Source organism: Acomys minous (genome assembly GCF_964271855.1).
Source record: "Acomys minous genome assembly, chromosome: 12".
In the NCBI taxonomy this organism is placed as follows: domain Eukaryota; kingdom Metazoa; phylum Chordata; class Mammalia; order Rodentia; family Muridae; genus Acomys; species Acomys minous.
Window position 1 is genome coordinate 54,564,129 of NC_140493.1, and position 72,089 is coordinate 54,636,217.

The 72,089-nt window shown below is 39.5% G+C and overlaps 1 protein-coding gene and 1 long non-coding RNA gene across 2 annotated transcripts in view; both read left to right on the plus strand.

Moving 5' to 3' along the window:
* Window positions 1–1,811: 1,811 nt before the first annotated feature.
* On the plus strand, window positions 1,812–32,395 carry EIF3E (eukaryotic translation initiation factor 3 subunit E). The gene is made up of 13 exons (XM_084749526.1): window positions 1,812–1,969; window positions 6,255–6,369; window positions 8,353–8,470; window positions 10,749–10,791; window positions 11,571–11,675; window positions 16,438–16,563; window positions 17,121–17,245; window positions 20,470–20,596; window positions 21,216–21,317; window positions 22,646–22,755; window positions 30,480–30,582; window positions 31,179–31,313; window positions 32,211–32,395. The coding sequence occupies exons 1-13, from the start codon at window positions 1,880–1,882 to the stop codon at window positions 32,247–32,249; spliced, it is 1,338 nt and encodes a 445-aa protein (XP_084605652.1). The 5' UTR covers window positions 1,812–1,879; the 3' UTR covers window positions 32,250–32,395.
* Window positions 32,396–45,754: 13,359 nt separating this feature from the next.
* LOC311579829 overlaps window positions 45,755–72,089 on the plus strand; it is a 27,868-nt gene continuing 1,533 nt past the window's right edge. The window contains exons 1-2 of the long non-coding RNA XR_014773260.1: window positions 45,755–48,393; window positions 49,697–49,839. This is a non-coding gene — a long non-coding RNA (uncharacterized lncRNA). The remainder of the gene's footprint in view (window positions 48,394–49,696; window positions 49,840–72,089) is intronic.

Genomic DNA, 72,089 nt, shown 5'->3' on the forward strand with positions numbered 1-72,089 from the left:
GTCGTATTTCATTGATAATTTCTACTGGGCATCAGCCTATTGGTACTCTCTGTTCCTCTCATATTCCAATTAGCTTCTTATAATATTCTCCCATTAGTTATTTAGCTTAGTATTGTACCTAGTACTATCAAAATTCCAAAATTCATTGTTTACACACTCCTTGTATCCCCTATCTACCACTCGTTTATTTTCTAGTACAGTTCTTCAAAATATATAAATACATTTTGTTGGAGTTGTTCTCCTTTCATCCTTTGCACACTATGTGTGGATTCCTTTTCATCCATAACTTATTAAAAGTGTCCATGTTAAGGTCATCAATAGGAGAGGATGTGCCAGGAAAAAAAGGAGTAGAATCAACTATTAATAAGAGAAAGTTGTTGTGAATAATTTAAATATATTTAAATAACCAAATAGTTGTGAGCAATTTAAATGTGAATGTAGGCTTTAGTTATCACCATGAACTGTCAATGCTATTTTACTAATTAACTGGTACTTGAGTCCCTCCTTTCCTTTGGCTCTTCTCTCCTGCATCTATATTGTGTTAGTTAAGGTTTTCTAGAGAGACAGAACTTATAGAGAGGAGAGAGAGAGAGACAGAGAGAGAGACAGAGAGAGAGACAGAGAGAGAGAGAGAGAGAGAGAGAGAGAGAGAGAGAGACATAGACACACACACACACACACACACACACACAGAGTATGTGTGTGTGTGTTTAAGCAGGATATATTAGGATGGCTTACAGATCTATTCAAAAAATGGCTCTCTTCCAATGAAAAGTCCAATAATAAAGTAGTTGCTCAATCCACAAGGCTGGATGTCCCAGCTGCTGTTCAGTGTGTGCTGGAATGCAGAAGAAGTAGGCTGTAAAGCCAGTGAAGGAATGAACTTCGCAGGGAGAGTTAGGGAAAGCTGGCAAAGAGCAAAAGCTTCTTCTTTGTCTTTAGATAGGCTACCTTGATAGGTGTGGCCTAGATTAAAGGTGGGTGTGCTGCCCTCAAATGATACGGATTTAAGGTGTGTCTTCCTACCTCAAATACTTTAATTAGGAAAAAAAATCCCTTGCCGGGCGTGGTGGCGCACGCCTTTAATCCCAGCACTTGGGAGGCAGAGGCAGGCGGATCACTATAAATTGAAGGCCAGCCTTGTCTACAAAAGGAGTCCAGGACAGTCAAGGCTACCCTGTCTCAAAAAACCAAAAAGAAAAAGGGAAAAAAAAAAAGTCCCCCACAGATGTACCCAGCTGCTTGGGGTTTATTTAATTGCAGAAATAGTCAAGTTGAGAACCATGAATAGCCATCACGTATATTACCGAGTGCTCCAATTTCTTTGCCTAATTTTAATTGCTCCCACTTCCGTGAGGTGAAGTACTTAGATTTAACCTCCCTCATCTCTCTTTCAAACACGCCTAACAGCTCAATTATATGCAGCTTCATGGTTTTTTTCTTTTTTCAATTCCATCAGTAAGGTAGCAAGAGTTAATTGATATCTGTAGATCTGATCTTTGACTTAGCTCTCATTTCAAATATGTACCATGACCTAATAATAAGTCTCTCCACTTAGATGTCAAGTGAGCAGGCCAAACTACATCAACTCTATATGTTAAACTAAACTCCTGGTGGTTTCCTTCCTCCCTGAAAGTTGCATTTATTTATTGGTACAACAAGAAGGGAACACCTAAGAATTTGGAAGCAGAAGCGACTGTGCGCAAGGCTTGAGCCCCACCCAGAAGGCGTGCAGAGGGAGGGCCCTCAACGCGCACGCGCGGTCGTCGTCAGCGCTCTTCAGCGGGACCAGGAGTGCACATGCGCAGTGCGGTTCCTGTCTCCTCCTGGGCGCTGTCAATAAAGTTTTAGCGTACAGACTCTCCTTTCCTCCGGCAAGATGGCGGAGTACGACCTGACTACTCGCATCGCGCACTTTCTGGATCGGCACCTGGTCTTTCCGCTTCTTGAGTTTCTCTCTGTGAAAGAGGTGAGGGAGCTTTGAGAGGGAGGAAGGTGTAGGGACGAGAGAGGAGCCCGGAGAGGCGGGGAGGCGGCGGCCGGGCCTACACACGTGCAAGCCGGAAGCCGGCTCGGGCCGCCCTGACATCCGCTGGGCCCTGGGACGGCAGCACCCCTCGTAGTGCAGCGCTCTTGGGGTGCTCGGGGCGGTGGGATTCGCTGGTGCGGAGGGGTGAGGTGACAGCGGGGCTCTGGCGACGCCGAGGCCTTTGCTTCCTGGCCTGGCGTGCTGGATCCTGCGAGCGACCAGGTCCGTACTTGGGGGGAGGCTGCGCTGGCTGTGCAGAGGGAGCCCTGGCGCTTTGGGCCGGCTCGCTCTTGGAAGTTTCTTTTTTTCTTTTTTAGAAACCGAGTCAGTCCATGGGCTTGGATTTGTGTTGTGTGCGGAATCCCATGACGCGATTCTCGTACACTTAAAAAGTAGTATATGGCATTTTAATTTCCATCAAGTTGTGGGTGCTTTACTGTGAATTTCCTGGTCTTTGATAAGTTTTTACGTCGTAGAAACGTAACATAGGTTGTCAGCTGTGGATAAAGACCAAGAGTAACGCACAGCCCTACGAGCTGCAATGTAAACTTTGTTTTCTAGTGTTGATGTTCAGACTTAATGTGTGATTTCGTCGTTAATGTTCTATGATATATCCTTACTAAGTATGTAGTTCTGGGACTTGATGTTAATACATGCTTCAGGGGTACTGAAAAGAAAGGTTGGATTAGAAATATTAGCCTTAGCTATATGTTGACTTTATGGAGAAATTGGTGCATTTTACTAATTACGGTAAATAAAATGTAAGGCTTGCATTTTCTCCCGAAAAGTTAATGAATTCAGTGTTCTGGACACATTATAATCTAGGTGGGAACTGTAGATTCAAGGGGCAGATTTTTTTTGTGTGTTCAACAGCAATTAAAAAAAATTTTTTTTTTAGGCCTGGTAAAACTTTTTTTGATGACATATGTAAGATTTCAGATAGCTATGGTTTATGTGACAGGTATGATCTTAGGTCTATTGGAAACTTTCAGAAGGCATGTAGACTACAGTAGTTACTAGGGAACCCTTAGTGCCGAAGAATGTCAGGATACGTGAGACTTGAGCTTCATACATAGTATTCTTTTTGTGTCCAATTTTTGTAGTCTGTAGACTAGAGATTAAATAAAAAACGTTTTGTGTGTCTTCTGTTTCATTTTCTGGATAAATGAGGGTCCTTTAGCAAAAGTACATGAGAAATAAATATATTGACGTCCCTCACTTGCTTTGTGTAGTAGAGATATTTTGAAACGGGCCTGAGCTTTTTATATTTTTGTTCTTTATACATTCATGTTTTTAAAGCAAAAAGGAAGAATGTGTAAGTGTAAAATTGTTTATTCATAAGGCAATAACAGACTCAGCGGGAAAGTCTTGGAGGGCAGCGTTTTTAAAGTTTCTTCAGGGCTGGAGAGATGGCTCAGTGGTTAAGAGCACTGCCTGCTCTTCCAAAGGACCCGGGTTCAATTCCCAGCAACTACATGGCAGCTCACAACTGTCTTTGACTCCAAGATATGACGCCCTGACACCAGCACACATAAATTAAAAAAAAATAAATAAATAAAGTTTCTTCAGTACCTTAAGAGGAAGGCAGTTCCTAGATTTTGAGAGGTAGAGTTCTAAAAAATCCAAGATAAAACTTAGACATCTCATCACTGTAACAGTGTGAATGTCTGTAAAGTAAAAGTAGTACATATCAGACTAGTATTGGCCAACTGCTGTTACTGTTGTCCATGGGCAAAAAGGACTTTGAGAAGGGCTTTGAGTCCTGACAGCTAGATAATTAGCATGGAATCTGGGATCCTGATGTTTGTCAACACTGATACATTTTTAGTATATTGGAGAATATAAGTTTTAGAAGAGAAACGTGTTCTCCACGTTCTCTCAGCACCTGAAATAGTTCTGCATAAAGGCTTATGATAATCGTGGAGTAGTTAGTTAAATGAATTGCGTTTCACTGTTTATTCTTATGTGAAGTGTCAGGGTAAACAGTGCAGAAGGAAGACCCCGGGGTTTTGAGCATGGACATGGGTCAGGTAGAATTCTTGCCCTGCCTTAATTCCTCTGCGCTTAAGGTTTTGTTTTTTGTTTTTTAAACCAGCTTCCCAGTGTAAGCGCTTTTCACATGATAGATTTGTTTGACCCTTTTTTGGTTTGGGGGGTTTTTTGCTTTTTTGTTTTTCCCTTTAAGATAAGATCTTGCCTCTGCCTGATCCAGGATGGCCTTGAACTCCTTACCTGCCTGTCAGTTTTCCAAGGGCTGGATTTACATATCACCATGCCCAACTTTAAAAAAATTTTTTTTTCATATAAATGAAATTCACCATCAGGAATGTATATTTGTTTAGTGCTAGGGATTGAAGCCAGTGTTTGGTCTGACAGGCAAGCTGTTAACCACAGTGATCTGTATTCCAAGCCTGTTTTAGAAGCAAGTTTCCCTGTGTATCTCTTACTGGCCTAGAACTCCCAACTCCCAGAGGTCCTACTGTTTCTTCCTCTGAGTGCTGGGATTACAAGTGTATGCCAGCATCCCTGGCTTCATGAACTAACTTAAATCCTAGATAAAACTTTTCTTTCTTTTTTTTTTTTAAAGTGATTGTTTGTGGTGGTGGTGGTGGTGGTATTTTCTGTGTACCCCTGGCTGCCCTGGACTTTGTAGGCCAGGCTCTAATTTACAGAGATCTGCCTGCTTCTGTCTCCTTGAGTTCTGGGATTACAGGCGTGTGCCTGTGATTCTGGTCAGTAGGGTGTGAATATTCCACTTAGTCTGCATTCACATCAACACTGCTACTATTGGTTTGTTTTGTTTTGTTTTGTTTTGCCTTTTTTAAAAAAAATCATATTTGTTTGTTTTTCAAGACAGGGTTTCTCCTGGACTCGACTTGTAGACTAGGCCGGCCTCAAACTCAAAGAGATCTACCTGCCTCTGCCTCCCCAGTTCTGGAATTAAAGGCATATGCCACCACTACCTGGCTTAATCGTAGTTTTTATTTGCACCTCCTTTTTTATTAAGGAAGTTGAGATCCTCTCGTACCTTTTGTCCATTTGATTATCTTGTTAAGTACTATTAGATGTTTTAGCCAATTCAGTTGGATTACTTGCTTTTTCTTACTATTTTGTTGGAGTATTGTGTACAGTTTGGAACATTCACTTTGGGTTCTGTGATATATATTTTGTTGTGGATTCTTTTTAGATTTTCTTTCCTTGGCAAGATTAAACTCAGAACATAAGTCTTATTTGGCTAAATACCACTGAAATTCCTTATATATTTTCAGTGGCCTTTCTGTTTATGTGACTATATGTATCTTTATTCCTTGTGAGCTAATGTGTTTCCAGAACACTCTGCAAAGCAAAAACCTGGCATGAGGTTGTTGACGTACAAAATTGGTGCTAATTTTAGTTGAGAGGTACAGATGGAGAAGCACATAAATGATGGCATTATTACAGGAGAAAAGTGTAAAGGCAAGGGCGTGGCCACATCAAGGGAGGTTGGTAGGCATCCTGTGGATGCGGAGGACAAGAAGGAGGTCAAATGCGTTCCTAGTTACCTGGGTGTGGGAAGAGCAGGGACACTTGCTTTGCAGTGGAGAAGGGGTGGGTACTTGTGTATATTGTAGAACTTTTCTAGAAAGAATAAAAGATTGCTTGAGAAAACAACGGTTAAGATCAGAAGTAAATGGGAATGACGCCCGTTTTCAAATCTTTGGGTAGACAGAATATTTGTGGATATTGAGTGCTTGCTCTGTTGGTTGCTTTCCTTCTTAGAAAAAGTTTAGAGTGTGTGTGTGTGTGTGAGACACACTCACATAGGTGATACTGGGAGGTGAACCTGTAGCTTACATACACTAAACCAGTGCTCTACTAGTGATGTGTGATGCTTTTTAAATAAAAATTGTGTGTGTGTGGCGGATTGGGGGGAGGTGGAAAACTTGAGAGTGCACTGGGTACCACAAACACATGTGGAGGTTAGTGAACAAAGGATAACTTTGTGAAGTCAATTCTCTTCATCTTTACTTTCTCAGCAAGTGCTAATACTCACCAACTCCCCCGCCCTTCTCCCAGACACGACCAACTCCTCACCAGCCGGTACACAGAAACAGAAACACATACACTGAACCAATTCACCAGTCCATACACACACAGACATTTTTAAAATAGTGTTTCATGAAGTATGTTTCTAAGTAAACTGAAGAATTTAAATATAGTTGTTAAAGTAATTTTTCTCTTGCAGATATATAATGAAAAAGAATTATTACAAGGAAAATTGGATCTTCTTAGTGATACCAATATGGTAGACTTTGCTATGGATGTCTACAAAAACCTTTATTCTGATGACATCCCTCATGGTAAGTTTTATTGTTAGAACTAAGGCTTGACTAGAGCTGAAAATGTATGCTTTGTGATATGTGAGAGATCTGTAGCCACAGGCTTAATGTTGTTGAAATGTTCTTAAAATCATTGGGTGGAAAGACATAGCAAGGTTAAGGATTCTAAGATGAGTTTTAGTTTTCTCCTGGTGGAAGATGAGAATCTACTTTAAACATAATCGCCACATACCTTCAGGCCGGAGGGTGTGGTGGCAAAGTTGTGTTACAGCCTGTAGGCTTGCAGATGTCCGAGGGTGCTGCAAGTTTTCTGTCTTCTATAAGTCATTTCTCTAGGTGTGGTCCCTTAAGAGCTGGATCACCAATTCACTCTGGAGAAGTCTATAGAAATGCATATTTTGGCCCACAACCCAGATATATTTGATTAGAAACTCCTGAGGTTAGAGAGCTACTAGAAGAGTGGTTCCCAAACTGGCTCAGTGTTGTAGATGTTTCTTGAAAAGAACAGAAAGATGGTCCCTGAAGTATTATAGGCTGGGTGTGGTGGTACACGGCTCTAATCCCAAAACCTTAAAGGCATAGGCAATGAGTCTGAGTTTAAAGACAGACTGGTATGCATGGCAAGTTCCAAGCCTACTAGAGCTACATAATGCCATGCTTCCAAGAAAAAGCATAACAATTATAATATCCCCTCCCCCACATATAACAAATTCTAGCTATAGCAAAGTGCTCTTGACTTTGCTTAAAATTGCTTTTTCTCAGAGTTTGGTAACAGGTTCCCTCTTTTCTTTTGGATCTGAACTTAGAAGTTTTTGGTTCTTTGATTATGAACATATGCCTTAAGCACAGAGATTTGTAGAGAAATGCTTAGGGAAAGGAAAGGGCAGCCTGTGTTGTACGAGAAGGCTCAAAGTAAAGCACTTGCTACAAGTGCCTTGTGACCTGAATTTGCTCCTTGGAACCCACAGTGGGAGAGAAAACCAACCCCTATATTCACACAGCTAATCCTCATCATTCACACAGAAAATAATTATAAAGAAAATGAAACTTATAGTAAAAACCATATCCACTTGTGGAAAAGGAAGCTCTCACTGTGATACAAATGTAGACATTGTTAAAGTCAATGTAGCCTTTTTAAATTTATAGGCAGTAACTATTTAAAATTAGTTTGTGATGCAAGTGAAAGGTTTTGATTTTTGTGTTTGTTTTTTAAGAGTTATTTTATGTGTTTGAATGTTCATCTGCCTGTATGTTTGTACACCATGTATGTGCATGGTACCCTAGAAGATCAGAAAATACATCACATCCTGGATAGTTGTGAGCACTCTGGGCTAGGAATTAAAGTGAGCTCCTCTGTAAGAGTAGCAAGTGCTTTTAACCACTGAGCTACCTCTCCAGTTTGACTCTTGCCTGTTTTTATCTCAGCGTCCTACTTGGCTGGAATATAAGTTCATACCACCACAAGTGCAATGCCTATAAGTCACGGACTAATCTGAGATAATTTGCAGCATAGAGTATGTGTGAGGTTCTTTTGGGGGTGGTGAGAATCTATGGAATTTAGTTTGTGGGTTTACAGCTATAGTAAAAAAAAAAAATCCTTGACTAGATTAAATTCCAGTCTACATAGTAATAATATACAAACCTAATAGTGTAGTGATAGTCAATCAGTGATTAAGTAGGAACAAGCAGAAGGATACTTGGTACAAAGTCATGGAAAGCCAGTTCACAAGTGACCATTTCCCTCCTACTTTCTTTTACCACCACCTACCCCTGCTGCTTTCCCTTCTACAGTAGGTGGGTGAATCCCTCTTCCTTTATATGCCTTTGTGGCTCTGGCAAAAGGAAACTGTGAATTTGGGGAAGTTGTTGAGTTGGTGCTTCCTGGCGTGTGAATGGAACTATGAGGAATAAGTATGTGTGGATAGTTTAAATTAAGGAAACTGCTCTAGACAGTCTCATAGAGCAGTGTGGCTTAACTTTCTAGTACTCAATGTTTTTCATTAGCTTTGAGAGAAAAAAGAACCACAGTTGTTGCCCAGCTGAAACAGCTCCAGGCAGAAACAGAACCAATTGTGAAGATGTTTGAAGATCCAGAAACTACAAGGCAGATGCAGTCGACCAGGTAACCTGCTAATTTGGAGTCTAGAAGTTCTCTTTCCTAGACTAATAGCAAGAGTTAAACCTGAACCCTGTGGTGAAAGTTCATGACTTATGTGATTGCTTCATTTGTTTATTTTCCCTTATCCTTATTTTTAAGGGATAGAATTCCATAACAACAAATGTTAACATGTATGAGTGTTTTGCCTGCGTATGTTTATGTACATACATGGCTACCATGTTTGGCGGTCAGAAGAGGGGTGTCAGATTCCTTGGACCTGGAGTTACAGATAGTTGTGAGCCACCAAATGGAGACTTGGGATTGAGCACAGGTCCTCTGCAAGAGCAGTGCCTGTTCTTAACAGCTGAGCCACCTCCCCAGTCCCCAATCTAATTTGTTTTAAAGGAAACTTTAAAGCCAGTTATTCATACCTTATCATGCCGTGGCAGTTCCATGTTGTCTTCCCTTCTAAGAAGACATTTGGCAATAGCTGGTGATGCTGAGTGTCAAAATTAGAGGGATGCTGCTTGCACCAAGGAAGTGTAGAGGTCAGAATACTGCTCAGCATCTCGTGCCTTTGCCTTTACTCCTCCCCAGGAGTCAGCCAGCTCAGAGTATTCCCGCTGAATGCCTAGATTGCTTGGGTTGCTTTCTGAAGGAGAAACCTGAACTCACTTACCACTTACGTTCTCCTATATCTTTTCAGTGTATGTAGTCATCCCAGCGAAGATTATTTTATTTCTAATTTCTTTTTGCTGGAAACACTTTCTTGTTTGGTTTCCCAATAAGACATGTTGCCTTAACCTTACTTAACACATTGGAGCCTTTAGAGTTACTAGAAATGTTTAAAAGTAAATGTGCTAAAACTGAATGTTACTGTTGTAATATGTCTTCTTAGGTACCAGTGCATTCACTTCAGAAATTCTTAGTGATTTCCTTCCATGCTGTTAATTATTAGACTACATGTTCAATTCTTAGTGATTTTCTTGCATGCTGTTAGTTTCTAGAATACATGTTCAACGTAAATTTTTAGGAGATTGGCTCTAAGTTTTTACTTGTGATTTAGGAAAGTGTTACCTGATAGTATTAGAAAAGCTGCAATCGTTACCTGGTTACTCTGCCATGCTACCATGTGCCATGCACCTGCTGTGCTGTGGTGGTTTAAATAGGAATGGCTGCCATAGTCTCATGTGCTTGAATGCTAGCCCCATAGGGAGTGGCACTTCTTGGGGCCGAGGCTGTGTTGTAGTAGGTGTGGCCTTGTTGGAGGGACTATGTCACTGGGCGTGGGCTGTGAAGTCTCATATGCTCAAGCCAGGCCTAGTATGACATCCCCTTCTGCTGCCTGTGGATCCAGATGTAGAACTCCCAGCTCCTCCTCCAGCACCACCTCTGCCTGCACACTGCATGCTTCCCGCCATGATGATAATGGACCAAACCTCTGAAACTCATACAGCCCCAGTTAAATGCTGTCCTTTATAAGAGTTGCCGTGGTCATCGTGTCTCTTCCCAGCAATAAAACCCTAACTCAGACATGTGTTCTATTACATATATGCATATGCAGGCACTCAGATACAAAGCTGTGTTCAAAGGTGAAAGCGCCGCCATCTTTCTGTGTGCTATGCATATATCTCCTAGACTGTTGGTTTACTTGTAGGAATACAAAGGGCCCCATATCAGTATCCAGAAAGTGAAGGTTGAGATAATCCAGATGTTTGACAAGAACTAGTCTGTCAGGATCTTCAGTTAATGTAAAACTAACTTAAGATTACGTTGGAGCTGGGTGTGGTGGCCAACACCTTTAATCCCAGCAGTCACTGAGGCAGAAGCAGTCAGATCTCAGTGAGTTCAAGGCCAGCTTGGTCTACAAAGCAAGTCCAGAACAGCCAAGGTTACACAGGAAAACCGTGCCTCAAAAAAACAAATCAAAACCAAAAAAGCCCCCCAGAAGCTCCCCCCCCAAAAAAAACAAAAAAAAAACCCAAAACCCACAAAAAGAAAGTTAAGTTGGACTATTTGGCAGCTGGATATAGGTACTGATTGGGTGTGGTTTGTCACTTGTGACATAGGTATCATCTAAGTTTGGTCTTCAGTCAGAATTTAAGAAATAATGAAAGTAAAATTTCACATTTGTATTTATTTCTTAGATCACATTTGACATGTGCTGTTTGTCTTAATTCTAGAGTTATATTTCTATTTAAGTATTAAGAGACTTAAGGTGACTTTTTGGATGTTCATTTAGAGCTGCACATAGTGCTCTGTAGCCCATAACACATAATAATGCTCACTTTTCCATATTAAGGGATGGTCGGATGCTATTTGACTACCTGGCAGACAAGCATGGGGTAAGTAAGAAATGGTCATGTTCTGAAAAAGCTCATTAGAGACCAATGCTGTGCACAAATAGTGTGGTGTAAGATTGTGATTCTTAGATTAACTTACTAAATACTACAACTGGGGTGGTTTTTAGTGTAGCTTTTTTTAATAATTCAGTGGTGATAGTTTATAATCCTCTTTTGATAATAAGTCCTCACAGTGTTTGTCTTTTTGTGAATCCCTGTATAATAATAACTCGTGTTAGTGCCAACAGAAAACTAAAACGTAGAGGGTATGGGATCTCCCCTTTGTGTTTCTTCCCCTTCCTGAGCCCCTAGGACCCTGTTAGATTTTTGAGGTAGGATCTTGCTATGAAGGTCAAACTGTCTGCAAATTTGTGGTGATCCTCCTGCTTCTCTTCCGGGTCTAGAATTATATGCATGTGCTACATGTCTAACTCAGGATTTTTTTTTTCCCTCATGGCTTTTGCTTATAAATAAGTGAAGGCAGCACTAGAAGTGAATTAAAACTGCTTTGTTTGCTCAATAGAGAACATTGCAGTTGGAGTCAGAGTTTCTTTTGCAATCCAGTGGCTATCAGCACAATTCAAACCTCTAGGAGAACAAAGCTGAATATTAAAGTCACACGCATGCACACATACATACATACATACATACATACATACTTTTCTGATCGTAGTAATATTGGTGGCAATTTTAGGGAAACTTTTTAGACTTAATGGTGCATCTAAAAGAGTTAAAGGAGTGGAATTTCACAACTTAACTATAAAAGCTTTTTCTCCTCCCAGTTTAGGCAAGAGTATTTAGATACACTCTACAGATATGCAAAATTCCAATATGAGTGTGGAAATTACTCAGGAGCGGCAGAGTATCTTTACTTCTTTAGAGTTTTGGTAAGTACTTGTTTATTTGTTTTTCTTTTCCCTTTACTCTCTCCTTCCAGAACTTTGAGTTAGTCTGTTAAATTCTAAAACAACCATTGGCAAAGGAGAAAGGTAATTTAGGTTAAAAAAGGGGAATGGGTTTAAAAAGGCCCTTCACAACAAAAGCCAAATAGAAAATTGTGTTAGTACCTCAAAATCTGTAGGGAGGGCTTGTGAGCTGGAGCAGAAGGCAAATGCTCCGCTAGTACAAACCTGGCAGCCTGAGTTTGGTCCCCAGAACCCATGGCAGAGTGTGTAGAAAGAGCCAATTCTATCAAAGTGTCCTCTGACTTCCACAGTTCCATTACGACAGCCTGCACCCATGCAGAGACATATATACATGCACTAATAATGATGTGGTTTAAAAACAAATTTAGAGGGGCTTTAATTTGACCTTGAAATCCAAAAGTAGGAAAGTTATATTAAGTTATAAATATGAATTTTAATATTAGCAAAATTCTGTCCTATAATGGATTAATTATGGTACTATAAGCGAGGTGAATGACACATTACAGCTTAATACATGTTACCTAGCCTGTTCCTTGTTCTGAACGATGGTAATTCTGTATTTTTTAAGGTGTTAAGTTTTAATACTGACCCAGATGATTTGTCCATTACATGGAGATGTGGGGAGCTTAAACAGGGTCACTCACGGGCATTGTGTGGTCCGCTTGGTCACACCGTGCTTCTCTTATCTAACCTTTTATCTGGGAAGTTATTAATGAGCAAATTACCAAAGCCCCTGCTTTCTCTAGTTCATTCTAGAAGCTAGAGAAAATCTGCTTAAGTCAGGGACCTTTTGTCTTTCCATCTTTCTTTCTTTCTTTCTTTTTTATTATTATTTTTAAAAGTTTATTTATTTTACAACCCAATCTAGCCCCCTCCCTCCATCTCCCCATCTCCACCACCATTCCCCTCCCTAGTCTTCAGAGAGGGGGAAGCCTTCTCCCCTGTCAGCTGACCCCAGCCTATCAAGTCTAATCAAGACTTCCTGCATCCTCTTCCTCTGTGGCCTGGTAAGGCACCCCACCAAGGGGAAGTGATCAAAGTGCAGGCAATAGAGTCCATGGCAGGGACAGCCCCTGCTCCCCTTACTAGGGGACCTATATGGAGACAGCTGCCTATTGGCTACACCTGAGTGGGGGGTCTAGGTCCTCTCCATGCCTGGTCCTGGTCCATGTTTGATGCAGTGTTCTCCGCCAGCCCCTTCACCCGCTGCCCAGATTTGTTGGCTCTGTTGGTCTCTTTGTCTTTCAGTCTTAAGAGTTCTTTATTTTCTGGTGTCACAAAGACAACTCTTGGACCATGCTGTCTTTGGTGCCTTCAGTGAAATTCAAGTTTCCTGTTTGGGGTAGTTCAAGGGGCAGATCAGTGTTACTTAATTCAGATATTTCCTACACTAAAATTGTGTAGGCAACTTTAGTTTTTAATGCTACCCACCATCCTTCAAGAAAACAAATATTTTCTATTTATTTCTGAGCTTGATTTAAAACACTATATTCCTCTCTCTCTAATTTGTAAATGAGTTCTTCATTTACGGATAAGCTGTTATTAGCTTGCAAGTACACTGAAGGTAATCATTGATGTTAAACTTGAAGTGACTTATCAGAAAATTCCATCGGTTTTACCTTGAATGTTACCAGGGATTTGGGAGAGCAAAAGTTGATTACTTTCAGAATATAAACAGCTTAAGCTAGGATTGTAAAGCCAGAAGCCTGGTATGATTACAGGTACATGAAAAGAGCCGGTTATTCATATCATTTGTTACTGCTGGGAGTGAATTTTGAGAATGAAGATTTAGTGTCATGTTAGAGTTCCAGCACAGTAAATTTATTGTTGCTGGTCAGTGAGTGAACGTGCCATTTCCCTAAGACATGGAAACTTAAGGGAACTGCTGGAAATCCAGATACCGAAACTCTTCTAGTATATCCACGCTTGAAAGCAGGCTGCTATGAGGAGCCAACTCTAATGACTGGAGTGGAGCCAGCGCAGTGCACACGAACCTTGTGGGGGGTCACAGAACTTGCTGAGGTTGTACAGAAAGCTTTTATCCCACCGCAGAGAACACATTTTAGTTTTACAAGTGTCGTGGTTATGTAGTATGGCTTTATAATTAGCCTAAGAATTTCTATAATTAATAGGTTCATACTTTATAACTGGGAGTTTTAATATTTAAAAAGTTATGACATGTGTTGCTGTGTCTTAAAACACATTCAGTTCTATGCCTTTGCATTATTCCTAAGAGTCTTATATTGGAATTCAAATAATAAAGAGCCTCAAACGGAAATTGGGTTTCTTAAAACTTATGTAGTATTCACTTCAAAATTAATATTATTGTCTCGTTTTATACCATAAAAGATTGGACTAGGTAGAAGCTATTTTCTTTTGGCATATTGTTACTTAGTTCAAAGAAAGGAAGATTAGATGTTAATTATTTTTTCATGATTTAGAAACTACCATTAAAAGTCTTGGGTGTTTGTTTCAAAGTTTTGTAGCAAAAATGGAAACCTTGCTTTGGATTTAGGTGAAAATAACATGCTTTTTTAGTTTAGTTTTTGTGTGTTCTTTTTCATTTCTAATTTTTTTTCCTGGTGGTTGGTTACTTTTAAATCTATGGTTAGGGAAACATAAGCTATGAAAGAGCCATTGTAACTATGGGCTGAGATTAGAATTTGACTCTCCAAATGACCTATTGTAGGTCAGTGTTTATAAATTAAAGCTGTGTGACCCTCGATTTATTTTTAAAAGACTTGGTGGCTTTTCAAATATGTTGAGGAATGTGCCATTTGGATGTGAGACTTATTTGCATTATGGTCCAAAAGTGTATTAATTAGATACAATGAAATCAGGAGAATTGGTAGAGACGCTTGAATGTTTTTGTTTTATAAGTTTTACTGTTTTTATTAAAGATCTGTCCTCACTATAGAGCCTTTGGTTTACCTCCAAAATAGAACCATTAAGCAACTATTGAATGTAAAAGTGATTTAAAAATACTAGAACCATTTCTTATTTTTTTTTCCCCTCTCTCTCCCCCAGTTAATAGTATAGCAGTTCATTTAAAAGTACTTCCCGTGGTGCCTGGGGAGTAGTGACTTGAGCATCTTGGCCACAGTTTTGGGTCTGATGTCCCTGTTAGTTTAAAAGTTATCTAGTTCATACCGATTGCCAGGCGCAGCTTCTACTTCATTATCTCTAATTAGAATATATATTAGTTGCTTGGTTTTAGTTTTAGGTAGGCAAAGTAAGTATGTTAAATTTGATAGCGTGTTGTACTTGATGAAATTGCATGGGTTTGGATGGGGTGGTGTCTGCGCTTGGGACTGGTGCATGCATGTGAAGTCTGAAGCAGTGTTGGATGTCCTCCACCACTCTGCATGATTCCTTTGAGACAGTCTCTAAGTGTACTTGGCGCTAGACCACCATTCGCACCCTCCCTCCCAGCACTGCAGTTACAGGCAGTTGTGCTTATTTATGTATGGACCATACTGTGGGTATACTTCATGATAAAAGTTGGAATAAGTGGCTTTTTGCTCATTTAAAATTTTAATTTACAGATGCTATTCTATTACTTGATTGCTCTGAGAGCTTGCTAATGTTTTCCAAATCATTTGAGAAAATTACTGCAAATGATAATAAAAACTATGCCAAAGTACTATAAATGATCCATTTTGATAACCTCTTATTTACTGAGTTCTTAGTGTGTGTTGGGTAATAGGCTTCCTGTTATGTTAAAGCTGCATAACAGCTGTAGAGCTTTCTCTTTCATCCCCATGTTGCAGGTGAGGGGCTAACACACAGGTGGCTTTGCTACTTACAGTAGCAGTGGCAGAGCAGAATACTTGGCTGATTTTCTAAGCACATGGTGTAGTTGCATTTTAATTTATGATATACATTACAGGTACTTTGTGCTGTGTAAGTGCTTTGGTGGGAAGTGAATTCAGAATTGTATCGTGGAGTGCAGGAATATATTTTGTCTTTCTACATATCTTCCCTGTTCTGCTTTAACACGTGATTAGTTCAGATTCATTTTACATGTTCCCGTTGCTGTGCTGTAAGAGAATATTTTAGTAATTTTAATCATTAGTTTGATAGTTATCTACAACGTTGACTGTAATTCTTTAGTAAGTTCCCTTATAAGCCAGTAGGCCTGCATTTTTCACTTTGATTCCTGTCATATTTTTTTGTTACTTGTTTTCATGAGTCTGTTATGCAGTCCAGGCTGGCCTCAAACTTGTGGTCCTCCTGCCTCAGTTTTCCTAGTACTGAGATAGCTATGTGCTACTGTGCCCTCTTTTGAAATATTTTTAGTATTTGTTTTATCTTTTACTATATTGTGAATGAGACTCGGAAGTTTTGGATTCCTTTGTCCTAATCCATTAGCATTAGGTTCCTTTGAATCTAACATGCTCTGTAACATAGTCTTAGGTATATGAAATTTGATTGCATATATATTATCTGAAAGAGATTATGCTAAAGTGATGCTGCTGTTGGCTAGCTTTAAAATCACCTTTTATTTTACAATAAAGATCTGATATTAAAGCTAAGTGTTTTTAAATACGTTATTTGAAATAGTTTACTGTTGTGCTTTAATAAGACCTTGAAAATAAGGAGTTTGTGGTAGAGGCATACTTTGGATGTATGTCCTTAGGTAGGCTAGATGGATGTGGTGGGTATAAAATGAACCTTTGTTATTGCTGAATAATATTGAGTCTGTAACTAATTATTCATACAGGTTCCAGCAACAGATAGAAATGCTTTAAGTTCACTCTGGGGAAAACTGGCCTCTGAAATCTTAATGCAGAATTGGGATGCAGCCATGGAAGACCTTACTCGATTGAAAGAGACCATAGACAATAATGTGAGTTCTGGCTTGATTCTCTGAGATTTCCATGTGCTTGTCATGTTCCCTAGTATGGAACAAAACTGCACATTTTAAGAGGGAAAAAAAAAAGAAGTGAAAACCTTCATATTTTGTTGTGGTTTTGTTGTTGTTGCTCTGGTTTTGTTTTGACTGAAACTTGTTACACTTGGTTTGGCTGTTAGAAGAAAAGAATTAGCCCTTCCCTTCTGCAACTGCCATGCCAGTGAAAATGACATGGCCTTGTCAGTGCCTCCTACTCTAGAAAGTTGTTGCGGAAGACGACAGTTTTACCCACACTTAATGGTATTTTCCCACCCAGTAATTAAGGACCATTTACTTCTGTCCTTGTTTTTAAAATGTCTTCTGAAGTGATTATAACAGCGGAATAGCTTGAAACATCAAAGATCATGGAAAAAAGATGGGGCTGAGCCTTCATCATAGTACAGCCTTAGAGTAGGGCCGACTTCTAGTTACACGCCTGAGATCAGTGTGCTTATTTGCACGCCTGTTTCTCACAGACTAACATTTCCTCTGTACATTTCTTAATCCTTCAGTCTGTGAGTTCTCCACTCCAGTCTCTTCAGCAGCGAACATGGCTCATCCATTGGTCTCTGTTTGTTTTTTTCAACCATCCAAAAGGCCGAGATAATATTATTGATCTCTTCCTTTACCAACCACAGTAAGTTATATCACTTTTTTATTTTTAGTTTTTGATTATCTAAAATGCCCTCCTTTAATGTTTCAATTTGTTACCTGCCATTTTGGCTGGGGGGTGGTGGGGGGTAGGGGGGGGAGGCTTAGTGTGTGTGTGTGTGTGTGTGTGTGTGTGTGTGTGTATGTTAGTTAATTGGAAAGCTCATATGTGACTATTAAGTAAGTTATTTAATAACTGTATTCTAGGCCCTTTAGAATTCTTCTTGAAGAATGATTTCTGTAGACTCAGGGCTCACTCTAAAGGATTACGTCAGTTTGCACTGTCACCAGGTCTGTGGGTCTCTAGCATGTAGCTGGTCCTCCATTGTCACCAGATCCGTGGGTGTATCTAGCATGTAGCTGGTCCTCCATTGTCACTGGGACCGTGGGTCTCTAGCATGTAGCTGGTCCTCCATTTCTTGGGTTACACATTTGTAACCAAGTGAGAGAAAAATTCTGTTTTTACTGAATATGTAGAGACATTGTGTTTTTGCAGCTATTATAAATAATATAGCAATAACTACAACATATATTATTAGGTTACATTAATTAAAGATTATTTAAATTATACGGGAGTATATGCAAACAGTACTTTATAATTTTATAAGGGATGTTGGCATATATAGAACTTGACACATAATGACATTTTGGAGTCAATACCTTGTTAGTATTGATGAATGACTATAAATTTAAGTGCTAGGAATAAAGACCTACACTAAGGTATTGGAAAGGAAAGGAGGGAGGAGTAAGGTGGTTATGTCGTTGAAGAGTCCTTTTTGTACCAGCTTGCCCTGTTCAGCTTTCAGTTTGTCTTGGACTGATAAGGAATGCGCACATTGCTTTGTAGATTTGTGAACTACACCATTCTGTTGTTGACCAGAAGTAACTGTATTTTTTATTGACTTTTAAAAAATTGTCACTGTTACTGAGGTTTTCTGTATACCTCAGTTATGCCTAAAACTTGACACCCTTCTTCAATCACAGATACAGCCTACCACACTAAACAGATTTTTACCTTTGACTCTTACAGATATTGGTGTGTGTGTGTGTGTGTGTGTGTGTGTGTGCGCGCGCTGTGCGTGTGTGCGTGTGTGCGCACATCACATGCATACATATTTGTGTCTCAACAAATAGAGAAATGAACCCTATTGTGTTTTTAATGCCCAGTAGGAAGTTTTGTTTTGTTTTGTTTTGTTTTTATTCAATTGATTAAAATGTGTGGCACTGACTTGACAGTATGGGTTCGTTAATGTACATGTCCCCATTACCAGACTGTAAGCACTGAAACAGTGTTCTCAACTGCCTGGAACGCAGCTGGGAGAAAGTTAGGAAATTTAAAATATTACACCACAGAATTTTCTCACAAAGACTAATGAAAATGAGGTTTCAACAAAGTTTCTGTTTGGTTATTTTGTTAGCCAAGTAAAGGCCATTTACCAGCAGGGATTCACTTGATTTTTTATTTCTGCCGTCAAAGACACACAACCAGAACAAATGAACTTGTTTGAAACTATAGAATAGTTGCTCAGGTGAGGGTACTAGGGACTTGCTCAGGGCAAGGCTCATGTTTCTGAGTTACAGCTGCCCTTGGGCTAATGTCATCACACACTGCAGGACATGAAGAGTCACTTCTGCAGTCTAATATTCAAAGTAAAACAGTGCTTTCATGTAAAATTTATGCTTCAGCAAAGTCATTTAAATGACAACTTGGTATGAATCACAACTTGTAGCTTTGTACATTTTCCATCTGCCAAAAACTAAAACAAGAAGCAGACCTTCCTTGCTGCGTGAATTTGTTGACAGTGCAGTTTAACTCAGCTCAGTTTTGAGTGTTACAGACCTCATCGCAAGTCCCAGTTTTCTAAAAAGTTCATTTAAGTTACATTAGAAGTGATGGTGTAATGTAGGCGCATGCTAAGAAGCAATATCAAGACAATTTAACTGAATTATGCAAGCAATAAAGTACTCCCATATGCGTGTCAATTGATAACAGTATTTAGTTAAGAGTATCTGCATGAAAAATGTTTCTTAGAAACTAGATATAAGAATTGGGAATGTAGCTGGGTGAGACCAGCCTGGTCTGCAAAGTGAGTCCAGGACAGCCAAGGCTATACAGAGAAACCCTGTCTCGAAAAACCAAATAAATAAATAAATAAATAAATAGCTGGAGATGTAGCTTAGTAGTAGAGCTACATCCTTGCATAGCTTTTGTGAGTCCCTGGGTTTGAACCCTGGTATTACCAAAAGAGAAAAGGAAAGAAAGAAAAAAACCTTCTGCCTGCCCAGCTACTTTTTGTTTTGTTTTGAGATAATGTTTCTCTTTGTGTAGCCCTGGCCATCCTAGAACTTGCTCTGTAGACCAAGCTAGCCTTGAACTCAGAGATAGACCTACCTCTTTCTCCGTTAGCATGCAGGTGCCACCTCTGCCTGGGAGTCAGTTTTATTGATGGGAACTGGGTTAGTAGTTTAGAACTTGGTAAAGAAAAGAAAGAAAAAAAAAGAGAGAGAAGAAAAAAGTATATATGTACACAAACACACATACCATTTCTCAAAAGTGTACACACACACACACACACACACACACACACACACACACACACACACTCTCTCTCTGCCTGCTGGGGTAGGGGTCAGCTATTACATGTTAGAGCAATATAAGGAAAGTAACTAGGAGAAATGTGATGAGGATTGTCCACTGTCAAAATAGTAGCATGACTTGGTGAATAATTTTGAGACCTTTTAATCCTGTTTTTCATGATTGCCAATGCCACTGATTTAATCCAGGGCACGTAATACTGTAATAATGTCCTCACTGTTTTCATGTTTACATCAGCAAAATTATTTGAATCATATAAGTGTCCAGTTTTCTAACTATGAAAAGTAGTTTGCACATTGCAATGTTTCATTTCATTGTTCCAATGGGAGAATGAAAGTCGTAGCTGTTTTCAAGTCCTGAACAAGCTAATAAGTGCATCTAAAGAGCTTCCAGCCTATTCTTAAATGGCAATAGTGATGCTACCCCCGTTTAGAGTCTTGTCATTCATTGATTCTGCTGATTTTATGGGTTATTTAAATGTAGTTCATAAATGCTTGCAGTCTTAGGCTAAACAATGTTAGTTAGATATTTTCTTTAATTCACACTGAATTATATATATGGGAAATTGTGGGAGTTTAGTGAATATTAAGTTAAGTGTTGTATTTTTACCTTAGGTACCTTAATGCAATCCAGACAATGTGTCCACATATTCTCCGCTATTTGACCACTGCTGTCATAACAAACAAAGATGTGCGGAAACGCCGGCAGGTGCTGAAAGATCTGGTGAAAGTCATCCAACAGGTAAAACTAAACTTCAAGCACCAAAATCTCAGGTATAATCTCTTCTAAAATATGACTGCAGACTTGGTTGAAAATTGGAGGGACCTATACGTGAGGTTAGAGAGCCGAGCCCTGAGCATTTCTTCTGTAAGTTCTTAGGTATCTTTATGATGGAAGGGGTATGAGTGATCCTGCTTTCTGCTGCAGCTGCTTGATGATTGTGGCGTAGTCACCAGATGATGGTGACCTTTAAAAATGGAACCTAGTAGTAACAGCCCTTTAGGTGGGCCAAAGCTAGTGCTGTGTGATTTATATTGAGCTTCTGATGGGGGTGGTGCTAAAGAAATCGGATTTAATCTAAGAATGTGAGTACAAGAGAGTGAGTGTTATAGCGGGGTGTGTCTTCCTAGCAGGAAAAGTTCATTGAAAAATGTAATTGAGAACTTCTGGAATAACTCTAAGGTGAGAGTGTAGACTCTGATTTGGATATTGGCAAGCTTGATGCATTCTTTGAGGTAAGGATCAGAGCAGGTGCTTGGAGAAGATGACCTCAGATTATTCACTATGAGTTGGGATACTTCTAGACACTGCTAACCAGTGCTCAGCAAGATCTAATTGGACATGTGACTTCATTTTGCAGGAGTCTTACACGTACAAAGACCCAATCACAGAATTTGTTGAGTGCTTATATGTTAACTTTGATTTTGATGGTGCTCAGAAAAAGCTGAGGGAATGTGAATCAGTAAGTATGAATTTTTACTAAGCAATATACGCTCTTAAATTTTGAGGTGTGATTAAAGTATTAAAGTAATTGAATAAGAAAAAATAAGCTAAGTGGCAGATTATTAGTAGAATGAAGTCATTTAATTGGCGTTTGTCTCCTTTTGGTTAGAGAAATTAAAACATGAGCTGTTTCGAATGCACCTGAGTCTCCTTAATTCTATACTTTTCTAATCTGGTTCATATATACATGGAAATCTCAACTGTGGTTCTTTTAGAGCAAACCTGGAATTGGACATGCAGACTAAACTCTCAGTGGACTCACAGATCCACCTCCCCCTCTCCCTCTGGCTCCCAGTGCTGCTGTTAAAGGCCTGCACAGCCACACTCTGCTGCTGTTTTCTCTCTGTGTGTTTGGTTTGGGTTTTAAAGAAGTTTCTTTTTTCGTGCATGGTGCGTGCGTGAGGAAGCCACTGGACAGCTTTGTGGAGTTTATTTTGTTGTTTTCCTGTTAAATTGGTTCCAGAAGTGTAGCTCAGGTGTCAGGCTTGCATGCCATGTGTGTTACCCCCTGATCCATCTTGAGGGCTCTACCACATCTGTTTGCTTATTTATTTGCTCATATTCACAGCTTGTTTTGAGGTTGGGTGAGGGCTAAGTACACAGTTTGCTGTTATCTTATGCTGACCTTAGGCACGTGATCCTGGTGCCTTATGCTGGAATTGTGGATGTGTTGCACCATCCCTCAGCTGGGTTCATCTTTCAGAACAAGATTTTGGAACAAAATAGTCAATTTAATTAAGATCTTGTTACTCTAAGGGAAAAATGTAAACATTGTGATATTTTTTTTAATATTAGTCAAAGTAGAAAACAAATCTAGCATGATAGCTTGTGTTTTTATAACCTTGTGCACATTACACATTACTTATGTTGCCATTGAAATAATCTTTTTATTACTGTTGTCTTTGAAATAGGAGCTGTTCCTTGCATTGTTTTCTATTTGTCTTATGTTGCAAAAAGTTCATGTATTCAGTCCATTTTTTAAGTAAGCTACTTACTAGCAGAGCATGTTGTAAAAAACAAAATGTGTCACGAAGTTGCTCTGCTGTTTCTAATCATCAGTAAAACAAGGAGATATTGAGGCTTTTTGAGGTTTTCTTCCATCATTCATTAACTACTTGTTTAAATTATTAAGGGTTTGAACATGATCAATATTCTAGAAATGCCTACGCTGTAGGATGCTTTAGATAGTGAAACTATAGTGAGTAAAGCAACCAAGTATACAAAATGAGTGTTTTTAAAAAACAGTTGTCAGCATGATTAATTTTTATGTATATTTCATGCATCTAGGTGCTTGTGAATGACTTCTTCTTGGTGGCATGTCTTGAGGACTTCATTGAGAATGCCCGTCTCTTCATATTTGAGACTTTCTGTCGAATCCACCAGTGTATCAGCATTAAGTAAGAGCACTCAGATTAGATATGTATTTTCTACTTTAGTCTCTGGAAACTGCCATTTATTATAATGTTACGTATAATGGGATTTTGGTTAATTCCGTTTTTATTTCTCTTTGCTTTTAGAAGAAAAAGAAATAATTTGCTGATTTGTAAAAAGTTTTTGGGTGGCAGAATATAGTTTCTCTAAGTCACAAGTTGAAGATGTTAAACTTACTTTTAGTTACTGTTTTAAAGAATAAAAAGCTGAATTGTTATGAAGGGATAGGTAATATGTTTTCAACAGTAGGTCAAATGAGTTAGCCCTTAACAAATTAGAAATTTTGTTGAAAGACCACTACATTTGGTAATAATTTTTGTTAATTAAATTTCTTTAATTATATATTTCAATTCTCATAGTAAACTCCTGTGACATACAAAAATGTTGAAACATGGAAATATTGTGGTAAATTTTAGTTGGAAGTTTCTCTGTTGTGTGAGAAAATATTGGGAAAATTGTGAAATGTACATGTCCTATTAGAAACTAATTTCATCCATTAGGGTTTCAAAAATTATTAGTGTCCTTTAAGTCAAATATAAGACATAAAACTTGGTACTTTTAATCTTTGTCTCTAAGGAATTGTGTATAGACCAAGTTCTCTTCCATGGTTTTGGTAGGAGACCCATCCATGCTTGCCTAATTTTAGTGAGTTGTCCTTGAATTGCTTGTCCAGGGTTAGCAGTGTTGTGTGATTGCTGGACTTTCCTTATGGGAATTAGTTGTAGTTTGCAGGCATGGTTTTCAAAATTATTTTTTTTCCCCTATTCTTTATATGCAACTGATTGTGTGGTATAAAAGCAGACACATCCCATGTGGGACTCATTGACAGTTAGTTCTACCTGGTCTTGACTCTTTGTAATTAGGGCTTTTCTGTGAGAAAGGACTCTTTAGTGTTTGGCTTTCTTTTTGTAGTTTTTTCAATTTCCTCATAGGTTATGGTTGCTTGTGTGTTTGAGATTGATGTGTGTTGTTTGCCTGTGTGTTTGACCTGAACTTCATTAGTTGCTCCTGTGTTTTATTGACAGCGCAAATCTGTGTTAGTAAAGAAATGTATTGTGAGCATTTTAAGTCATAAGGCTCTTTGCATTTCACCTGTACAGTACCGTGGGTAAGAAGTCTGTGCTAATTCTAGCTCTTCACCTCTGTACGCTGGTACTGGGTTCATTGTTAAAGTTTTATAATTGAGTTTACTGTGTTTGTTGGAAAATAACCTAAGCATTTATCATGTCTACTCTGGTAAAATGTGTAGTTTGATGCAGGTAATAGACTAGAAATACCTCAGTGAATGTTTGTGCTGTTGTCTGTGTTGGTTAGCTTGCTTTTTTCTGCTACCTGAGATCCAAACCTAGGCCTTGTAATTGCTAGGCAAGCACCTGACTGTTGACTTATGTACAAAGCTCTCTAATTTATCTTATGTAACTTTACTTTTTCTTGGGTCTCTTCTGTTTTCCGCTAGGCTGTCTGTAAAGCATCTTAAACTAAATTTCTAGAGGTGTTCCAAAGCCCTGGGCTCTCCTATCCTCGCATTGTACTTACTTGAGGTTGTTCAGACTTTTCTTTGCCTGCCTTAGAAGATTAAAAAATACAAGTCCCCCCCCCCCCCTTTTAAGGAATACACTGATAATAGTAGATGAGGTCAGGCATATTCAGGTTGTTATGGCCATAAATGTTTTCAGATGTTAGAAGTTTTGAGCTTCAAGAATTCTTAGAAAAAACTTCTAATCCAGTACTATACTCTGTAGAAAAATGTATTTTAAGTCTTTTCAGTAGAATAAGTCTAGAAAAAACATAGAGCATTCTGTGGTGGTGATGGACGTGTTTTGTATCATTATTTAGCCTGGGACACTTGAAACATGACATTTTAAGTTCTAGAACCAGTGTTTTCAAATGTTTGCGTGTACATGTGTGTGCTGGCCTACATGTGAACAATTTGGCCCACTGTCACATGCAGTCTTCTTTATATGTATAGTTGTGTGTGCACTCAAGTAGATTAAATCAGGCCCTTTTCATGCTAATGATCTTACATTTTTTATTACATTTTTTGGGAACCCTGACACTAGTAGAAATACTGATGTAGTCCACTGTCTTGTTACTCAGATGGAAAACTTGAGGTTTGGGGTCATCCAGCGGCGGCTTAGGTAATCCTGGGTTACCTGGCTTAGGCTGATAAGCCTCTGTACATCGAACTGTTCCTCACTGGCAACTGTTTTGTTGTGAACAGTTTATATTCTTAGAAATAAACTTCGTCTAAATTGGTTGTTTAGAATATCACATGAACTGAAGAGTAAACATGAAATCTTTGTCAGTTTTTAACTGTGAATCCCAGAGTCTCTAGTTTTGTTTGACACACTCACAGTTGTGATGTGTAGAGGGCTTGTATGCTGTGCCTTGAGGGTTGCTTATCCCAGAGCGCAGCCAGAACTGAAACAGTCACGCCCCATCACTTAATTTTCTATCCATTGTATCTCTTTAGCATAATGAAGTGATAGACCAGTAACATTTTTTTAGTGTATTGAATATAGTAAGCCTTTTTTATGTTTTTAGAGCTGTTTTACTGGATTAGAATAACAGCAGCTGAAAGTAATGTGAGATATTTATGTTGAGATTTTACAAAGACAACAGATCTCCTTCAGATTCTAATTAATCCATTCAAGTGATCAGCAGAACAAAGTTCATTTTTAAGCAATACACAGGGAGAAAAGAGATGATCTGGCCTAGTTTTCAAACTCTGCTGTATAGTGAAGTCACTGTGAGAAGTTATACAGCAGCTTACATAGAATTGGTTTTTCTGGCTTCACCCAAACCTTTTGAATCAAAATATACCCAACAATATAGCTTTTCAAAGAAAGAAGTATTGCCAATGCTAGCCGGACACTGAGGATCAAGTAGTGGCTATCCTCACTGAACCTAAAGTGGGGAGGAAGAAGCAGGTACTAAGTGCACAGATACATTCAGATTTAAAAAGTATGTTACTTTCCTTTGCTGTGAAGAGACACCATAGCCAGGACAGTTTATAAAAGAAAGCATTTAGTTGGGGCTTGCTTGTATACAGTTTCAGAGAATGAGCACATGACCATCATGAGAGTGAGGGAGCAGGGCAACGGGCAGACATCTTTTCTATGGGCATGAGGCAGAGAGCGCTAGACTGACTGGCCCTGCTGTGGTGCTTTTGAAACCTCAAAGCCCACCCCTAGTGACACCCCTTCTCCAACAAGGCCACACCTCCTAATCCTTCCTGAAGAGTCAATGCACTAAAAACCCAGGATTCAAGCATATGCACCTCTGGTGGCCATTCTCATTAAACTACCTTGTCAGGTATTTTGAAATACAATATGCAGTGATTAGGAAGGATCACATGAACATATACTTTATATTGGGAAGGCCAGAGAAGTAATTCAGAGGGAAGTTTCAGACAATCCTAAACTCACTGTGCCTGAACTTAGACTGTCTGCAAATATTTATTGTGCCACACAGTCTCATTCCCTTGTCCGTGCTGGCCTTGGTGACCTCTAATTAGTGTGTGTTCATTCTCTTCTTTCTTTTGTGGGTGGCGGGGAGATGTCTCTGGCTTCTTTTTCCTTCCAAAAGATTTCAGTTCCTGAATACAATAACTTGATAAGTCTCATTGCTTCTTAAATAACTTGATACTTGTCACTAAGCACCTATGATGGTTAGGTCTTTATATAATGCATATTGAGATTGTATGTGCATTTGTATGATACTACAAAATCCTACAAGAAAAAATAAGTATGAAAAGATGGTATGCTGGGGTTTAATTTAGTATAGCTTACTAGTTTATTAGATATCTGTGTCTGAAATGTAAAGGTTGTTGTAGTATGATTCTTAGGCTAGCTTTTAACAGGAGATAAATCAAAGAATGGAGTAATATTTTGAATGCAAATGACACACAGTTTGGATCACACTACTGTGATATCCTTGGGGAATTAATTTGCTTATTTCCCACTATTCTTATATTTTTAATACTCTGAAGTTGATCTACTTCATTTATTAAGTAAAATTAGATCTTAACATTTTCCTTTAAGTTCTTATCACCACATATAAATTTATATTTAAAATCATATGTTGGGGAGTAGAGAGAAATAGTTTTTAACAGATAGTAGTTGCAAAGGCCATTGTCACATTTCTGTGTTAGTTTTAATATAAGGTTATATATTTCAGTTATCATGTTCAGCATTTAGTGTTTTTGAGCTTTCTCTGTCCACCTACTGTCACAGTTAACCACAGTTTCTCCTTAGCAGGCTTCTTTAGTTGTTTCTCATAGCGTACTATACAGCTATACAAGCCTTTTCTTTGGATGCATTGGCTGCAGTCTTCAGTGGAAACCACAACACAAGTTCCCATATTGTAACCCTTTAGTCAACAACTTCAAAATAAGTTGTATTTTCAAGTAAAATTTGAAAAGACAAACTATAAGAGGTAGCTATTAATATCACATGTGAAATGCTGGGCTGCAGATCTGTGTGAAGATGGCAGAATGATGGCTAGGGTTTACAGAAGAGGGAAGAGAGACCATTCTCAAGACCTGGCATTGGTGATTTGATAGATAATCAGTGTACAATCATTAAAAACCCAGTTAAGTCCCTAGTACAAGATACATATCTCATGTTTGTAAGTGGGGCCACCAGCATTGATCTCATCACAGAAACACAAAGAAGGATCTGCTCTGCTCTGGAAGCATGAACAAGCTTAGTTAGAGCAACCAGAGTGCGGACAGAGTGCTTGCTTCTGCTTGAGGTTGAGGCCTCTGCTCATCTTAACACACTTGGTACCTTTTTGTGTAACAGGTAAAATAGCCAACTTCAAGATATGTGAAGAAAACATTCAAGTCTACTTTGAAATGCTTCCAGACAGTTAGGATTTTTAGTATTAGAATTTGTTTCTGTTTAGATTGGAACTGACTTGGATCTTTTTTCCTCAGAAATTCTGCACTTTGATTTCATTTTATAGCATTTTCTAGGGTGGCCTAAGCCAAGCTTATCTTTTAAGCTTTGACTAGTCTGTATTTTTTTTTTTTATTTTGTTTCTTTGTTTTTATCTTTAGTATTTTGCATGTATTAGTATAGACATTCTTTTAAAATATTTTTACATTTATCAGAGAGAGAGAGAGAGAGAGAGAGAGAGAGAGAGAGAGAGAGAGAGAGAGAGAGAGGGAGTGTGTATGTATGTATATATGTTTTCTAGGCTGGAATCATTCTAGCATTGGTAAGCCCTGCTGGATTTCTCATAGATCTTCTACTTGTTGATATTGTAGTTGATGTGTTTGGAGATTAGGTGATCACCTACTCCCTAACTCCTCAGCTTAATTACTCTGCGAGTTGATCTTTGTCATCAGCATCAAAGCCAGTTCATATTTCATTGAGTCAGGCTGTCATATGGAACTCACGAGAGAGAGTAATGGGAAGCTGAAAACTTAGATTGTAGCTAAACTAGAGGAAGCTGTGACTAGGTAATTAAGTTTGAATGTTTATGCTTTTTTTTTTTTTAAGATTTGAAAAGAGCTGGGAAATAAACTGATTATAGGGTTTTAGGGCTAAACAACTATGTAAAAAAGATTAAGGGCTCAAGATGCAGATTATTTGGATAATAACTGGAAAATAGTAATGGAGTCTGAGTCAGGTTTGTGGCTAGAATAGGAATCAGACAAGTAAGTATCGGTGTCCTCCACTGTGGTCTGCATGGCACGCCTTTCTGGACATGTTGTACATAGTATACACGACAGAGGTGCTTGGTCTTTGCTTTACCATGTACAGTTGCCTTGGAGCCGTGTAGTCAGCAAAGCAAAGCAACTAAGAATAGGTTGGTTATAAAAACACATATCATCATTGAAAGATTTATTGGGTTCCTTTTCCATTTGAGAACCATGTAAGAGACAGGTAGCTGAGTAAGGCAAAGGGCTGGGGGAGGGACACCCGGTGCAAAGCCCCTAGAGTTGGGAGTGTTTGTAGAACATTTAGTATGGCTGCTGGGGAAGAGTGTCTTGATGGAGAGAAGAGGACGGTTAGGGACTTCTGATGAGGAACTATGACTTAAAAAGCAACCGAGGGATTTTCATCTAGATAGAGATGACACTGAAGAATCAACCTTGGTTTTACTTACATAGCTTATAAACAATTTGTATTCCAAATAAATTTTTAATGATGCCAACTACTTAACTATTGTCTGAAAATTAGGTTCTCTGTTTTTAAACAGCAGAATATAGCCAGATACAGTGACACATGTTTGTAATCATAGCACTTGGGGTAGCAGGTAGGCAGGGGCAGGAGGCTCACTTCAAGTTTGAGGCCAGCCAGAACTAAATAGCAAAATTCTGCTTCCAAAATGTAAGTAAATAAGTAGAAGGATGTAGAGAAGATTGGCTGTTAGCCAATCCAGTTTTAAACAAGTTGTTTCAGTTGCGCTGAGTGAGACAGTATGCTTTGTTTGGATTTTGTTGTTGTTGTTATTGTTGTTTTAAACTTGTTTTTTAAAGTAACAGCTTCAGATACTTGCTTACTTATAGTACAAAGGGGCTGCAATTTACATTTCTAGGAAAGTACTAGTAGAAAGAGGGATTAACTGTGGAGACACAGGAAAAACTCCTTGTAGGGTTTTCTCCTTTTTAAAAACAGTGCCTTTTAACTTGGGTGAGTCTCTGCCCTTGGCCTGTAATCCCAAAGCCTCTGGAGGCAGGACTAGAGGGTTGCAAGTTCAGGCCCTCACTGAACTGAAGACCAAACTCCAGGCCAGCTTTGGCAGTTTAATCAGGCCTGTCTCAGAAAGTTTGAAAAAAAAACAAAAAAACAGGGTAGGAATATAGTGCATATGTAGAGTTCTTATCAACATATGGAGGATCCCTTGCAATCCTGTTATAGACTGTTTTATTGTTAGACTAACTTAATTCTTACATTTTGCACAAATTTTTCTTAATTCCTTATTTTTAGACATTGTGAAATTAGGGGTATGGTAGAGAGTATATTATTTCTTAAAAGGTATTTTTGATTAATTAAATTGGTTACATTTGGCTGGAAAGCCTAATCACGACATAATTCCTTTTACGGTGGCAGCTAATGACTTAAATACATTTAAAGGTGGATATACTGTTAGATTCAGAATTTTTCTGTATTACATTCCAAGGAATCTTTTTGTCGAGGAGTATGGTATATGGGTAGTGAGTATAGCTGACTTTTAGTCTTAATGAAACTATTCTAGTTTTCTAAACCAAATCAGTGACTATATTAAAGAATGAACAGTGTGTAAGGGCAGTTAATAATAGTGTGCACACACTCATGCATGCAAGTAGAGATTGGTATTATTATATGTGCATGTGTGCTCCTTGTCAGCTGAGTGATTGACAAATAGGTGCTCAAGCACAAGTCCTCAACAACCTGATTATACGTTGAAAAAATAAAAGATGAAGATGAGTTGTCAAAAGGCACTTGCATGTCTCCATGGTGTCCCTTATGTCAATTTCTGCAACCCCTTCACTAGCACTGTTGGTTGTATTCAAAGTAACTGTGAGGCGTGTCCCAAGCTTTATCACAAACAAATAGCAGAGTTTCATAAAATGCAGAATATAATGTAGTTAGGGGGCATGTATGTAAGAGAACACGATCCGGAAGTATTTGAAGTGTATGCAAAGTATGAGTCAGTCACTATGCACAAAACACTAAGCTTTTATGTCTCTCATTAGTATGTTAGCAGATAAGCTGAATATGACTCCAGAAGAAGCTGAAAGATGGATTGTGAATTTAATTAGAAATGCGAGGTTGGATGCCAAGATTGACTCTAAACTAGTGAGTATTATATTATATTAGGTGTGGTACGTGCTGTATAATAGTTGCTGACTGCTCTTACAATTCTGGCAATTTTTAATTAGAAATTTTATTCTATAAACGTTTTTGAGACAGTGTCTCACTGTGAGACTCTGGCTGCCTTGGAACTCGCTGTATAGACCAGGCTGGCTAATTGCCTTGTGTGCTGGGTTATGGGCGTGTACAACACACTTCTTGTATATGAAACTTTGTTGGGCTGAGCCTAGTGGTGTAGGCCTGTAATCTCCCCTACTTTGGGCTCTGAGGCAGAATCCTAGGCAAATTAACAAAATACTGTCTCAAAATGGAAAAGCAAGACCCAGACTAGGGCTGTTAGTTTAACAAGGTTCTTATTCTGTGTCAGGCCCCATTCCTGGCACTCTATACCCACCAAAAAATAGTTGGGTAGCAGTTGTTTGACGGCAGCGGCGACATCCTGTGCTTTCTTGCTGGACAAATATTATCATCTCAATACAGTGTATAGGTGTGCAACAGGCATGTGGTATTGTGTAGTGCTCATGATTTACTAAGACACTCCAATCACTGACTTTACTGGAATAATTTCTCTTTCATTTTAGGGTCACGTGGTAATGGGTAACAATGCAGTCTCACCCTATCAACAAGTGATTGAAAAGACGAAAAGTCTTTCGTTTAGAAGCCAAATGTTGGCCATGAATATCGAAAAGAAACTTAATCAGAACAGTAGATCAGAGGTAAAAACCAAACATTTTCCATTCTGTCTGGGATTTAGCAGTAATGCAACAACTGTTACATGAACTTTGAGAGAACAGTCAGTATGGGTAGCGCTAATTTTATGTTTCTGTTTAAGCTTGCAAACATAGTGTTCAAGAAACTGCTAAGCTGAAACTAATTTTGTCTTACATGTATTATACTCATTAGTCAAAGGAACAGAGAAAAAATTATGTTCCTACTTATAACTGTGTTTATTCTTTTATTCTTCTTTTGTGACTTCATTAGCTTATTTCCCCAGGGCGCTCAGCACATCATTTTGATTTTGATAGATGATAAATTACATGTGCTTGAAACGTGTTTTCTTTCTAAACCTAAAGAAATTGTTCTATTAAAAATACTGCTTTTTGTGCTGATCTTACATAAATTTTAATTTTATCTTTTATTTGATGTCCATAATTAGCTGCCCCAAAATATCCTCTTCCCCTTTTAGTAGAGGTCCCTCATTTTTGATGTTCAAAGAACTTGAGTGACCTTATAACTTCAAAATTCCAAGCCATCTTTAATTCCCCTTAAACCCTGGCTGCTATGACTGAGGGTGGGGCGTTGTTAGTACCTACATTGAGCTGAGACTCGAAGAATAGGTGAAATTAGATTGAATTACAACTGCATATCCCAAGCAAGTCTAGTAGAGCTGAGCCTGGAAAGTGTTTTATGTGATGGTTTTCTTCCTGTCTGCTTTTTTCCTCTGCGTTCAGAGTGACTTTGTTGATTGTTGTCCCCAGGTTGGTGACTGGTTATTGTTATACTTTATCACCATCCAAAAGTCTTGAGTGAGAAGATGCTTCTACCACTCCCTTTTCTGTTAATGCTTTCAGATTTCATTGCATCTTGATGATTTCTCTCTGCGTGTATTTTAGGCTCCCAACTGGGCAACCCAAGATTCTGGCTTCTATTAAAGGAACATAAAGAGAAGAAGAAAAAAGAATCAATGAAAGGCACAATAACCATTATGTATAAAGAGTGACAAACATTTTTAGAAGCATTTAACATGTTTATTATAAATTTTGGAGAATTTGAATAAAATTGGCTGTGATTCATTTTTTATCTTGCTTGAATTTTCTTGTGTATGCAAGTGTGTTTTATTAATTTTATTTTTAAACAGTTATATATTCCCAGGAAGTTGCTAATGCAATACAGAGCGGTCCATGTATAAACCCAATATCCTTGGTACTGTAGGGCAATACAGACCAGGGTATTGACATGGGCACAATATTGAAAATGACTCTTCTTTAAATATATGTAGGCTGTGTAACTCGTGGCTGTGGTACAGAGCTGTCAATATCACACTCTGCGGACTTACGTCATCTCAGCAGTTCTAGCACCTGGCAACCACTGATAGAGTCTCCATATATAGTCGGTAGGGTTTATACCTGTAAGTGTATAGATTAAAAATACTCAAACCAAAAAACGAACATAACATATAATGAACAACTTGTCATATATGTCAGTAGTGTATTCTTTTATTACTAACTAATATTCCTTGTTTATTTACCACATTGTATAGTGATTTGGGTGTTTTCCAGTTTGGTACTATTACAAGTAAAGCTTTTTAAAAGTTTTTCTCAGTCTCTCTAGTTACAGAGATTAAGTAGGAGTATAGGTAGAATCTTATAATAAAATTTTATTTCTGAAAATAAACAAGTGACAGAATTGAGGTTTCTGGCTCTTGTCTTGGGATATTGGTATTCCTAAATTGTTGTCCAGAGGTGCTGAAATAAAGAGTAAGCCAAGTGCTGATTCTTCTAATTCATCACTATGAAAATCCTGACAGTATACAGATATGTATAAGGATATTTGTAGCACAGAATTGTTAATGTTTATGGAGAAGTTTCTAGAAAGTGATCCTTATATAATAGCTAATCCCTTTATCAAAAGTTCTGATCAGTAATAAAGCCATAGTTCATTTGAAAGTTAAGGAGAATTGCATACACTACTAAGATGTCAAGTTTTGATCTATAGCTCAACCAAGACACATTAATAACAAATATTTCTCTATAATTACTTAGCCTAGCAAGTAAAGCACTTATCAGATGTGTCCTAAGTGGGTTAGCAAAAGTTCAAGGAACAGATAGAGTTACCATTAAATATCTGCTGGGCTCAAAACAGCCCTCAGGAAAAGCAATCTAACGCTGGAACTCTTTAGGCAAGCCTGGAAATGTGGACGTGCCCTTAGTGCTCATACATTGGTGACACAGCAGTGGTCTTGTGTATGCTATGATGTACAGCAGAGAACAGTTGCGTCAGCTGTGTCAAGTTGTGTCTTTTATATCAGTGGTTCTCATCCTGTGGGTCCCGACTCTTGGGGGGCCAAGCAACCTTTCTCACAGAGGTTGCATTTTGTATTTACAAATCACAACTATCAAAATTACAGTTATGAAGTAGCAATGAAATCATTTTGTGGTAAGGGGTTGCATTAAAGGATCACAGCATTAGGAAAATGGAGAATCCCTCCCTTATAACCCATTTGTTTAGACCCTGGTCAGGGACAGCTCTTTCAAGCCAGCACAAAAATTATTCCATGTTCAGTTTTACCAGTGTGATATCTGGCTACTAGTTTGTTTGCCATTTTTTCTTGAAACATGCCACTATTAATATCACTTGAAAAAATATATATAACTAGTGGTCATTTTTACACATTTATAATATCTGTTCATTATTAACATATTATCGGCATGCATTTGCATAAAATTTATTTGGCTGTGGATATAACCTTAAACCTAAACAAAAGGTAAAGTAAGATACCAATCAAAGTAAATTTTAACTTCCGTGTTTGTACTTTGCACTTTATATTGTTCATTCTATGCATTAGCAGCTTTTCTGCAGACACATCAAGGATCCACATATTCATAAGCTTTGGATATTTTCTTCTGTGTCTTACATTGTTTATGCTCCTTATAAGAGGTACAATATATATTCCTATGTGTGTATAGCCACACTCACACAGAGGTTACCTGTTCAGAGAAATCAGCATCTACCCAATAACTACTTTGAGCTGTTCTGTTTAAGATATAAAAATCTTAGTATCTAGAGAGTTACATTTTTTTCTTCACCCTTAAAAGTAAGTACTTCATGGCTTTTACATGAATAATTAATTTATTTGTATCTATGGTTTTGTCTTGTGTGTCAGTAATAAAAGTTCGGTTTTCAGTGCTTCCAGTTATGCTTGGTATTCCGTAGCTTGCTTCACTCAGCAGATTAAGCTGTATTCAGCTTTACTTCACGGCTTCTCACTGCCTTTTGTGTTAACTGTATGTATGTGTCATAGATTACTCATGCATATATTGTGTAACAGTTTCCTCTGAGATTCCATCCTATAGGAAGCTCTGTAAGCAGGAAAGTAAACAGTTCAAAACAGCTTCAGGAAGTCCCTGAAACTGAGCAGATTCACTAGGCCTCTCCCTGCCAGAATAAGCAGTAAAAGCTGAGAGCCCTCTTCAGATGGAAGGAGAGAAGCAGAACAGAACTACAAAGAAGTCTCTGAGCCCAGACCAGCTGCAGGTTTAAGAATAAGCGAGCCACCTGGAAAGGACATTCCAACCTGTTGAGCTGCCTGCCTGCAGGCTGTGCAATGCATTTCAGGTGTCCAGCTTTGTGAGCTGTCATCCATCCTGGCTGGGGTGGGCTTTGGTGATGGAGCTGTCTTTGAGTCATTCCTGCCCCTGTAAGTAACCCCTCACCTATAGTCCTCTAATTTAATGTAAAACTCCCTGGTTTAACACAGTTGAACTTTGATGCTATCCATAATTTTGTCTGTCTTGAGATCCCTATTGGGGTGAGTAAAAGTGTGTTGTGTTGTGTCAGAAAAAGTTTTGTCACACAAGTGTTGATAAACAAGCTTCCAACTTCTTGGTTATGTGGAGTTTTCTGAACAAGTTAGAATGTTGTGTTTAAGGCCAGTGAAAGGTGTGTGTATTGTGAGTGTTAGTATAGAAAAAGTGGTTCCCACTTAACCTTTGTCTTTTCCTTTTACTCCTTGCCTTTTGTTGTGCAGTTCGATTATTTTCCCTGCACTAGTTGAGCAGCCCAATGCTGCATTTCTGTTCTTAGACTGTTTATCCTAGAAGATTTGACAAGTATGTATTTACTTGTAACTTAAAATTATCTCTGCACCGTTCAAATACATGGAACGTTTGTCTGTCTGTCTGTCTGTCTATCTATCTATCTATCTATCTATCTATCTATCTTTCTTTTTGTTTTTTTCAAGACAGAGTTTCTCTTTGTAACAGCTGTGGCTGTCCTAGAACTCGCTCTGTAGTCTAGGCTGGCCTTGAACTCACGGAGGTCCACCTGCTTCTGCCTCCCGAGTGCTGGGATTAAAGACGTGCACCACCACCACCTGGCAGAATATTTTATTGAATGAACCTTCCATCTTTTTTTGACACACATTCTGTCCATATTGTAACCCCAAAATGACATTGCTTTGCCACTCTTTAGGACTTCTTTTTTTAATTGGTGTTTTTTGGGTTCACTGTAGTATCTCTCTATGCAAGCACACTGAGTGATTCACTGGGACCATCAGTTGGAAGATGCCATTTGTACTGTTCTCTTGATAGAAGATAGTCTTGGATATTCTGTTCCCAAATTTTGAGACTTGTTTCCTCATACTCTCTGGTAATGGTAGAGGAGTATCTTTGTGTGTGTGTGTGTGTGTGTGTGTGTGTGTGTGTGTGTGTGTGTGTGTGTGCGTGCGCACGCGCCCTATTCATTTTTGGTCTTTTCATCTGAATTGCTGGTAAAGAGACATTGAAATTTTCACTTTGAAGCCCATTGTAGTGGTACGTGCCTTTAACCCCAGCACTTGGGAGGCAGAGGTAGGTGGATCAGTATGAGTTCGAGGCCAGCCTTGTATGCAAAGCGAGTCTATCAGCCAAGGCTACACAGAGAAACCCTGTCTCAAAAAAACAAAAAAAGAAAATTTTGCTTTGATGACCTTTCCCCCATTTTTCATGGTCTGTTCTTAAAAGCTTACTTTTACAGTGAGGTGAAGGCAGTTGCAGACTTACTGTCACTGCACACCTTAACTGCAGTTACAGTGAGCTTTCTCAAATGTGGAGCTTTACCTGGGCTTTGGACTTTCACTCTGAGTGACATGGATGTGCACTCACCACCCAAGACAGACACGTGCATGTGTGCAAAATTTATTAAATGTAGAGAAAAATAAAGGTGTGCACTGTGTTTAAACCTTACATTGTGAGGTGCTGAGTGCACTCTGCTGTCACCAGTTACTTCCATGAATTTTTGTAACTTTGGTGACTTCCCATTTTATTTTTCTAAAGACTAGGTTCCTAAAAACACTGCTTTATGCCAGCCATAAGCCTTGCTGCTTCAGACTATTGATGGCTATAGATTAAGAAACATTTTTAGATCCTCCTGTTCTCTCTGTGTGTGTCCTATCTGTATACTAGTAATTGTGTCCCTAAATTGATTTTATAACCATTATTTGATATCAGTTGTTCTGTTGTTTCTGACTCAGGTCCCACTCTCTAGGAATCAGTCTTGTCCCTTTACAGCTTCACTGCTCATACATATACTTATAGTCTGTGTTTTCCTTTTTCTCTGTGGCTTAAATATGAAGGAAAAAATTTTTCTTCTGACGAAACTGTTAAAGGCCGTCTCGTGTATTATCATACTTGAAATTATACTATTTTTGTAACTAGTTGTTTGTTCCAGAATAACACTTTGATTTGTTTGAGTGATACTGGTCTTTTTTTATTACTAATCCCTAATGTCTGGTTTATATTCCTTTAGTAAATTGTGGAAGAAAGGATACTGTTCAGACGGATCTGAGAGATAAAAAGAGAAGAAAAAAGGGGTGAGGTTAATTTGAAGGTCTAAAGCTGAAAACAAAGTTTACTTATCAGAAAATTTAGTTTATTGTTGTGTAATCTTGTGATGTGGATGTTGTTACTCTGTGTGCCTGAAATAAGTAAATAGCTGAGCCTTGAGGCACAAACCTTCAATCTCAGATTCCCGGGAGGCTGAAGTAGGAAGAAAACGTTTAAGACCTATCTAGGCTTCAGATGGAGGAGCTCAAGGCCAGCCCTGAACTGTGCCAAAGGAGCAATGTGAGAACCTCAAAGTTTTCAAAAGGGTTAGGGATCTAGGCAACTGGTAAAGTACTTGCTGAGCACATGCAAGGCCCAAACTCAAACCCAAGACAGAAAGTTAAAAAAAAAAAAAGTATTTTTAGAGCCTGTTTTCTTCACCATAAAAACTGAAAACATGATTTAGACTCATTAAGTATTGGGTAGTTTACTTTTTTTTCCGGTGAGTAGGGGAGGACGGGGCTATTACATGGAGACTTGTTTCATGCCATTGTAGTTTATGAAAAGTTTTAAAAACATCTTTATTTTGATCTTTTCTCTTGGTAATGGTGGAAATAAGAGTGGAAAGGTCTTCAAAGTTCTCCTTCCTCTTAGTCCCCTAGTGTCAGTGGAATAGCTAGGCAGTGCACCCAACTACTGAGCTGCCCAGTGCATGGCCACTAGTGCTGTCCTGGCCTCCTACCTATGCGCAGGCATGGTCACTGTCGTGCTCCCTAGCTGGTAGGTGTGTGAGCAGAGGCAAAGGGTACTATCTTCCCTGTGTGCTTTGAAGAGGCAGACCACTGGAAAGTAAACCTCCATGCTGCCCGTGCTGCTAACACTAGAGCCATTGAAAGCACCATCAAGTCAGCTGTAAAGGCCCATAGTAAGACTGAACTGTAAAGAACGAGTCAAGGCTGAACTGTCAGAATGAGATGTTTAGAACTTCCAGTGAGACTTTAATCACTCTTAAAAACAGCTCACTGTTAAACTGTATCTGTGTTTCTCATGCATAATTTATTCTGATGCATTTTAATTTCTGAGATCAAGGATTCTCTGGAAAAAAAAAAAGCTCTAGCTTCCTGGAGAAGGAGCACAAACACGGTTCTGTTCTGTCCATTTTTTACTTTCATTATTTAATAAACTGTTTGACTTAAAATCTGCACAAAAGAACATTAATCCCACTCCTATTTTGGTTCTGAAACTTGTACTGCCTTCCATTTAATCTGGTGAGGTTGGTGGGAGAGGCAGATTGATTCATTTTGTTCTTAAGTGTTAGGAAGATATTCTTTGAAGATGACATTTGAACAGACAACAGCTTGGCCACTTAGGCATCATTCCATGTAAATCAGCTAGTACAAGTCCAAATAGATTAGCTCTAAGTTACTACTTCTTAAAAACAAGAAAGTACAAAGGACAGACCACTTAATGACCAGTCATCATCTGTATATCCAGAGGTCATCACATTGGTATGACTTGTGCTGTCTGGATGGATGGATGGATGGGTATGTGTTATGGGAGTATGGTGGGATTAAGAAGCTATGGATTGAACCAGGGCCTGATGCTTGTTACTAGGTTGCCCATGTGCCTCTGTAGCCCAGGTTCTGGTCCCAGCCTCCCTAGTAACTTGGATGGCAAGTGTGCCCGTGCCCTGCTAATTAGAGCACTGTAGTAGAGGCTCTGACAGTCCTCAAAATTGGAAATTCAGTGGGGAGTGGGGAGGGGGCAGTGTGTTACTACAAAACCCATGCTACCCTGGAACTCCATACTCAGATCTTGAACTTGAATTCTTGGTAGTCCTTTGGCCTTTTGTGCTAGGATCACAAATATTAGTCACCATGCGTGGCCATATTGGAATTAATTTACATTGTGTGAATGTGTGTAACTGTACAAGGTTTTTAGTCATAGAACAATTTGTGGGAGTGGATTCTTTCTTTACTCCATACAGTTCTGAGATCAAATTCAGGTTATTATACTTCGTGAAAAATGCCTTTGATTCACTGGGTCATCTGGTATCAGAACTTTGTTACATTTTTCTCCCCTGCAATTTCTACATGAGGAAATCAAGTTCATTTCTGCTAGTAAGTCAATTAACACATCTTAGTGTGAATAGTTCTGTTGGATGAGAAATCTCTCTATAGCTCTGTTTTAGTGGATGGCATTTTAGAAAGTGTTAGTGTCCAACCACAGCTTTGTTACTCTGGGATTCATGCCTGATTCTTTGGTAATTTGTAGGTCTCATGAATTTCACTAATTCATATCAACAATATAATAATCAATAATGTTCATTTGGTTTATTTATACTTACTTAACATTTAGCTATAATCATTTGTATTACTTCATATCAATTTTAAATAACCTTGTGATGCTTATTGAGTATTTCCTTCAGACTTACGTAGGCAATCATTGGCTCTTTCTTTGTTGGTCCACTAAAGAGTTAAGGAACCTTGGGAAAAACAGTTGACTGTGAAGGGGGAAAATTAAAATCTCTAATACTTTTTTCACTGATGGGAGAGAAAGCAATGACATTTTAGATTCAGCCTTATTTCTCAAGATAGCAGAAAAAAAGCAAATAAATTGTTCCTTTCTAGAGCAGTTGAGGGAACACACTAAATCACCAACTGACACTAAGACCTTTCCACCAGTGAATATTTGAATAGACATCAAAAAAGAACTTAATTGTTGTTTTCAACTAACTTATTTTAAGAACAGTCTACTCCAACATAGGAATGCCAATAGAAAAGTGATGGTAACGCAAGATGTACCAGGAAACTTGAGGGCAGTAGTGTTTTAAACATATATTCTGCTATAATGGCAATTGTGGAGACGTAAAGCTAATGTGTGTATTATTATAAAATACCTCATGTTTGTTTTGGTTAGTGGTTTAGGAGTGAGCAAATTCCCTCTGTTCTGAAGCATTTAGTCTTAAACATTTATAAAACAATATGCTTGTTAAAATTATTCATAATTATAGTATTTCTTCAAAGTAAATTTTCCAAATACATAAAGGTATAAAGCAGTATGTAATTTTTCCCTGCATTATATATTTATATTGATAGAGATTTTAGTCTGTAAGCTTTCAGTTTCATAAGAAATTTCAACCAAAATCATAAGCAATTAAGTAACTAGGTGTTGGCTCTATAAGTACAAGTAAATTGTCTTGCTTTTGAGTTTAATAATAATTATTGGAATGGTTATTCTGAGTTCTTGCATATGAATAGATAAGAGACATGTGTGTTCTTCCAGATCTTTCAGAGATACTGATGATACCAAGAAGAAATGATCTCACCCAGATGGTCTTTTCCTGTGCTAGATTCTGATTATCTCCTAAGAAAACATTCATCACTTATTGGTTGCTTTTGTTTGAAGGCTGCTGTTGTTGGTTGCTCATGATTGTCAGTAGTGAGTAAAGAGACTTGGAATTCAGACGAATAAGCTCTTTTTATTTCCTTTTATTGAAAATAGATTTTTTTCTCACATAGTATATCCTGATACAGTCTCCCTTTCTACTACTACTCCCATCTGAATCCACTCACTCTCTATCATTTAGAAAGCAAACAGGCTCCTTTTTAAAAATTATTTTATTTTATTAATTTATTCAGATTACAACTCAATTGTTATCCCATCACTTGTCTCCTCCTGTTCCTCCCTCCCTCCCCCTTCACCCTATTTCCCTCTCCTAGGTCTATGACCAAGGGGGACCTCCTTCCCCACTATATGGTCATAAGCTATCAAGTCTCATCTTGGTATCCTGCTTATTCTTTCTTTGAGTGCCATCAGGCCTCCCCACCAAGAGGAGGTGGTCAAATATGGGGCACCAGAGCTCATGTCAGATAGGCTCTTAAGGAATAATAATAAAAGAAAAGAAGATAAAATAAAAGCAAATGCATTGAAATTAGACAAAACAAATAGAAGGAAAAGAGCCCAAGGGAAGGCACAGTAAACCGAGACCTACTCATTTGCACACTCACAAATCTCATAAAAAACACTGCACTGGAAGCCGAAATACAAATGCAGAGGACATGATGCAGCCCATGCAGCCCCTGTGCATGATGCTTCAGTCTCTCTGAGTTCATTTGAGCATTGATCATGTTGAGTTAGAAGAACCTTATTTGTTTTCTTTGTGTGCTCTGATCTCTGATGCTCTTAAACTTTTTCCACCTCTTCCATGGGATGGCCTGGGCCTTGAGGGGAGGAATTTGTTGGATACACCCCAGTTAGTGCTGAGTGTCCCAAGGTCTCTCACTGTCTACATGTTGTCTGGCTATGGGTCTCTGTATGTTTCCATCTCCTGCGAGGGAAGCTTCTCCGATGGATAATGGCTGAGCAAGGCACGGATCCATGAGTATAACAGAATGTCAGTCATTTTATGGTTACATTCCTTTAGCAGAACAGTGGTATGTACACAGTTTTACCCTATGGGCCTGGCCTACCCTTAGTTTCATGGTCACCAACGCAGGTTGGGTATGGGTTCCTAAGGGATAAACAAAGAAAAGATAAAGAAAAGACTAACACACTGAAATTGGACAAAACAAGAAAAAGCCCGCATCTCATGGTGTGGGCATTAAGTCAAAGTAGATATTGGTTGGGCACTCCCACCAACTTTTTGCCACCATTGCTCTAGCCTTTCTTGCAGACAGGACACTATTGTTGATCCAAGGGATTGTGTATATATCTCTTGGCAGCATGTAGAGTAACCTCCCATACTAAAGACAATGTATAGGTAAAGACTCTATGGAAGTACCAGATCAACTCCACATTCAATAATTATATAGGTGTCCTCACCAGGGGGGTCTTGCTGTTATTTTGTGGAGAGCAACTATAGTCTTGGCAACAGCTTGGGTTGCTTGGGGATTCCCATGGGACCCCTTTGGTCAACAACTCAATTAGACATAACCTATCCTGGGTTAAAAGAAATAGTCAATTCTGTCTCCCTATTATTTGGTGGTTTCAGTTAGATTGCCTTAATGTATGTATGTATGTATGTATGTATGTATGTATGTATGTATGTGTGTATATATATATGTGTGTGTGTGTGTGTGTGTGTGTGTATATATATATATATATATATATATATATATGATGCTACTTCTGTAATGTTTCCATACTATATATCCCTCATATCGACCTTAATTTTAGCTGTCTCTCCCCATGTTCTTTCCCTTTTCCCCTCTCCTCCCTTCTCCCCACTTGAGACTCTGATTCGAACCTCCTCACCTATCCATGACTCTATCTCTCTTTCCTTGGGAGGTCTATCTGAACTTAGTGGACTTGGGCTATTTTTCTGCCTAACCGCTGTGCTTCTACACATTGTGGCTTGGTCACCACGAACTCAACAGCCAATATCCACATATAAATGAATACGTACTGTCAGAACACAGTCCAAGAATGGAGGGTCATGGGAGGAAAATTCTAATTGCTTGTGAGAAATTTTCAAGAAAGCAAGTGTCTTGTGACTTCAGTTTCCTCCAAATACAAAATTGTTCTTGGAATGTGTTTTCATGCCCTCCTGGGTGTAGCAGGTAGTAGTGAATTTACTTCAGATTATTCATTACAACTGGCTATTGTTGTTTGCTCATGCGTCTCTATGGAAAAACATGTTTTTGTTGCATGTAGCTTGCCTGTCACTTGTGACTTGCCTTTGTGATTGTACACTTTACTTATCTAACTCCTGTAAACCTTCATAGTATAAATTTTCTGAAATGCTCTGGATAAAGTTGACTGCTGCATGATATTTTATTCCATCTCATTTGTCAGCTCCATTCTCCTACTTCTAGTAAACACATCGTATTTGTCTTTCTGAGTCTAGAATACCTTACTTGGAATAACTTTTTTATTATTTATTTATTTAGTCTAGTTCCACCTAGTTACCTGCAATTTCAATTTTTTAAACAACTGAGCAATACTCTATTGTATAAATGTGTCCATTGGCTCTCAATTTGTCCATTGAGAGCCATAAGCTCTTTCCAGTTTCTGGCTGTTGAGCAGCAATGAACATGCTTCAGCATGTGTCTCTGTGATAGGACGAAGTACCCTTTGGATATACAGCTGGCTCTTGAGGTGGATCGATTCTCGTGTTCCCACCTGTCACACTGATTTCCGTGCTAGCTGTACAAGCTTATGCTCCCACCAGCAGTGTATGAGCCTCCCACTCATCTACGTCCTCACCACCATGAGCTTTTCCACTCTTCTTAGCCATTCTTGTGACTTCAAGATAAAACCTCAAAGTAGTTCTGATTTGTATGTCCCCAGTAGCTAAGGACGTTGAACATTTCATTAAGTGTTTCTCAGCCAAAAATAATTTTTTAATTAAAAAAATACAACTCAATTAAAAAAAAAAGGTTTCTTAGCCATTCAACTTTCCCCTTTTGAGAGTTCTTTGTTTAGATCTGTACCTATTTTTTAAATTGGATTATTTGTTTTCTTGGCACGAAGTTTATTGAGTTCTTTATGTAGTTTGGATATTAGTTAGCCCTCTACCAGATATGGAGTTGGAAAAAACAACAACAAAAACACCTCCTATTCTACAGCTTGTCACTTTGTCTAAATGACAGTGTCCTTTGTCATAACAAACGCTTTTCAGTTTCATGAAGTCCCATTTATTAACTGTTGTTCTTTGTGCCTTTGCTAATGGTGTTTTGTTTAGGAAGTCTTTTCCTGTAGCAGTGAGTTCAAGGCTATTTCTCACTTTCTCTTATGTCAGGTTCAGTTTATCTGCTTTTATGTTGAGATCTTTGATTCATATGAAGTTCAATTTTGTGCAGGGTGATAAATATGATCTATTTGGATTCTTTTACATGCAGCCAGCTAGTTTGACAAACACAGTTTGTTGAAGATGCTGTCTTTTTTTCCAAGTGTGTATTTTGGGCTTCTTTACTAAAAATATAATAATAATATCAACAACAAAATGTTCATAGGTGTGTGGATTTATGTCTGGATTTTCATTTCAATTCCATTAATCAACATGTCTGTTTTTATGTTAATGTGATTCTATACAAACAATGTATTATAGCTTTGTAGTACAACTTAAAACTGGGGATAGTGATATTTCTTACAGTTCTTTTCCTGTTTAAAATTGTTTATTTTGTGTGTGTGTGTGTGTGTGTGTGTGTGTGTGTGTGTGTGTGTCTCCATATACAGCTTAGAATCTTTTTTTCCAGATGAGTGAAGACTTGTTTTGCAATTTTGATGGAAAGTGCATTAAAGTCATAGATTGCTTTTGGTTGGATGACCATTTTTACTGTTAATCCTACCTATCCATGAGCATGGAAGATCTTTCTGTTTTCTGATATCTTCTGTTTCTTTATCAAAGACTTGAACCAATCAACTCAAAGCTCATGATATTTTATATTGAGGATATTGTGAAGAGCATTGTTTGTCTGATTTCTTTCTGAGTCCATTTGTCATTTGTATATAGGAGGAGTACTGACTTTTTTGAGTTAGCTTGTATCTGGCATCCTAGATGAAAGTGTTAACCAACTGTAAGCGTTTCCCAATGGGATTTTTAGGGTCACTTATGTATACTACCATATCGTATGCAAATAAAGATACTTTGACTAAGAAGAATAAGCTTTTGCAACAGAATCAAATACCTATACAATGACATGGTCCTTGCCAGTTCTGTTGCTGTTACCAGAAAAATATTTGAGTAATAAGTTGGTAGAAATCTAGTGTTTTTATGGCAGATTTTTTTCTGCCCTGTTTATTGCTTCCCATGAAGGAAGGGTTAAAACTTACAAACAATAGTTCTAAAACTTCTTACTGAGGGAGGGGTGGGGATTAGGAGCTCAAAGCAGACTTGGTACATCATAGTAAGTTCTAGTTCAAACTGGGTTTTAGAAGACCCTGCTTGCAAAAAATAACATCACTGCACCCCCCAGCAAACACATATATCATTACTATAAGAATGTGAATGTATGATTCTTAACTATCTCCATCACACACACACACACACACACACACACACACACACACACACACACACACACACCACACACCGAGAGAGAGAGAGAGAGAAAGAGACTCTAGTAGAAAAGTCTGAATTTTAGTATCAGAAATGTGAAACCCACAATGTGCTGTTGGGCAATAATTAAAGAATTTTTAAACTGACGATTAAATTGGATTGTTGTTATTCATATTACATCTTAATGGTTATCCCATCACTTGTATCCTCCTGTTCCTCCCTCCCTCCCTTCCTCTTTCACCCTATACCCTATTCTCCTCACCTAGGTCTGTGACACAAGGGGACCTCCTCCCAACTGGATTTTTCTAATTCATTAAATTTACATTTTTGCTTTGGTTATAACAGAAGGGTTGTTTTTTTTTTTTTAACTCTCGCTTTTATTTTTCCTAGAAATAAAAATTAGGTAAAACCAATGTGTGTGTGTGTGTGTGTGTGTGTGTGTGTGTGTGTGTGTGTGTGTGTCTGTGTGTGTGTGTGTGAAATCCCCTGGACCTAGAATCACAGGCTAGTAAGACTCAATGGGATAGTGCAGGTAAAGCTCCATGCCTTTATGACAAAGTCTAATAATACTTATAAGTAAAAGAGATTATATACATTCACAAAATCACTTAAAAATCTGTTTCAAAATGTTTAATAATTAAGACTAACAGAAAATTATTACAAAGATAGAGTAACAGTTATTGTCAGTAATCTTTTGTAATATTCTGATTTCCAATTCTAAATCAATGAATTTATTCTTAAACTATGATTTTGTAAAGTTTACTGGGTAGAAAAACAGAGTAGTTGAGTCAACTAGAAGATGGGCAAGGTTTGGTAAGTGGAAGAAGGGAGTTTTACAAAGATGGAAACTGCCAACTCATTGAGGGCTTTCCCCAGGAGAAGTATGAACTGCTGCTAAAGGAGGGGCAAAAGGAGAGTCCGGCCATAGAGGGAGCCTGAGTGCTGGCGAGCAGGCCTTGTGCGTGGGTACTGTGATAATCTGCAGTTGTTGATACGTCTACAGACTGATATCACCTAAGGCCTATTAGTCGTAATCATGTCCATATCTTCACTCCTTATTAAACAAATGCAGCAGTTACTGAGTCTTAAGTTAAAGTTTTCCTTTATTCATTGGCCAAAGGCGTCCCAAACCTGACCCCCAAACATAGGGTATTTCCAGTGTTGTTGGTGATCTTTCACAACCTGACAATTAGGTCATATTGTTGAAGACACCGTTAACTTGTGTCATTGCACATGGAAAATCAAGCTGGTGTCCAACCAGAAGCTTCTAACAAGCATTCATGATGCTGGAAAATAGTGACACAAATGATACAGGAGTTCCCAACCACTTTTTGTTGCTGTTTTGTTGTTGTTGTTGTTGTTGTGGTGGTGGTGGTGGTGGTGGTGGTGGTGGTACTTAAAGCCCAGTCCGAAAGATGGAACCCATACCTGGCACTGCTAAGTAGCCATGAACCTGAGACTAGATAGTCATGGGCCCTGGAGGAAAACCTACTACTGTTATTTTTCTATTAAATCAACATAGCAATAAGATGGCTTCTACTGACATGTTGTTCCCATAGATCAGTGTATCACTCAAGCCTTATCGGGACCCTTGTAGTAGATAATAATTAACACAGAGACCCACAACTAGACAGTGTGCTGAAAGAAATTTGGGAGCATTCAGCCATAAGTGGGATGGCTTTTATCAAACCCTTTCCCTCAATGCCGAAGAGGAGGCTAAAAGATTGTAAAAGCCAAGGGTGGTAGATGACTCCAAGGAAATAGCATCTTATAGATAGAACAGGTGATATACATATGAACTCACGTAGACCATGCCATCACATACAAGTTCAAGCCAGATAAAATGACAATAGGGAAGGGGAAGTGGGCACAGAGTTCCACCCCTAACCAAGAGGCTCCTTGTGATAGATGCTCCTGGGAGACAACACTGAGCATGTCAACCATACTACAGGGCAAGCCCTACCCCAACACAAAAACGGACAATTTTGGGGGTCTTTAAGTTTTTTGTTGCTGATCAAGAACATGAAGTTGGGTAGGTACAGAGATGGGGAGGATCTAGGGGGCTTGAGAGGAGAAAATAATAGGATCAGAATTTAGTGTATGGAATCTTAAATTTTCCTTAATTATATCTTATTTGTTTCTAATAATTATTACATTGTTACTCTGTACATTTTGATACCATGTATTGGTAGCAGAAATGTCTAGAGCTGTTAACTTCTTTTGCATTACTATATAGTGAAAGTTATATTAATAATGCCTTTTACCATAAAATCCATTATATCTATTACCAGTGACCCCTGATTTCTTTTAGTTGGCTTTTCCAAAAAAAAAAATCTTTTTTTTTTTGAGATAGGATTTCTCTGTGTAGCCTTAGCTGTCCTGGACTTACTTTGTAGACCAGAATGGCCTCAAACCCAAAAGATCCATCTACATCTGCCTCCCTCAGTGCTGGGATTAAAGGCATGTATGACCGCACACACCTCCGAATATAATTTTTAATTTTGATTTTAGGTTAATGTTTCATGATCTCCCATTTGGAGCTCTTTTTCAGAAAGTCCTTGCATATACCAATATTATGAAGTATTTCATCTGCTTTTTCTTCTTATGGGTCCTGAGTTTCAGGGCACATAATGTGGTCTTTGGCTTATTTGGAGTTGATTTCCTGTATAGGGTAAGAGCAGTCTAGTTTTACTCTTAGGTGGACATTCATTGTCTGTTGCAGAGGCTGTCATCACTCAACCAATGTACATTTTTGGCATCTTTGTTAAAAATGAAGTAGCTATGATTATTACATAATATTTATTTTTGATAAATTTTAGGCAATAGATTTCTGGTTGTAGAACTTCTTTTCTCTAAGCAAAATGCAGCATGTTTTGTAGACTTCTGGCTTCCATTGTGGGAGTAAAAATTGCAGTCAGTGTGACTGTCAATTCTGGGGAAGAACATTTGTCTTCGTTTCTCTGAGTGTCTCCTTTCAGTCTTTGATGCTTTGCACTTTTGTTATGATGCCGTGGTTTGAAGTACTTTCTTTTAGCTTTACCTAGAACCCATCGAGCTATATTTGAACCAGTAGAAAATTATTGTTCCGTCTCCTGTTGCTGTGTTTCAAAGACTGTCTCATCAAACAGCAAAAATCCCTGTCAGTTGGTTCTCAATGCAGGCAAGAGCCTTTTCGCAGGCTTCTCCACTGAGCTGCTTCACGTCCTCCCATCATGAGAGAGAGCTGCAGAAAGTCTTCCACGTTTCTGTGGAATAAGACAACTTTTCCTTACAGTAAGCATGCCCAGTGAAGCTTCTGATCTGGTACTACTCACTTTCTTAAGCCTCTGTGAACTTCTGAATTCGTGCGACGTTTCCTCTTACCTCGTTACCTTTCCAGTCTATGTTTTTCCAAGAGACCAAGGTAAACCCTGCTATGACCTAGCGTCCAGGCACACATAATCCCTAATCTTGTTCAAGTTCCCTTCTTTCTTTCCATCATCTCCTTCCTTTCTCTCCTCTCCTCTTTCCAGTCCCTCCCTCTCCTCTTTCTCTCTGCTCTTTGTCTTCCTTCCTCCTTTCCTTTTTCCTTCCCTTCTCTTCCTTTCTCTTCCCTCCCTTTGTGTGCACCCTTGCCTTTCTTCCATTCTCTCTTTCCTTTCTCTTCCCTCTTTTTTTTTTTAAGATTTATTTATTACAGTGTTCTTCTTGCATGTATACCTGCTCACCAGAAGAGGGCACCAGATCTCATTCTAGGTGGTCGTGAGCCATCATGTGGTTGCTGGGAATTGAACTCAGGACCTCTAGAAGAGCAGACAGTGCTCTTAACCTCTGAGCCATCTCTCCAGCCCCTCTCTTCCCTCTTATTACTTTCCTTCCATCTCCTTTCCTCTCCCCTTCTTCCCCAACCCTTCCCTCCCCTCCTTTCCCATGCCTCTTAGATGATTATTTACTTTCCCTACAAAATAACTTCCTGTTTTATTCATAAAGCAAGTTTGCATGAGGCAAACTTTTTTGGTCCTTTTATATAAGAAAATATTCAGTTTCTCTAATTTGGGGTTTTAAAAAATGTTTTCATAGTTATACTTCACTTGCTAGAGAAATGATGAATAAAGCTATGGGTGTAGGGGGAATTACCTATTGACCAATACATTCAAAGGGGTCTTTTCCTGACTCCAATAGTTTATTGTTTGATAGAGAAGACGATTATTTTTGGAGCTTTATGATTTGAATGTTAGTCCTTTTTTTTTTTCATAAATGAAAGTTATGGCTCTGTGTTTTTTTTTTTAAATCTGAATTGTGCTAAATTTGACTCTATCTTATACTGTAACAAAACAGATGAACTTTAATTGGAAGCAGTTTATAAGTTAACTTTTTATTATTAATGTGTGTTTATTGCTTTAAAATTAAGAAATTATCCTCATAAATTATTTTTGCAGGATATATTTATATTTTATTTTCTCCTTAGAAAGGCTAGAAAATTAAATGATTAGGATAAATTTTAAATGGTCTGGAGTGTTTTCATAGACAACTTAGTAGAACTGCATATATTTACAGTGTGCAACATGTTTTTGACAATGGGTCTCATGTATCCCAGGTTGACGTAGAGGACTCACCTTGGTGGCCAAGGATGACCTTGAACTTGTGCTCCTCTAGTCTATACCTCTCTATCGGAACTGTGGATTCAGACCACTACACGTGCAGTGTTGGAGATCAAACTCGGAGCTTCACGCATGGGAGGTAAGCATTGTACCAATGGATCCACTGCCCCACCCCTAATATCATGTTTTGTTGTATATATTAACAAATGATAGTTATAGACCAGCTAATAAATGTGTCTACCTCCTTATGCATTTTAGGGATAGTGGTGAGCACATTTAAGATTGCTCTTGGTGCCTTGGTGGCGCACGCCTTTAATCCCAGCACTCAAGAGGCAGAGTCAGGTGGATCGCTGAGAATTTGAGGTCAGCCTGGTCTACAAAGTGAGTCCAGGACAGTAAAGGCTACACAGAGAAACCCTGTCTTGGGGGAAAAAAGATTGCTCATGGCAATTGTCAAGTGCCTGTGTAATATATTAAATATCTATTGCCACTGTGCTGAGTGTACTATAATTCTACAGAACTTCATCCTGTCTCATGGAAAACTTGTGCATTTTGCAACGTTACTCATTTCTCCTCAGACCCTGGCAATTACTATTCTACTTTTTCTATGATTCTGACTGTTTTAAAGTACATCTACAAGTGTTTGTTCAAACTCCTGTGTTCTTTTTTCTATTTGATATGTAGAACTTGTTAAAATTGTCTGTCTATGTTACATTTTTATACATTTCTCATACATCTTGACAGGTCACGTTTGGGTGCTGTATACTTTGAGACAGGCAGAACTGTTGTTACTTTTTTTATCATGATGCATGATGCAAAATGCATGGCATTTTTCTTATTAAATTAATACATTCTGCTTTTTTTTTTAAGAGAAGAAAAAGATTGTTTGGGACTTACAGTTCCAGGGCAGTAAGATCCCCTAACTATCATGATGGCAGCAGCAGGGAGGCAGGCACGGCACTGTAGCAGCATCTGAGAGCTCACATCCTAGCCACAAACAGGAAGCAAAGAGCACATTGGGATAGCAGCCTTTTGAAACTTCAAAGCTTGCCCCTCCCTCAAAGACATATTCCTTACAGCATGGCCACACCTCCAGGTCTCCCCCAAAGGGCCACCAACTGCAAAAGAAGTATTTAAATGCCAAGACATATTGGGGACATCTCATTCAAACCACCACCTTCCACTTTCTTGTCCCCATTGCCTCAAGCCAGACCATACTGCAGTGTTCATTTAATCCAGCTACAAAAGTCCCCATAGTCTTTCAGTGTCGACACCATTTTAAGTCCAAACTCCAAGTCTTTTCTGAAACTCAAGGCAATCTCTTAATCTTTACCCCCTGTAAAATCAAAGGGAAAAAATTACATACTTCCCACATACAGTCGCACAGAATATCCACTGCCATACCAAAAGGGAGGAGTCAGAACCCAGCACCACCAATCATGGGTACCCCACCTGTGATGGATTGGGCCCTCCCTGATCAATGCTTATTAAGAACATTCCCTACAGCCAGGTTTTAAAAAATTCTTCTCCTATACAATACATCTGACCACAGCTTCCCCTCTCTTTACTCCTCCCAGCCTTCCCCCAATGAGTTTACTATTACTTTGACTCAAGCTCATTTTACATAGGGTAATATAGTTTATCTTCTAAGATGAAGCCTATCATTTCTTTAATTCTAGGCAGTATATTAGAAAAGGGATTTTAGGGAGCAGTGTATGGTTTCTCTAAGGATACTCAAAAGACAAGAAGATAAGGCAATAAATCTGACTTTAGATGAATTTGTGGTAATTTTCTGTTTGTGAAAAATATTGAAACAAAAATGTAGTTTAACAAATATGTCTGAACATTTTATATCCCACTGTCTTTATTAAGTCAGAGTTAGATAACTATAAATGTAGGTTAAAACACAAATTAATCTTTTAGAATCCAATACAATGATGGCATAGCATTCAATGTTACGGAAAGAGCTGAAATCTATCCTAGACTTACAGAAATAACTTTGTCATAAATCTTGGAACCTCTGTAAAGAAGATAAACATTGGCCACTTTCCAGTTCATTTATCTTGGCATTTAGCACACTTAGGTCAATTGGAGAATATTAAAATGAATATTGTGGATACTTGAGTCATTTATTGAGCCCTATTTTGTTATTGCCAAAACAGTGTGAGTATATGAATCCATCATCAATATTAAAGGAGATTTAGAAAAATGTTGATATCTTTGGTACTTCCCAGAGTTTTATGAACTACAATAACTTTATTCAGTTAGAGAATTAATAACCTACTTAGTGTGTGACTGAGAAGTGTGTTAACTATTTCAATGTATAAAGATGTGTTTTATAAATTTCAATTTATAAAGATGTGCTTGAACTATGTGAAAAATACACCTTTTACTCATTTGAAATAGCTAGTGAGTTTCCCAAACAGCCAAAGTTTGAATAAAATACTTTTATTAAGTTAGACAAATGATATTATAGATGAAGAGATGCACATGAGTTAAACAATCCATAAGAGACTTATTCTAACCTAAATCTTATTTTAAATGTACCACCTCCGACTAACACTGAGTACACTGCTTTAAGTGGTATCTTCTGGAAAACCTATATAAAGGTGATCTGTCTATAAAATGTGTCATCTCATTGGTCCCCAGAATTAACTAGACATATCTGATTGCCTAGGCAGATGCTTACTTCCTCTCCTAGCACCATCCATGTATATCTGTTTGCTTGTTTTTTAGAGACAAGGTTTCTCTGTGTCTTGGACTCACTTTGTTTTTTTTTTAATTTTTTATTAATTTATTCATATTACATCTCAATTGTTAGCCCTTAGCCTGTTTCCTCCTATTCCTCCCTCCCTCCCACTTCCCCCTTCTCCCCTCCCCTATGTCTGTGATTGGGGGAGACCTCCTCCCCCTATATATGCTCTTAGAATATCAAGTCTCTTCTTGGTAACTTACTATTCTTCCTCTAGTGCCACCAGGCCTCCCCATCCAGGGGACATGGTCAGAAAAGGGGCACCAGAGTTCGTGTGAGAATCAGATCTCACTCTCCACTCAATGGTGGAGAATATCATGTTCGTTGGCTAGGTCTTGGTAGGGGTTTGAAGTTTACTGCCTATATTCTCCTGGCTGGTGCCTTAGTTAGAGGAAGACCCCAGGACCCAGATCTGCCTGTCATAAAGTTCTTCTTGTAGGTTTCCAGGACACTGTGGGTCCTACTATCTCCCCATTCTTCCATGCTACTCTCACCTAAAGTCTCAATAGGATGTTCTCTCTTCTGACGCACTTTCTTGGTAAGTAAAGTTTTTCATGGGACGTATCCCCTAGACTAGTGTTTTGATATAAGTGAGTATATACCGTTTGTCTCTTTTTGCTTCTAGATAAACTCACTCATTATGATAATTTCTAGATCAATCCATTTGTCCACAAATTTTGGGAATTCCTTGTTTTTAATAGATGAGTAGTACTCCATAGTGTAAATGTACCACAGTTTCTTAGTCCATTCTTCTACTGAGGGACACTTAGGTTGGACTCACTTTGTAGACCAGGCTGACCTTGAACTCACAGAGATCCACCTGCTTCTGCCACTCTAAGTGCTAGAAATACAGGTGTGTGCTACCACCCAGGCTCCATGTGTATCTTCTTGAAACAATGTGTCTAGGTGAGGAGAAAAAAAACTTCTTCAATAGGGGAGAAGTTTTTGTTTTGTTTTGTTTTTTTTTTTTTTTTGTCAAGGGTATATAAGAAGCTGTGCTCCTCTGTTCAAATTACCAAACAGGATTTAAGGGTCTATCTAAAGAGCCAACTTAGTAATACCATATCATCCTCAGAGGTTCTCAACTGAAAATGCATCCAGTTTGCAAACATTCTGAGAGATAGAGAAATAGGATAAATTTGTAAAATTATTATCATTATTTATTCCTGAATAAAAGGGAGCTGTGTCTATAACCTTGAAGACGAATATGCAGCCAGCCTTTCTTAAAAAGATCTTATTTATTTATGTGCTTGCATGTGTAGTCTGAGTGTAGATGGCTGTGGGTGTAGATGTCCTCGGAGGCCAGAAGAGGGAATTTCATTCCATGGACCTAAAGTTACAGGTGGCTGGGAGCTGCTGGACATGGGTGCTGGGAACACAATCTGAGTCCTTTGGAAGAGGAGCAAGCACTCTCGGTTTTTGTTTGCTTGTTTGTTTTTTGTGTTTTTTTTTTCTTTTCTGAGACAGGGTCTCTCTGTGTAGCCCTAGCTATCCTAAAACTCACTCTATACACCAGGCTGGCAATGAACTCACAGAGAGCCTCTGCCTCGAATGCAACATCATAGTCCAGCAAATGTCACCACCCCTCCAGTGGAGTCTGTGTGACAAATGATACTGCACAACCTGAGGCGATGACCCCCACCCAGGGAGAGCCTCCTGGAATGCGTCTCATGTTCCTGCTAGGAGTAACTGATTGCAGCCTTTTTCTTACTCATTTGTTTTGGAACATTCTGCCTTTTTTTTTTTTTTTTTTTTTTTTACTTTTTTTTTATCAGCACTTTTCAAATGTAACTGTGTTGTTAGGAGACGACCTAACTTGGGACTGCAGCCAAGGGTTATTCAGGTGATTTTACCACCAAGTTCCATTCCACTTAATAAAAACTTGGCTAAGAATTAATCACCAGTTAACAGTTTATATTATGATTTACAAATAAAGTGTTTAAAAAACTCCAAATAGTGACAGAAGAGCTAAGAAAAAAACTGTCTTGACTCACAGATGTTTGGCATAATGAGGGAACACTGACCATTGATAAAGAGGGCACATGCATACTGATATCAAGCTTATGACTTAAGAATGATGATTCAGGATTGATGACAACATTATTACTCTGCATCCTGTATTTTGAATTGTATGAAAAAATGTAACCAAGAAAAATACCCGCCCCATCCCCATTTCAAAAATGTGTATAAAAACCTAGCTTGCTTGTCTGCAAAAACCACTCAGATTCAAATATTACCCCTGATTTGTCTCTGTTGCCACTCGCCTATCTTTGTCCACTGACACTTCGAGAACCCCCATTCCCAAGGACCTATACCTGACTGAGATGGTCAGTGACAGGCAAAGGATTACTTTTTGTTTGTTTGTTTGCTTGGTTTTTTGTTTTTCAAGAACAGGGTTTCTCTGTGTCACCTTGGTTGTCCTGGACTTATTTTGTAGATCAGGCTGGCCTCGAATTCACATTAATCTGCCTGCCTCTGCCTCCCAAGTACTGGAATTAAAGGCGTGCGCCGCCATGCCCAGCTGGCAAAGGATTCTTAACCATTGAGTCATTTATTCAGCCCCTACATCAACATATTTAAACTTATAAATTATATGACTTAGGTTAAATCTACAAATTCTCGGAAAACCACAAATCACCAAAACGCATTTAGGAAAATGTATATAGTATTAATATTGATTGTCTTGTATAAGTTAAGAAAATTGCTTCTAATTGTTAAAAACATGTGAACAAATAAAAACTATAGTTCTACTAAAAAATTACAAGATAAATTAAAGGCAGAATCAACATGAACTCATCAGAAACCACTCCAGAAAATATACATAGAAAATATATTTCCAAACTTTTCCGATGTTGCCAGAATCATTCTGATATTAAGGCAAAACAATGATTTTTAAAAGGAAAAAAAACATCTTTCTCAAACATGATTATAAAAATTTTCAGCAGTATATTACTGAATCAAGGTCAGCAACGCATATAAGGATAAAATAAGCCAGGTGTGGTAGTGCACACCTGCAGTTTTGCAAGACTTAGTAGGCCAGGAGAGGAGGATCACATTTGAGACTAGACAGGACTATTTATTAAGACAAAATGAAAGTACTTTATAACCACATATGGTATTTTCTAGGAATATGTTGGTGAAGTAATCATTATGTTCACAATAGGGTGAAGGAGAGAGATCTCCTGACTCCCAGAAAATGTATAAAGAAACATTCAAGAAAATATTCAACAGCTTTATAATATCGTTTCATAGTAAGATGGAGGAGCCCTCCTTAAGTTACAAAGAACATATGCAAGAAAATTACAGCTAGCATCATGCCATCAGGCTGAACACTTTCCTTCTCAGACTTGAACAAATAAGGATATCTGTTCTCATCAACCCTAGTCGGTGTTATTCTGGAAGCCTCCGACAGTGCAATGAACTAAGTAAAAGAAAAACTGAATTCATGTTAGAAAGAAACAAGTACTACTATATGTAGGAAGTGTCTGATTTGCTTTATTAAACAGGGGTTTACAATTAAGTTATTGCTTAAGTCTAAGAAGAGACTTTGGGCTTTTAAAATGAATGAGATTGTGAAAGATTATGGGGACTTTTGATCTTTGATTAAATACATTTTATGTGATGATATGGCTACAAGCCTATGGGTGGCAGGGGATGGAATGTAGTAGTTTGAATGAAAATGGATACCATAGGCTCATATACTTGGTCTGCAGTTGATGGAAGAGTTTGGGAAGAATTGAGACGTGTGGGCCTTGTTGGGGGTGTGACAGAGTGCAGTCTTTGAGGTTTCAAAAGCCTCCTCTCATGCCTTATACACACACACTCTCTCTCTCTCTCTCTCTCTCTCTCTCTCTCTCTCTCTCTCTGTCTCTCTCATACACACGCACACACACACACACACACACACACACACACACACTCCCCCCTCTTTCTGGCTCTGTCTCTGTCTCACACTCACGTGCGCGCGTGCGCGCACGCGCGCGCACACACACACACACGTACTTCCCCCCTCATCTCTCTCTCTCCCTCTCTCCCCCTCTCTCCCTCCTTCTCTCTCTCTCTCTCTCTCTCTCTCTCTCTCTCTCTTTCTCTCTCTCTCTCTCACACACATACACACTCCCCTCTCTTTCTGTCTCTGTCTCACACTCACGTGTGTACACACACACGTACTTCCCCCCTCATCCCTCTCTCTCCCCCTCCCCCCCCCGCTCTCTCTCACACACACACATACACACTTTCCCCCCCCTCCATCTCTCCCTTCCTCCCCACCTTTGCCTTATGCTATGGGTAGAGCTAAGCCCTCCCCTACTGTCCAGCACCGTGCCTATTTGTCTGCTACCATGGTCTTCGCTGTGATAGCCATGAACTCTAACCTCTGCAACTACCAACCCCAAATTAAATGTTTTCTTTTATAGCTGCCTTGTTCATGGTGTTTCTTCATGGCAATAGAGAGATACATAGGACAAAAGAGAACTATATCAAACTATATCAAGTCTTTGCAGATTGACTCAGAAATTCACTACTATTCCAGTGTAAATCCTAACAGAATATTTTATGATGATGGCAAATGATTCTAATATGTGTATGTGAAGCAAAGATACTAATAGACACTTTTCTAAAGAAAATCAGTGTGGGCAGTCTAAAATTATCTGATTTTAAGGCTTGCTTTAAGGATGCAGAATTTGAGAAAGTGAGGTGTTGATGAAGGTCATTTCTCTGTGGACCAGTGAATCAGAATACCATAGATCTCTGAGCATATATAGTAAATAAGGTATTTCTGCCAAAGGTATGAAGGCAGAAAATATAATCTTCCTCCTTCTCTTCTGGCTAGATAGCAAACCTAGGGCTTTACACATATCTTTACCACTGAGCTACATCGCTAAGAATCCTGACCCCCTTTTGGAGTCAAGCTTTCACTATATGGCCTATGTTTTCCTTGAACTTGCTATGTAGCCCAGGTTGGTCTCAAGTTCACCATTCTGCTTCAGCTCCTCAAGTGTTGGCATTATAGTCATGACCATTGTTAGGGTTCTCTGGATGAAAAAAACTAATAGAATGAATATGTATGATATGTAGTATATGAATATTCATATTATTACAAAAGCATATATATTTGTTTGATTTATTACAGTCTTACAGGCTATGGACCAGCTAGGGCAACAATGGCTGTCTTCCTCCCTGAAATGATCCAGTTAACTAAAAGTCCCTCTTGGGTGCATCCAGCCCCGTGGATTTTTAGTTAATTCCAGATGTGGTCAAGTTGACAACCAAGAATATCCATCGAAGCCACCCTGTTGTGGTTAATAGCTATTCTGGGCTAATGGTGATCTCAACATAGTATGTTGTAACAGCTATGTGCGGAAATAGTGTTCCCATTTACCAGTACACCAGGCTGGTGTCAGTTTTACCTGCGAGTGTATGAAAGATAGGCAACATAAATGTTTTAGAACACGAGAAAAACCCTTGTGAACAAAAACTAGCACAAAATTTCTTGAACTCAAAACAAAGAATAATCTGGAAACCAAACATATTCACATGTCCCAATTCATCAATATTATGTTTTCACTGTGCAAATGATACTGTGAGTAAACAAAACAGAACAGAGACCGTAGACTTCAAGAAAATCTCTGAGGACTCATTTCTGACAACGACCGTAGATTCAGAACATAATGAGATCAAATGTCAAAAATAAGACTTAGATTCCCCCCTCAAATTTATTGTTGTTGTTGTTGTTATTACTTGTGTGAGTGATATGGTGCACATGTTGAGGTCAGTGGGCAAGTTTGTGGTGTTGGCTCCTGTCTTAGCATTCTATTGCTGTGAAGAGACGTCATGACCAAGGCAACTCTTACACAGTAACACATTTAATTAGGGATTGCTTACAGTTTCAGGCTTATCTCATTTTCATCATGGCAGAGAGCTTGGTGGTACAGAGGAAGGCACAGTGCTGGAAATGTAGCTGAGAGCTACATCCCGACCCACTGGCAGCAGGCAGAGAGAAAGACTGGGCCTGGTGTGGGCTTTTTAAATTTTAAATAATTTATTCAGATTACATCTGGATTGTTGTCCCCTCATTTGTATCTTCCCTTTCCCCCCCTCTCTCCCTCTGGGCTTTTAAAACCTCCATTCCCACTCACTAGTGCACATCTTTCAACAAGGCCATGCTTTCTAGTCTATCCCAAATCATTTACTAACTAGGAAATAAGCACTCAAATATATGAGCCTATGGGGTCCATTCTCATTTAAGTCGTCTCCTCCTCCTCCTCCTCCTCCTCCTCCTCCTCCTCCTCCTCCTCCTCTTCCTCCTCCACCTCCTTCTTCTTCTTCTTTAAATGAGTTATCTTTTTCTACCTTTAAGTGGGTTCTAGAGCTTGACCTCAGGTCAGCAGGCTTGAGAAGCCAGTGACTCTACTTACTTGGCCATCTGCCCACTCCTCAATTAAAAATAAGGAAAGGAAGGGGCTGGAGACATGGCTCAATGGTTAACAGCATTGTTAGTCTTGCAGAGGGACCTGCGCTTGGTTTCCAGCATTCACACAGTGGCTCACAAACATCCATTAAGTTTAGTTCCAGGGCATCCTGTGCCCTCTTCAGGCCTTGGGAAGCACCATAAATGCACGTGGTGCACCCACATGCAGGCAAAATACACACATAGCATAAATAAACCTTAAAAATTTAAAGATATTTGAACAGAACACCCAAAGAAGATATATGGGTGACAAAGTAGCATATACGAACATGTTGAACATCATCAGTCCTTAGGAATGTGCGAATTCAAACTACTGTGTGGAATCAGTACGGTGGCTAAAGTAAAAGGCTGCCCATCCTGTGTACTCAGAAAACAGTGGTGCAGCTGGAAGTCATGTGGCTGGTGAGAGAGTTCAGTAGTGGTTGGAAAACAAGTCAGGAGTTACCTATAAAGTTAGGCTTACAGTTGTATAGCAACCCTACATCCCATACCATGTGTGGGCGTTTACCTAAGAAGTAAGAACCTATATTGGAGCTGGGCACCTGTAATCCCAGCACTTGGAGAGGCAGAGGCAGAGGCAGACAGATCTCTGTGCATTCGAGGCCATCCTGGTCTACAAAGAGAGTTCAGGGCAGCTAAGGCCACACCGAGAAATCCTGTCTCAAAACAACAGAACAAAATAAAATAAAAATGTTTGTTTTATGACTTTCTGAGACTGGATCTCATGTAGCCTTGAGGTTGTGACTTCCCCGCCTACATATACCATACCCACAACCCCAAGAAAACCCCAAGGATTACAGTGGGTCTACACCATGGCCAGTTTAAACATCTCTGCCAAAGCCAGGCGTGGTGGCGCATGCCTTTAATACTAGCACTCAGGAGTCAGAGGCAGGTAGATCACTGTGAGTTCGAGGCCAGCCTGGTCTACAAAGCAAGTCCAGGATAGTGAAGGCTACACAGAGAAACCCTGTCTTGAAAAAACAATAAATAAATAAATAAATAAATAAATAAATAGTACAAAAGAATAGACATCTCTGCCTACAAAATGAACAAACAAAAAACTTGTATTCTCTCTTGTCTTCCCTCCCTCTTTCCTCCCTCTCTCTTTCCTTCATGACTACTGTGATTTGAACTTTTTGAACTGTATTCCATCACCGCCCCAAAAAACAAATCTGCATGAAACAATGTCCTAACTTTAATCTTAGGAGTAGACAACTGCAAATAATCCAAGTGCCCCACAACAGGAATAAATAAGCCAGAATAGCCAAAATGGAATATTATTCATTAATAAAAATTAGTGAACTATTGATATATATTGTAAAGTAAATTAACCCTCATTATCTTTAGTAAATAAAAGAATTCAGATTCAAAAAATACAATTGATTCCAGAATACATAATGTATTCTAGAAAAACAAAACAAGGAGGGCTCAAGAGAAGATGCCTGCATCCCACTCAGAAGGGGAAATAGAACAGACATTGGATGTGGATGAAGAGAGGGAACTGGGGAGGGGAACCAGGGTGTGGATCAGATATGGGGAGATCAGGAGTGGGAGGTAAGAGGCTGGGAGAGTGAAGGGAAGCAGAGAGGGAGCATCTCTGGGACAAGCTGGGGACCTGCCACAGGGTAGGCTCTTAGGAGGATATGGGGGTGACTCTAGCTGAGAGTCCTAGCAGCAGGAGACATGGAGACTGAAGTGGCCAACTCCCAACTAAGCAGGACTTCCAGTGGAGGGAGGGGGAACACCAATCCACCTACAAAACCTTCAACCCAAAATTTACCCAAAATAAAGATTGAGCAGAGATCGAGAGAATGGCCAACCAAAGCCTGGCCCAGCTGAGACCCACCCCATGGGAGAGAGCCAACCCCTGATGCTATTAATAATACTCTGCTATGCTTGCAGACAGGAGCCTAGCATAGCTGTTCTGTGAGAGGCTCCACCCAGCAGTGGATTGAAACAGATGCTGAAACCCATTGCCAAACATTAGGCAGAGCTGGGGGAGTCTTGAGGAAGAGTAGGGGGAAAGATAGAAGGACCTAGAGAGGACAAAAATTCCACGATAAAACCAACAGAGTCAACTAACCTATGCCTACAGGGGCCTACAGAGACCGAAGCACCAACCAAAGGGAGTGCATGGAGTGGACATAGGCCCCCAACACATATATAACTGATGTGCAGCTTTGTCTTCATGTGGGCCCCCTAGCAAGTGGAGTCGGGCGGGGGTGGGGGGCGTGGTCTCTGACATCAACTCTGTTGCTTGCGTTTAGATCACTTTCCCCTAGCTGGCTGCTTTGTATGGCCTCAGTGCAGGAGGATGTACTTAGCCCTGATGAACTTGATGTGCTGGGACGGGTTGGTGGTTGGGGCTCCCCTTTTCTAAGGAGAAGGGGAAGGGGGAAAGGAAGGAGGAGGATATGACTGGGATGTAAAGCGAATAAACAAATAAAATTTTAACATTTGTAGGGGGGAAAAAAAAGATCTGAGAACAGGAGAATTCACATCTCTCTCTAATCCCAACCCTTGGGGAGGCAGAAGGAGGCAGATTGCTGTGAGTTCAAGACCAGCCTAGTCTACAAATTGAGTCCAGGACAGCCAAGGCTACACAGAGAATTCCTGTCTCAAAACACACCACACACACACACACACACACACACACACACACACAGACACACACACACACACACACACAGAGGGGGGGCGCTTGGGGCAGGGGAGGGGGAGAGGGAAAGAGAGAGAGAGAGAAAGAGAGAAAGAGAGAGAGAGAGAGAGAGAGAGAGAGAGAGAGAGAGAGAGAGAGAGAGTTTTGAAGACTTGATAGGGCCATTTCCCACCTTGTTTATACTGGCATTAAAACAACTCTTCTCACTGGTTAATTTCTAAAGATAGTGAGATATAATGTTTGTAAATTAAAGTTAAAGGACCTCTACTGAGTTATCTCTGCAAGCCAGCTTTCCTTTGCCCTTAGTGACTTTAAAGTTCCTTCCTGTCTGATTCCCAGGCGAGCTTTGCTAGAGGCACTTCCACACTTTTCAGTTTACAAATGGCTTTGCCGTGATGTAACCAGAAAGGATAGCCTAATGCCTCCTTGAATCATGAGGGTGACCATATTTAAGTTTCGTTCATCTATTCTAATTTAACATACGTAGATATATGAGTTCGGGCACATTCCCTAATTCCACCGGTCTCAGTTGTCTGATCTGTAAAATTCAGGTAAATACCGAATTATCTATTTCATGGTGTTGCTGTGAGAGTAAGTGCATTTGTGCTTCTAGAGCCCTAAAGCTGTGCCTGACAGGAAGCATACAATGTCAGGTGTTACTACTGTTATTGCCAACATTATTGATCCAAGAAAATATTTGTGAGTTATCCTTAATATTATACTGGGTAGTATTGAGTTTAAATTCCTATCTCTAAATATTCAAAGCATCTTATTGATAAATGATTAATATCTGGGAAGAAGTGAATACATGTGAAGAAAAGAGGGTACTCTAGTGGGCCAGCATAAGTGGAGCAAGATGGATATGGATGAACAAAATGTCTACTAACAATAGAATAAGCACTTGCAATATAGTGAAGAGGTGTGATGGATTACTAGAGAGGAGAACATTCACTAATTTTTTTTCCTTATTAATTAATGTTGGTGAACATTACAAACAGAATGTGGAGAAAAATAAGCAGCCCCAACAAGAATGACTTATATTATTTTATTCATAAAAATTCAGGCAAAACCAAATTAGATTGTTAATGGATAACATATATGTATAAAATGATAAACGTATGATTATCACAGAATCAGTGAATCATAAATTACAGAGTCATTATTAACCATGGTAAATTATTTTGCAATGTGAGAAAGAGATGTGTGACTTGGATATCTGCCTTATAACTGATATTTTAAAATAATAAAAATGACTAAAAGTGTGAAATGTATCTTGGAAGCCATCTAGCCCTAGCAAAGGTCCTCTATGTTGTGAATAACAGGAATTAAAACTAATAAGATTCACAGTCTACTTTCTAAACTCTAAATGGCATCAGATTGGCTTTTGGCCCCTTCTATAAGCTTAAAAATCTCACCTTCCTCAGTATACAAAGATAAATAGTGGAAGCCATGAATACAGACAAAAGGTCACCAGGGAAGGTATTGAATCCTCCAAGAGGAATGTTACCTCTGACACCTAGCTACCTGGGCTACAGGATCAGGCACAAGGGAAAAATGAGGTGTTGATATCCAGGAGTTGTCTATCAATATTAAAGGCTTTCTTCTCACAATTGAAGCCCTTATTCCAGTTGACAAATGACACCCCACTGAAAAGGAGGAAGGAATTCATTCTACGACCCAGGATGTGGCTGGGGTAGAGTTTGGTCGGTCATCAGCAGGGAAATGGAAGCGATGGAGTGAGGGTAAACCAAAGGAATGTACTTTATGAAGATCAGAATGAGATACCGGCTGATATATTGCAAGTTTAGACACTTGGAGTTTATCTCCCGTGTCTGAAATCTGCCCCAGACATTCCATTGCTTGTTGCTTTCTTTTAAAACTGCTGTCAAGGAAATAAAATGCCAGCTGACTAAAGGGGAAGTGAGAATCAAAAAGTTTAGTATTCTATTTGAATTAAATGTATACAGCAAGGAGAAGAATCAGTTCAAGTTCCTTATTTTTAATAAAAAATATTCTAACCACCCAAGGACGCTAGGTGAGGTAAAGGTCGAAGTCTAAGTCAGAGGAACACTAGAATACTATAGCAGATAAATCCTAACCCTCAACAGCCTTGTGAAACTGATCTTTAAAAATAGAACCTTTAAAATAATTTGGCCAAGAACAGACAGTGAAGTTCAGATGCCAACTGAATTCTGCCTGAACACAAACCAAAAGTGACAGGTAAGGAATATGTTTGGGAAAAGATGAGGTGTCTTTAAAAGCTCTTACCAGAGCTAGTCAGAAAAGATAACTATTAGCTTGTGAAGCACTTTCTAGGCTACTGAGAGACAGGGAGGGGAGGCTGTTCACTAGCAAGGACAAGGCTATTGCGGCTTCCCAAGAGGATGTGGAAGTAGAGCCTTTAGGAAAAAAAAAAAGCAAAGAAAGGGGCAGTACTTTTGCAAACTGAAAAGACTCGATTTGAATATTAATTAAGGTCCCAGTTTTGTGCCTAAATCATCACTGAACTGTGGCTATCACTTCTTTTTATTATTATTATTTTTTATTTTTATTAGTTTGCTCACTTTGCATCCTGGTCACAGCCCCCTCCCTCGTCTCCTCCCAGTCCCACCCTCCCTTTCTCTCCCTCCATCCCTCCTCTCCTATTCCTCAGAAAAGGGGAGCCCTCTTCCCACCCACCCCAGCTCATCAAGTCACATCAGGCCTGAGTGTGTCCTCTTCCCCTCTGACCTGGCAAGGCAGTCCTACCACGGGATATGATGAAATATCTGGCAACAGAGTCCCTGTCAGAGACAGCCCCCAGTCCCCTTACTAGAGGACCTACATTACTAGATCTGTGTAGGGGGCCTAGGTCCAGTCCATGGGCTATCACTTCTTAAACTTGACTAGTATAGAACACAACAGTGTACCACTGTAAACTGGAGAAATGGGTAAGGATGCTCAGGCTCTTAACAGCTTGGCATTGGGGACCATGGATAGTAAGCTATGTGTTACACATGTGTAACTCCGAATTTCTTTCTGAGACATTAATATAACGATAAACAGGTCTATCATTTCTTCATGCATTTATTGATTTGTCTTATTACTTTGTGTCTTGCATTTAGTGTTCCCTGTCTGGCACATGCTCCCCAAAGCCTCACAGAGTGTTTTGGGGGCTTGTTGTAGGGACAGGATAAGGCTGGGAGCGGACAGGTCCAGCTGGAGGCATCTACGCCTGTGACAAGTCAGCCAGGTTAAATGCATTAAGAAAGGAATTTACAAGTACTGCGGGGTGGGGAGACGCCATGCAGGCTGTGAACTAGAGCTCTCCTGTAAGAATGTCCTTGAATGTAGAGACCATGCTTTGCCTGAAAATGGCTTTAATGGTGGACATTAGGACTCAAATGCCTCCAGTGGTCTCAGTGAGTGAGGTGGGGAAATAGAAATGGTATTCGCCCTTTCGTTTTCTTGTTGTGATAGATAATGCATCTTTATGTAAGCAACAGCAGGCCAGCATGAAGACAAGCGGCTTGAAACAGAACTCAGTCTCAGTGGTGATGACGGAGGGAGAGAGGAAGATGTTGGGAGTGACAGGGCTACGCTGTAAATTGGCAATGATCTGCATTATCTAAAGGGGCCATGAGTAACCTTTTTGTTGATGATAATAATTTGAGGTTCAGAATCTTTTCATTTTTCCCAAGGCCTGAAATCCTTCTTTGAAACAAAGATTCCTTCTTTTAAACAAAGTTATCTTGGGCCACATTTGTATAAAACAATATATGGGTCAGACAAAGCGTATACTCAACATGAATCTGCCCTGGAGGCAGCTGTTTGAACCCTGTGTCTGAGTCTAATATCAGAAGCCTGGGCTTGCAGGTGATTCCGATTTTATCCTCCAAGGAGTTGACTAGCTGCCACCCCCTGGCCAGATTACCTTTCCTGGCTGAACTCCCTCTAGCCCTCTGTAGCCCCTGCTCTTTCTCCCCACACTTTCGTAATTACATTTGAAGTATTTCATTCCCACTAGACTATAAATCCATTGGAGGAGGGAACTATTTCTGCATTAGTCGCTGCTACTCAGTGCTCTGCAACCCGATTCCAACTGTCTGGGAGTTCTATAGAGGAGGATTACTCGGCAGTGTTCTTGGGAGAAGGGGAGTGAACAGATTTGTGGAGGTTCAACGTGGGATGCAGTCCTGCAGACCATGTAACAAGACATTCACATATATTATTATATATTATTACTTCAATAGAAAAAATATTAAAATGGGTAGATGTCTGAAATTATAATCCACATTACCAACTTTCCTATAACAAAAATGCTATTTAATCCTAAAACAGACCTAGCTGACAGAGGCAACTATTAGTGGGTCTAAACAAATAATCCACATAAAGGATACTTAATGACATTTTGTAATATTTTTTCTTGATACAAAGTGCACTTATCACTTTATTGGATATTAAATACCTTTTAGTTTTCTTAATACATGTTTTAAGATTCATGCTGAATAGATGATGCTGTGTCTAATTAAAAAAAAAATAGCAGCTGGGTGAGAGAGATGGCGCTGGGTAAAAGTGCTTGCTGCACAAAGTTGAGTACCTGAGTTGAGATACTAGCACCCATGCTAAAAGCTGAGCATAATGTGTGCACAGCTGTAACACAATGCTGTGGGAGGAAGGGAGGTGGCCACAGAAGGATTTCTGGGGCTTTCTGGCCACCAGCCTCGCTCTGGGTTAGGGAAACCTTGTTTCAAGGAGACATGGCAGAAATTAATAGAATACATCTTAATTACTTTCACGGTGATTTGAGGGATGTAATAACTATTGTCCTCATGAAATGTCCTGACCTGGAGCTTAATGGAAAAGGGTTTGTTTTGATTTGCAATCCAAGAGTATTGTCCATCCTAGTGAGGAAGTCCTGTCGTCAGCAGCTTGAGGGAGCTGGTCACCTGGCATCTGCATCAGGAAGCAGACGATGATGAACACTTTGATGAGCTTGTTTCCTTTTCTGCAGTCCACAACCCAAGCCCAAAGAATGATGTTATCCCTATTAGAGTGGCCTTCCCACCTCAGCTGACCTAATCAAGACAATGCCTTCACAGGCATACCTAGAAACTAAACTATTGTCAATAAGTTCCACAGCTATGCCTAGGAGCCTGCCTCAGAGGCAGTTTCAGATCCTATGAAGTTGACAGGCAGCAGCAATCTTCACGTAGCAGTACACCCGATGTTCTTCCTTGGCCTCCACACACATGTGCATGGGCATGTATACCTCAACACATATGTGCATTTATATGCACGCACGCGCGCGCACACACACACACGCACACATATTGCTATCTTTTGGTAATATATTTTTATGTTTCACTTTTGCAATAACACTTCTCTAGTTAGCCTACTCCCCTTTATTTGACAACATCCTTTTTCTTTTATGTCAAGATAAAGGTGGGTGTGGTGGAATACCAAACTAGCTTTCTTCTTCTCAGGCCCACATTTCATAGATTCCCACTTTCAAACCAATGGGAGGACATTAATCCATATATGTATCTTCTCAGCAAAGACAGTGTTAGGTTTATATCTTAGAAGTTTATTTACCACTAACAACAGTCGTTGTTTTAATTTAAATTCCAGAATCACTTCCCTTTGCTTCCGAATCCTAAAGAGAAAGTAGTAAACCTCTTGTAGATCAACAGCTGTAGGCAGTGCTCTTGATCATGCATAAGGGTGTAAGGAGGGAGATGACATACACGAATCTTGAAGACTAAAGCTTTGTGGAAATCCTAGGCATAACTCGTGGGGGTTTCTTGAGACTTCTCTGTCTTAGTTAAGGCTCCATTGCTGTGAAGAGGCACCATGACCTTGGCAACTCTTATAAAGAAAAACATTTCACTGGGACTGGCTTATGGTTTCAGAAGTTTAATCCATTATCATCATGGTGGAAAGCATGGCAGCATGTAGGCTGGAGGAGCTGAGAGTTTTACATCCTGATCCACAGGCAGCAGCAGGAGACTGTGTGCCACACTGGGCATAGCCTCAAAGCCCGCCCTGACAGTGACATCCTCCCTCCAACAAGGCCACACCTCCTAACAGTGCCATGCTCTATGGGTCAAGCATCCAAACACATGAGTCTATCGGGGGCCATACCTAGTCAAACCACACACTCTATTTGTTGGAATTCAACCAAACAAGGCACAACTCCATGGAGTGGACCTGAGACTGACGGGTGCTTCTGACAACATTTCCCAATAGCAGGCCGGTGGCCTTGTCAGAGCTACTTTTAAGATCTCTAAACCTGTCTATCATTTTGTGTTGGCTGTGTTTTAGTAGATCAGCTGGTTACCAACCAGGTTCTTTCCATGTAGAAATTAAATGGCCACACTGTTCATTCCTGCACTCTTTTTAGCACATTGGATATAATAGTAAGTTAAGGCTTTTTGTATAAACCCCCAGTGTTTATACAGTGTTACCAATGTTCTGAATAATTGGTAAGAATTCAATTTTAGTTCTTTAAACCACTAGGGCAATTATTTTTGTAAGTTGACAGTGGCAGAATTGTGTTTTTACATTGAACTTTTGTTAATGTAATTAGTAATGTGCTTTGAGTATATGACTATAAATCTTTGAATTATACAATTGGCAAAAAGTAAAGCTCTTTTCCTAAAAGAAAAGAATTTAAAACTATATACTGTTTCCTTGTGTGTGTGCGTTTGTGGGTTTGGTTTTGACTTGCTGAGACAGGGTCTCAGGTAGCTCGGGCTGGCTTTAAGCTTGTTCTGTAGGTGATGCTGGAGTTCCCAATCCTCCGGGACCCATCTCCTAAGTGTTAGTTTTACAAGTGTGAGCCGCTGTTGGCCCTACCGCTTGGATGGGAAGATGCCCAGGAAACCCACAACTCTAAAGCCTGGGAACCACACGGCTCTGAGGTGGGGCAGTGTCCCTGAGGGAAGGATACCTAAGACTTGGGAGCCTAGGATCCAGCTCTGAGAGAAGGCCTCCTCAGCAGAGGCACTGCAGCTCCCAAGGGAGGGTTCCCCCAAGCCCAGCTAAGCTGAGGAGCTCAGGAGCCTCAGTCCTGCCCTTTCTTCCCTTCTTGTCTTCTGGGCTTCTTTTGATGAGAGTCACACCAGACAGCAAATCTCTTTTTTTTTTTTTACCATTTTTTATTAATTTATTCATATTACATCTTGATTGTTAGCCCTTCCCCTGTTTCCTCCCATTCTTCCCTCCCTCCCACTTCCCCCCTTCTCCCCTCCCCTATGTCTGTGATTGAGGGAGACTTCCACCCCCTATGTATGCTCTAAGATTATCGAGTCTCTTCTTGGTAACTTGCTATCCTTCCTCTGAGTGCCACCAGGCCTCCCTATCCAGGGGACATGGTCAGAAAAGGGGCACCAGAGTTCATGTGACAATCAGATCTCACTCTCCACTCAACAGTGGAGAGTATCGTGTTCGTCGGCTAGGTCTTGGTAGGGGTTCGAAGTTTACTGCCTATTTCTCCTTGGCTGGTGCCTTAGTTTGAGGAGGACCCCAGGACCCAGATCTGCCTGTCATAAAGTTCTTCTTGTAGGTTTCCAGGACACTGTGGGTCCTATTATTTCCCCATTCTTCCATGCTACTCTCGCCTAAAGTCTCAATAGGATGTCCTCTCCTCTGACCCACTTTCTTGGTAAGTAAAGTTTTTCATGGGATGTATCCCTTGGACTAGTGTTTTGATATAAGTGAGTATATACTGTTTGTCTCTTTTTGCTTCTGGGTAAAGTCACTCATTATGATAATCTCTAGGTCAATCCATTTGTCCACAAATTTCGGGAATTCCTTGTTTTTAATAGCTGAGTAATACTCCATAGTGTAAATGTACCATAGTTTCTTAGTCCATTCTTCTACTGAGGGACACTTAGGCTGTTTCCATGTTCTGGCTATTGTGTATAAAGCAGCTATGAACATCGTTGAACATATGTCCCTGTTGTGTGTTAGGGCATTATCTGGGTATATTTCAAGGAGTGGGATAGCTGGGTCTTGAGGAAGCCCCATTCCCATTTTTTTGAGAAAATGCCAGATAGCTTTCCAAAGTGGTTGTACTAGTTTGCATTCCCACCAGCAGTGAAGGAGTGTTCCTCTCTCTCCACATCCTCGCCAACATGTGGTGTCATTTGAGTTTTTGATCTTAGCCATTCTGATGGGTGTAAGGTGGAATCTCAGTGTCGTTTTGATTTGCATTTCTCTGATGCCTAACGAGGATGAGCATTTCTTTAAGTGTTTCTCAGCCATTTGATATTCCTCTGTTGAGAATTCTCTGTTTAGTTCTAAGCCCCATTTTGCAATTGGGTTGTTTGGTTTTGTGGTGTTTAATTTCTTGAGTTCTTTATATATTTTGGATATTAAACCTTTGTCAGATGAAGGGTTGGTGAAGATCTTTTCAAAATACCTACAAAATATTTTGAAGATATTGAAAGATCAATTCTCAAATTCATATGGAGAAATAAAAAACCCAGAATAGCAAAAACAATCCTATACAATAAAAGATCCTCCGGAGGAATCTCCATACCTGATCTCAAGCTGTACTACAGAGCAACAGTAATTAAAACAGCATGGTACTGACAAAGTAATAGGCTGGTGGATCAATGGAATCAAATTGAAGACCCAGAGATGAATCCACACACATTTGCTCACTTGATTTTTGACAAAGAAGCCAAATCTATTCAATGGAAAAATGATAGCATCTTCAACAAATGGTGGTCTAACTGGATGTCTACATGTAGAAAAATGCAATTAGACCCTTATTTGTCACCATGCACAAAACTCAAGTCCAAGTGGATTAAAGACCTCAACTTAAAACCAGAGACATTAACTCAGTTAGAGGAAAAAGTGGGGAAGAGCCTGGGACACATAGGCACAGGAAACAACTTCCTGAACAGTACACCCACAGCCCAGGCCTTAATGTCAACAATTAATAAATGGGACCTCATGAGGCTGAGAAGCTTCTGTAAGGCAGGAGACACTGTCAAGAGAACAAAGCGACAGCCTACAGACTACAAATCTCTTAAAAGAGATTTATTGGAGGGGCAAAGCTAGAAGAGGAGGGATGAATCCAGGAATGGTTGCCTCTGCTCCCAGAGAACTGAGCAAAAACACAGCATTTATAGGAGTTTTGGGTTGGGGATCGGGCAGAGTTTTCTAGGCCAGAGATTTCCAGAGTGAGGATTGGTGGAATTTCTAGTCCTGAGTTTCAGGGAACTTAGAAATTGGTGGGGTTTTGTTCAGACTTTTTAACCTAAAATTAACGTAATCTGGTGGATCCTAATGAGGGGCTGGAGATGGTTTTTGGGATTGCTGGAAACTGGAACTGCCATTATGACAGAGGTGTGGGGGAGGGGCAGATAAACTCATGCCTCAAGAAGGTTTTACAGAGACTTGAACTCTAACCTAAACAAAACAACTTTCCTTAACTAAACTATGAACTTATACTACTAAGGAGTCAGATTCTTGGTCCTGGTCCTTGGCTGACAGTGCCAGACCATGTAAAGCTCCCTGATTGATGGGTATGTGTGGGTGGTGTGGGGGGATGAGCGCAACGTAGTTTATATGTTGTGCACATGGATGACTAGAGGTCACAGGCTAGTTCCAGTTGGTCATGCCTCCCTTCCCGTGACTTCCCCCCTGTCAGCAGCAGCTGCTGTAACAGGCCTCAGGTGCTGCAGCTTTCTCTGCGCCTTCAGCTTTTTCCAGTTTCTCCAGGCCTGATCTCAGATCCCAGGGCTGAGGAGATTTAACCTCAGCTGCTCTGGCGTCCTGAGGTGTTGGTTTCCAGAAATGTATAGGCCAACCTCACAGCCTGGCCATCTGAGCATCCCTTTCAGGGACCACAGGGTGTGGCACCCAGGGGCGCTGAAGAGCTCAAGTAGGGGCACAGAGAGAAAGATATACGGGGAGCCCAGGGGCAAAACTTGAAGCTGCCTGGCCTGGCTGCTGGAGCTCACCAGTCAAGGGCCTGGACAATTTCCTGAAAAGGATACAGCTTTTACAAAGGGAGTCCACAGCAGGCAAGGCTTTCCCTATCTCTGGAGTAGGTGTGAATAGCGAACAGCCACTGCTCCCAGAATAGAGATGTTATACCTTGTGACGTCAGAGGAGGATTACAAATGAGGGCCAATTTTGTAAATGAATGATTATGACCTGCTTAACCTGGCTGCTCTTTTCTGAGTTTCAGGAAAGACTATTTTCTAATCACAAAACAAAACGAGTCTTTCCTTTCTCTTATGTCAGTTTTATTTTGATGCAACCCATGTAGGACGTCCAACTATTGCAGCATGGATGGTTCACCCTTCTTCAAACTTTTTACTAAACTTTCCAAAACTTGTAAGTTGTAAGAGTGTATGTTACTGTCATCATCCATTATTCTCATCCTCAGCACATTGTTAAATCAAAGAGAAATTCTTAGCTGGGCGTGGCGGTGTACAACTATAATCCCAGCACTCGGGAGGCAGAGGCAGGCAGATTTCTGTAAATTCGAGGCCAGCTTAGTCTACAAAG

Excerpts from the sequence above, each read along its gene's own strand:
- EIF3E (XM_084749526.1), top strand. The coding sequence starts at position 1,880 with ATGGCGGAGTACGACCTGACTACTCGCATCGCGCACTTTCTGGATCGG. Across the intron at positions 10,792-11,570 it reads ACCTGGCAGACAAGCATGGG|TTTAGGCAAGAGTATTTAGA; the intron begins GTAAGTAAGAAA and ends TTCTCCTCCCAG. Across the intron at positions 11,676-16,437 it reads TTTACTTCTTTAGAGTTTTG|GTTCCAGCAACAGATAGAAA; the intron begins GTAAGTACTTGT and ends TTATTCATACAG.